The sequence below is a fragment of the Triticum aestivum genome, chromosome 2D (assembly GCF_018294505.1).
Source record: "Triticum aestivum cultivar Chinese Spring chromosome 2D, IWGSC CS RefSeq v2.1, whole genome shotgun sequence".
NCBI classification, from domain to species: Eukaryota; Viridiplantae; Streptophyta; class Magnoliopsida; order Poales; family Poaceae; genus Triticum; species Triticum aestivum.
The window spans coordinates 138757098-138829186 of record NC_057799.1 but is presented as its reverse complement, the minus strand read 5'-3'; the positions used below and the strand labels follow the sequence as shown (position 1 = coordinate 138829186).

The 72089-nt window shown below is 46.7% G+C and overlaps 4 protein-coding genes across 4 annotated transcripts; 2 read left to right on the top strand and 2 right to left on the bottom strand.

The window, feature by feature from the left end:
* Window positions 1-2090: 2090 nt before the first annotated feature.
* Window positions 2091-3047, top strand: LOC123049062 (peamaclein). Its single transcript, XM_044472057.1, has 2 exons — window positions 2091-2349; window positions 2464-3047. The coding sequence occupies exons 1-2, from the start codon at window positions 2268-2270 to the stop codon at window positions 2694-2696; spliced, it is 315 nt and encodes a 104-aa protein (XP_044327992.1). The 5' UTR covers window positions 2091-2267; the 3' UTR covers window positions 2697-3047.
* Window positions 3048-4590: 1543 nt separating this feature from the next.
* Window positions 4591-6139, bottom strand: LOC123049060 (uncharacterized). Its single transcript, XM_044472056.1, has 3 exons — window positions 5995-6139; window positions 5737-5885; window positions 4591-5401 (listed from the first exon to the last, which is right to left on the bottom strand). Exons 2-3 carry the CDS (start codon window positions 5846-5848, stop codon window positions 4764-4766), a joined length of 750 nt encoding a protein of 249 aa, XP_044327991.1. The 5' UTR covers window positions 5849-5885; window positions 5995-6139; the 3' UTR covers window positions 4591-4763.
* Window positions 6140-33460: 27321 nt separating this feature from the next.
* On the top strand, window positions 33461-34723 carry LOC123049059 (momilactone A synthase-like). Its single transcript, XM_044472055.1, has one exon. It carries the CDS (start codon window positions 33615-33617, stop codon window positions 34497-34499), a length of 885 nt encoding a protein of 294 aa, XP_044327990.1. The 5' UTR covers window positions 33461-33614; the 3' UTR covers window positions 34500-34723.
* Window positions 34724-39919: 5196 nt separating this feature from the next.
* On the bottom strand, window positions 39920-52287 carry LOC123052219 (aspartic proteinase 36). Its single transcript, XM_044475336.1, has 12 exons — window positions 51953-52287; window positions 51734-51854; window positions 49851-50278; window positions 49562-49718; window positions 44582-44664; window positions 44380-44476; window positions 44203-44275; window positions 42044-42229; window positions 41635-41756; window positions 41366-41467; window positions 41184-41284; window positions 39920-40453 (listed from the first exon to the last, which is right to left on the bottom strand). Exons 1-12 carry the CDS (start codon window positions 52207-52209, stop codon window positions 40282-40284), a joined length of 1899 nt encoding a protein of 632 aa, XP_044331271.1. The 5' UTR covers window positions 52210-52287; the 3' UTR covers window positions 39920-40281.
* Window positions 52288-72089: the final 19802 nt, after the last annotated feature.

The following is a 72089-nucleotide window of genomic DNA, read 5'->3' as shown; positions in this document are numbered from 1 at the left end:
TGGAGCACGGTCACGCGCGCCGGTGCGGTGGATATTTGGCACTAGCATGCGATTACGGGCATGGGGGGCACGCGCTCACTCTCCTGCCTATAGGGTCACTGAGAATTTTAGGTTGTGATGTGGTGGCTCGAGCTCTCTAGTAGGATCTGAAATATGTTGACTGCAACAGAGTTTTTTTTTTGATAAAAAAATATCAGTTGCAGCCGAGTTTTTTTAATTTGAAACTGGAATACTAGTGATTCTAGATTTGCAATACAGCGTAATAATTGTAAAACGAGTGTACGCACAAACGAGCCGTGAGTCGTGATCGACTCGTTGGATCTCGTAGCCGCGATTTGGAGCAATGGATCGTAGGTGCAGGTTGCTTTGCAGACCCCTTTAGGGACAGGACTTTCGCTCGCGCCGCTCCCGCAAGCGGCCGGGCGAAACCCCAGCCCGTCGCCGCCGCCTCCCACACCTTCGCCTCCCCCTCCCTCGCCGCCGCCAGGGGACGGCGCCGGGCAAAGCCCATGCGTGCGTCGGCGGCGGCGGGGTCCTCCCCTCCCCACGAGGCGCGGGACGTCCGGCTCTCGTGGTGGCGCGCATGGCCAGGTACGGCGTGCAGGCGAGTGGATCTGGCGTGGGGGCGGCCAGGTGAGGGCGGATCTGGCGCCGGCGAGGGCGTGGCGCGGCCTGCCGCGGAGGCGGCCAGGCGAGCGGATCTGGTGCCGGCGACGGCGCGCGTCCAGGGGTGAGCGGGCGTGGTGCACGGCCTGGCCCCAGTAACGATCATAGCGATCTCCTCTGGTACCTACTGGTACGTCAAGATCCGATTGGCCGGTGACGGCCAGGCGAGGGCGCGCGCGGGCACGGCCCGGGGTGGGCGCGGCCAGGCGAGGACGCATGGAGGTGCCTCGGATTCGGCGCGGGCTGGCGGGGCGGCGCCCCTCCGGCGTGTGGCGGACGGATCTGGTCAAACCTGGCCAGATCCGTGGTGTGTTTGACGCGCGCCGGCCCTGCGCGCTGGTCCTATGATGTTGGAGCAGGCGGCTCCGGCCGTGATAGATGCGGGATGCAGGGACTGATCTGGTCACTGTAGGCTCGCCGTGGGCTGGGTGGACCACGACTCCATGGCTTCTACGACTAGGTTCTGCGGCGGTGGCGGTGTGAGACTGCATGGACAAGCTTCTGTGGGCGCGAGCGAAGGTGTGCGGCGATACGGACGGAAGTCCTGCACGACCAGAGGCCGGTGGCGATGGCGCCTGTGGGTGTCATTCCCTCCTTGGAGGCGTCACCTGAGGTGTGTCGGCATCTTCCTCGTGCTCGGACGGTGGTTTGTCTCCGGGCGAAATCCTAGGTCCGGTGTTGGATCGGCGTGATGGCGGCGTGTTTGACGTCGTTCCTCTGTTGGGAGCATCACGTTTGGAGACACTTCCTGGAAGCTCTTTGTGGCGCTCCTTCGGTGCTCGCCGCTGTTCAAGGTGAAGCTCCAGGTGCAATGTACGACATCATCGATGAGTCCAAGACGAAGCTCTTCCTGGGATCGATCAAGTCCCGCCATCTACCCCCTGCTTCCTAGGTGGATGGTTCGTTGGTGAGGGAAGTTGTAGTGGGAGCTGCTGCTGTCTTCGGAGGTGATCGGCGTTGTTTGAGACGCGGTGGCGATGCTTAGCTTACGACAGGTGCTTCGGTTGTGCAGTCATGTTGCTTGTGGTGGGTGTAGCTCTCTGCAGCTATTAGGGCCGCAGTTTTTTTCTTTCTCTTTTTTATCTTCGGATCTTCATCATGTTGTTCTTCCGCTGCTTTCTGCTAAATTTGAATCAAGCCAGCAATTTGCTGGATCTTTAAAAAAAAGGTTGCTTTGCACAAAGCACATTAATACGGGGGCATATACACTGGGTGTACGAGTTGAAGAAAGCAAAGATGACTGGTGGTGTGTGCCCATCTGGGTAAGTAAATACCGCCAAATTCACCTGTCTGTCCTCGGCAGTCTGCACCGCAGTCACAGGCTTTGCATGCATCCATGCGTTAACTGGCATTCATGGCCGCCTACTCTTTACACAAAAAAGGTCGGAGGTAGGTGGTGGGTGCATTGATGAAAGTGAAACCGCAGCCAGCTGTGGTACAACTTTCCCCTCCGTGGTTAAATACAGCCTGCTCCGCGGACTCCGGCCGCTCACTCAAAGTCGCGCGCTCGGCGTCGTTGCATTTTCACCTCTCCTCAGCCAAATAAGCGGCTGCTTTTGCCAAACATCTCTTGGACAAAGTTGAAGAAGAGACGTACGGCGATGAAGCCTCTCCCGGTGACCCTGGCTCTCCTGGCCCTCTTCCTCGCCGCCTCGTACCAGGATCTCGCCGTGGCTGCTGCAGGTAACTTCACCGGACACAGGCACTCTTTGATCTGTTCCTCGTACCACTCCGGCATGCACTCCCTGATGACAAGAACTACGTATTTTGTTTGCCTTGTGGTGGGTGGGCATGCAGATGCAGATGCAGATGGAGTCGGCAGCGGCGCTCCGGTCCTGGACAGCGTGTGCGAGGGCAAGTGCAAGAACCGGTGCTCGCAGAAGGTGGCCGGGCGGTGCATGGGGCTGTGCATGATGTGCTGCGGCAAGTGCGCCGGCTGCGTGCCGTCGGGGCCGTTGGCCCCCAAGGACGAGTGCCCCTGCTACCGGGACATGAAATCACCCAAGAGCGGCCGCCCCAAATGCCCCTAGGACTACCACCATTCATCTTTTTTTTTAAGGTGAATGGGAACGTAGGAGATGGATCTTGACGAGCCGAGTGCGTGGGATTTAGGGGCTCCCCTTGTTTGTAAGTTTGATTTGTTCAGAATAAACAACGTAGATCTGGTTTGAGGAGGAGTGCTTCCATGTAACGTCTTCTCGCATTTGGGTTTCTAGACTTTGTACCTTTGTTGTGCTGTCTGTTCTTTGATGCAGAATCTGCTCCAGATTTAGGTTTCCGACTGTAGTTGGCCTCATTCGACGCCGGTGGTCGTGCCAGCGACTATTCGAGGGCTTAGCGGCATGCTTTGTTCAGCCACAGATTTGCTGATTTCTGCAAAATTCGGTGCTTATTCCAGGAGAGAGATATACTAGTAGAAAGTAAGATGGGCTGTAATCACAACGAGTTCTGCGTCAGTGTCCAAATGGGCTTGGTTTAGATCGGCCCAGGCCCAAGAGGTGGCGGTGTGTGCTTTCCTCCGGTCCAACGCCAGGGTTTTTTTTTCGCCTAGAAAAATGGAGTTGTTCTAAGAAAACACTCTTCATGGAATTATTCAATTTTTTTCTAGATCGTCTTCAAAGACCCAGACAGTCAGCTCCTCCCAGCTCTTTTGTGTGATTATGAAGGAATCGTAATGCTCATTATAAAATGCAAGCCCGGATAAATACTTGCAGAAATGGGGAGTGCGGATTTTTGGAAGACGGTCTCCGGGAGCCCTTTTTTCAAAAACTTCCAAAATGATACTTTCCAAGTTTCAATAGAAATAAAAAAAGTGTGTGAAAACTTATACGTATTCGAGACGGGTCTGTAGATTTTCGTTAAATAATACTCCCTTCGTTCTGAAATACTTGACGGAGAAATGAACGTATTTGAACGTATGTTAGTTCTAGATACATCTGTTTTATCCATTTGTAAGCTATGCAAAAACAAAACAAAATCCCAGCCCAACAACAACAACAAAATTGTCCATTTTCATGTATGTAGTTGTCTTTTTTGTCTACCCCATGTATGAAAATATTGTCTCCGTCTGGAATTATTTGTCGCGGGAATGGATAAGAATAAATGTATCTAGAACTAAAATACATCTAGGTATATCCATTTCTTCGACAAGTATTTCCGGATGGACGAGTATATTATTAAGAAACATATTCTCAAACATGATATAGATGTATTTTTGTATGTATAAAAAATTTCAAAATAATTTGGGGCTATGAGAATATGATATTTTAGAGGGCTCCCCGGAGCTCGTCCTCTATTGATCATTTTGTAGTGGCGGGCCTTTGAAAATTTCAACTTCAAGCAAACTCAATGATCTGGACATTTTTGGTCATCCAACGACAATCATCAAATGTATTCACCACCGCGCTCCCACCGTTCCGGCCCGTTTCATCATCCCAACATGGGACCCGAAGAAAGCCGCCCGCAAGGTTCGGTCCACGAAACACAACACCCAACGAGTTAAGCCGAAAAAACAGGGCGGAGAACGTGGCGGCCGGTCAGTGTGGACCTCCTGAGCACAACGCCACGTTGGTGCCGCCTGGGCAATCGCAAGCCTTATGGACCGACAACCACGAGCCGCCGCCTCCGATGCTTTTGTGCTCTCTGATGCTCTCTCCGTTCGAAAATACTTGTAGAAGCAATGATTTAGATATGTTTTAGTTTTAGATACATTTATTTTTTTCAACAATTATTTGCGGATGGAGGGAGTACTATGGAACACGTGATAGACTTATGGAGGACGAGACATGGTTGAAGATCGTGGCGTTCCAAGCGGACCACCTCACAAACTGAACCAATCACCCAATTTGCCTGCGTTGTTGCCTCATTCGTCAAGAATAAATCATCGCCCTAAATTATCAGATTCTGTAACCGAATACGCATACGAGATATCAACGGATCAGATTATCAATTATGTAACCAAACACGCAGCTATATTGCCCCCAAACCAGTTCCAATCTCCACACTAGTAGCACTAGTACTCTTTATCAACACCCAACCATCCAACGATGAACCAAGGAAGAAGAACCATGTCATTTCCAGCAGCACACAGATCATCATCAGATCCTGCGGACCGACGACTGCGAGCCAACCCTCCTGCCCTTGGCCGCGGAGGGCTTGGCGGCAGTGGCGCAGGACGACGCGGCGGAGGGCTTCTTCATCTCCTTGCTGCTCCTCAGCGAGGACCTCATGGCGCTCAGGCCGCCGCCGGCCCTGTAGCTCTGCGAGAACTCCGCTGGTGCGGCCGGCATCGACCTCCTCATCACGGACTCGGGGGCCCCGGCCGCCTTCTTGGCGCCCCGCCGCTTGGACAGCTCCACGGCCACGCAAGGGTCCTCGGCCATCGCCCCCGCCTCCTCCTCGCCGGCGGCGTACCAGCCGTGCTTGCGCTTGAGCCGCTCGTTGCGCCGCGCGGAGTAGAGGTCGTACAGCCTGCCCCTCTCGAACAGCGGGCTGGTCGGCGCCACCGCCGCCGTCCAGTCGTCCGTGCTCGTGTCGGCGAGGTTGAAAGGCACCGCCTCGTCGGCGTCGTCGGCGTCTTGGAAGTGGAGGTTCTCCTTCCCCGCAGCTCTTGTCGCGACGACGGTGAAGTCCGGCTTCGGGCGCGGGCTGGTCTCGAGGTAGGAGGAGTAGGACGACGGCGGCGGCAGAGCGCAGATGGACGAGCGCATCGGCGTCTGAGCTTTCTTGCTAAATCCTGCACAGTGGACGGATCAGTACAAATCTGTGAGAATTCAAAACTTGAAGATTCTACGGTTGTAGTACAAAAAAGCAGAACTGAATCGTGTTTTTGTCATCAGAGAAACAGAAATCGTTTCTGAACTAGGGAGGATTTCTGAACAGATCTGGAAAGGAAACAATCTGGTTGCTGATGGAGACCGTAAATAAAACTAAACAAAACAACCGGATCTTGAGGCACCGAACAACAGGATCGAAACGCGAACAGCAGGAACTCCGACAAAGAAAGATCAAGAGAAACGGAGCAAAACCAAAGAAACTCGACGCGGGGATCCGAGCAGAGCGACGTGGTACCTGGCGAGGGGATGTGGACGGAGGACGCCAAGGGCGGGCGGCCGGCGGCGGCGTGGCTCGGCCGCGGGCGGAGCCGGCGCGGCGAGACGGCGAGCGGCGGCCGGCGGTCCATGGATCGATCGGCCAACCAAGACGAAGGAACGGCGGATCTGAGGGGGGCAAACAAGAAGACGAGTTGTGAGAACCAAAATGAACCACAGAGAAGATCGAGAGGACGCCGCCAAGGGACCGTCGAGAAAGCAAGATATCAAAACCTACCCGGTGCGGCGGCGGCGGCGGTGGCGTGGTGGATTGATTCTCTCTCCTCGGGTGGATGACGAGGTTTTAATAAGGGGACGAGAGGTGGACGCAGGGGAGGAGCCTCCAACGGTCTGATTTGGTCTTTTGAATTGTCCCGACCCGAACGTTGTTCTGTTCCGAGGGCTGTGAGCGGACGCGTCGCTCCGCGTCGAGTTACTGTTTTTTTTTTATCTCGCTCGCTTTATTGATTCAAGACAATTTTGATAGGTACTCTCTCCGTTCCAAAATAGATGACCCATATTTTGGAATGGAGGAAGTACACGCTTTGGGTCGTGAGGAGTGTCCAATCAAACATGCCTACCTATACCTAAATTACATGCAAATTTAGCGAGATTATGAGCCTCGAAGTTAAAGTTCCTTCGCTCAAACACAAACGAGCATGAAGAAAAACTAGCTCTACGATCTATTATTTCATGTATTACAGCTGCATTGGGACCTCCTGTCCCTTTATTGATATCATGCACCACCCCTTGGCAATCTGAAGCCATCAGAATATCATGCTCGTTCAGGTCTTCTGCAAGAGAAAGGGCCTCCCGACATGTGTATGTTTTCAGGATCATTGGGTCCCGGGTGCCCCCAAACACAACCGCTGACGAGCCAAGAAAGTTCCCGTTTGAATCTCGACATATGGCAGCAACCACCCCAGCACGTATGTTCCTTGCTAGTGCGCCATCAACATTGATCTTCATGAGGCCAGATGGCGGTGAAATCCATCGACACTGCTGTACCGGCCCCGCAGGTACATGTGAACTAGGTCCGCTAATGGAGATCTGTTGTAGCTCCTGTAAGTAAGAGTCCACAAAGGAAATAGTCTGGTGTGGGTTTTGGAATAAAGATTCATAGATTGCCTTGCGCCTTGCATACCACACAGGCTATAGTGTGACTACCATCCTCGTGAAACTCGCATGATCTAGTGCCTCATGAAATTCAAACAGCCAGTTCTTCGCACATGGCTCCAAATTTTCCGTCATCTTTCAAACAAGTGATTCATCCGACAAGGCCCAAATGCACCTTGACATCGTGCATGACAAGAGGGCATGTCTCCACGAATCTTGGCATCTGCACAGCGGGCAGGCACTCTGTGTTGCCATATTCCGCTTGTGTAGGACGTCCGTGGTGGGAATCGAATGCCGTGCGAGACGCCACAGAAAAACTCGTATCTTTGATGGAACCTTCAATTTCCACAAACGAGTCCAAGCTTCCTCTTCTCTGGTATTGGAAGATGAGCCACCCCTAACTTCTAGCCAGGCTTCCTGTTGAAGTTTTGTTGTGACCAGGAACCTGTAAGCCGAGCTTACTGTAAATCTTCCTTTCTTGTCCGGGTTCCATGCCCAGAAATCTTCGATGTTCCGGGTACACACCGGTATCTTTAGAATTGCTTCAGCATTAAACGGGAGGAACACTGACCGTATCAAAGGTCCATTCCATGAAGCAGTAGCTAAAGAAAGTAGTTCAGACACTCTCCTGGGAGGTACCGCAACTAACGAAGTAATAGGTTTTGGTGTTGTTTCCTTTGGGATCCAATTGTCTTCCCAAATGTGAGTTGTTTGGCCATTAGCAATCCTTCGGATAATTCCTTGCTGCAACACATCCCGACCCTCTAGGATTGCACGCCATATTTGAGATGGGCGAGATCCCAACTCTGCCTCAAGAATTGTGGAGTTTGGGAAATAAGACGCCTTTAAAATTCTTGCACTTAAAGTCGCCGATTCCTGTAGAACTCTCCATGCTTGCCTAGCAAGAAGTGCTAGGTTGAACAATTCAAGATCTTTGAACCCTAGGCCACCCAAATATTTTGGCCTCGTCATGACATCCCATGAGACCCAAGCTGGTTTATGCTCCCCTTGTTTGCACCCCCACCAAAACTTTCTGATAATGGTTTTTATGTGGTCACGTAGACCTCTTGGTAACTTGAAACAAGACATAGAAAATACCGGGATAGCTTGGGCTACGGATTTTATGAGCACCTCCTTTCCTCCCGCTGACAAGCACTTACTCATCTAGGACACATCTAGATGTTATGTCACATCTAACCCAATGTTCACTATGTTTGGGGTCTTTTTTTGTATCAGCTTTTTTTGTTCCTTGTTGTTGCGTTATTTATGGGGGCTTAGATGTGACATCCATAGAAAACATCTAGATGTGAATTAAACAAACTGTTTTTTTTTCATTATCTTTTCACAACATCTTTTTTATTTCGGCCGGTTTATTTTCAATTAAAAATGTTTTTGGCCGGTTAAAAATGTCGACCTCCGCCGACACCAAAAAATGTTTCTGAATTAGAAAAAAGTTTGAAAAATAAACAATTGTAAGTTTGAATTTCACGAATTCAAAAATGGTTGCTACTTCAAAAAATAGAAAATAAAAAATATCATGAATTTTAAAAACAATGGAATAAAAACACTGTTTGGAATTTAAATATTGTATGCAAATTGAAAATATTCGTGAATCCAAAAAATAAAAACACTGTTTGGAACAATAATCATGAATTTTAAACATGTTCATGTTAAAGAAGTTGGAAATATGTTTGTAGATTTGAAAAATGTTCACATAACATTCGTGTAATTAAAAAATACGGATATTAAGAAATTCTCATGAACTAGAAATAATAAAATCATTAATTAAAAACAGTTTATGAGTCTGAAACCTTTGCATGAATTCTAAAAAAAATAGAGCATCTGAAAAATTGTTTGTGAATTTGATAAAATTTTCACAAATTTAAAAACATTCAAACATACACAAAAAAATTCAAAACAATATTTCCATTTAAAACATATGTGCGAATTTGAAAATTTTCCAGGAGTTTAAAAATATTTGAGAATTCAAAAATGTTTGCGGGTATAAAATCTTCATTGATTCAAAAAGGTTTGCAAATTCAAACAATACTCATGAATTTTAGAAAGGATAAAGAAAAGAAAAATAAGAAAGAGAAACGGAAAAGATAAAAGCAAAATAAACAAAAAAGCAAAATAAACAATTAGGAGGCAAAACGTAAAAAAGGAAGGAAAAAACAGTGTGGGAGTTTCGCAAAAGGGTCTGTCTAGGACACATCTAGATGTGACATAATTATTATGTCACATCTAACCTTGTGTCCATTATGTTTGTGGTCTATTTTTTTTGTCCCAACTTTTTTTTTCCTTGTTGCTGTGTTATTTATGGTAGGTTAGATGTGACATTCTTAGAAAACATCTAGATGTGAATTAGACAAACTGTTTTCAAAATTGGATGAGAAGCTTCTAGAACCTTCTCTAAACTGTTTCAGAAAACTACTTGCAGGAATGCTCTAACCATTTAATGGGCGTGACCAAGGTCGGCATGCTTGTGGACGATCACAGCGATATGTAGACAACAACCCCCTCGCAAAAGAAAAATGTAGACAACAACCAAATTTGTTGGTAAAAGCATCTTCGGTATACAAATTTGGAACGCGCGTTACTATTCAGTCACGAACTCACAAATCAGGGAGCCGCCATTATTAAACTTACAAGGTAGGACAAAATCTCACCAGTCAATCCAAACACGTCGTTTAAATTCAATCGAGGCAGCGACTCCTACGATTTTGGTGGATACTGCAGTGCGACTCACATCGATGTGGAGTGAAGGCGGCCGGATCCGCGTGGTGAGATGGGTGGCCCCAAATGGATGTGGCAGTCTAAAGTGAGAAGGCGTCCCACCCATCCGCTGGTGCATTTTTGGCCCAACATGGAGTTCTGGCGGATACAACCAACAAGATGTCACCCCTCAAAAGAAAACCAACAAGGTGTTATTTATTTATTTTTGCTGGTCTCGGCAAATAGGATTATAAGATTTGTTCAGACCGTCTCCAGTTGGACGTACCGAGGATGGCACGAGGATATTTATTCCTTGTTAAAGTGTTGCTGTGAAATAATTTTTCAACTTAGTTTTTTTTTAAAGTCGGCATTTTATTGATTATTAAGCAATAAAGTCATACAAGGTCTCTCAGATACAATCCGGAACAGAATTGTAAACGCACAACAAACTAGAGATTTTACAAGAATTGGCCAAAAATATGGGCCACTACATTACAATGCCGACGAACATGCATGAAGGACGAACAAGTAAAAGTCATGGCTGCTTGTTTGATATCCATCACCACAGAGCCCACATGAGAACGATCCCAGACGTTGGAGTTAATCCGTTGTACTCCCTCCGTTCCAAAATACTTGACTTTCATTTGTTCAAAAATGGATGTACCTATATACTAAAACATGTCTAGATACATCTATATTTTGATAAATGAAAGGCATTTATTGTGGAACGGGGGGAGTACCAAAGAGAGGCAATCCGATGCAAATATCACATGTGTTAGAGTAGCCATTATGGTATACGACTTCTAGTCCAAGTCAGTTTTGTACCCCTACCCGAAGTCGGTTTGTACCCTCTTATATACTCTTGTATGCCGCACCAAATCATCAATAAGAAACAGTTTTATTCAGCTTTCATGGTATCAGATACCGGTCCCAGGGTTTAGGGTATGGCTCCGCCAACGCCACCGCCGCCCGGCTACTTCGAGCGCCGGGCCGCACTCATCGCCAAGGCTGCCAACGCCGCGGCCGCTTCTCTCTCGGCCCTTACCATAGCTCCACAAAACTACCCTGCACCCATCCTCGCCGCACCAATATCTCTTGCTGACACAATCTCCGACGTCAGCCCCTACATCCCCATAGTTCTTGATCTCGCCGCCCACAACTACTACCATTGGAGACATCTCTTCGATCTCCACCTCGGCCGCTGCAACCGGCGCTCACATGTCGCCGCCAACTGTCTTCCCCGCCCCGACGATCCGCAATGGTTGAAAGATGATCTCGCGATCGTCCAGTGGTTCTACACCCGCATCACCACCGAAATCTTCAACATGCTCGATCACGACGGCGCCACCGCTGCCAACATCTGGCACTCCCTCCGTCAGCTCTTCCAAAGCAACATCGACGCTCGGAAAAACGCTCTCCACACCGAGCTTCGCAATATGGTGCAAGGAGACGCCCCGGTGAACCTGTTCTGCCAGCGCGTTAAGACCATTGGTGATGAGCTCCGCGAACTCGGCGATACAGTTAGCGACTCACAGCTAATCAATATCGTCGTCGTCGGCCTCAGCGAAGACTTTGACAAGCAAGCCTCGTTCATACCGATGATACGGCCCCCTCCTACCTTCGCTGAAGTTCGTTCCTTGCTACAACTCGCGGCGGAAACACAAGCTCGCAAGGACTCTCGCCCCAAGGTCTTTCATGCTGCGGCTCATCCTCCTCTGCCGTCTACACCAGCGCCGCCTTCCAGGCCGGCTCCTGCCGCCAGGCCGTCCGCATCGTCATCTGTTCAATCACCCCCAGGCTGGCGTCCTAGTCCGAACTACCGCGGCAAAAACCCTATCTACAGGCCGCCGTCGACTCGTTCGGTTCCGCCTACGACATCACCAGCACCGAGTCCTGCACCACCCACCAGTGCTCCATCTGCGGTTGCATGGCGGCCTCCTCATCATCCTTGGACGGGGCTTGTTCAAGCATGGCCCATGCCCTGGTCCGCTCCGTCCACCCTCGGTGCTTCGCCGGCATACTCAGGTGCCTGGCAACCCGGCCTTCGGCCGCCTACTGGTGCTCCCGGGGTTCTCAACCCCCGACAGCCGGCCAATGCCTGTCACGCCGCCCCGACGTATCCTCCTTATGGTCATTACAGCACCGACGGCGGCGCCTCCTACACACCTCAGCCGGCCGTGCTCCCGACGCCACCCCCACCACAGCCGGCCCTACTGCCTTCACCATCGTATCCGCCGGCACTGCTGTTGGAAATATGCCCTAGAGGCAATAATAAATAGGTTATTATTATATTTCCTTGTTCAGGATAATCGTTTATTATCCATGCTAGAATTGTATTGATAGGAAACTCAGATGCATGTGTGGATACATAGACAACACCATGTCCCTAGTAAGCCTCTAGGAGACTAGCTCGTTGATCAATAGATGGTTACGGTTTCCTGACCATGGACATTGGATGTCGTTGATAACGGGATCACATCATTAGGAGAATGATGTGATGGACAAGACCCAATCCTAAGCCTAGCACAAGATCGTGTAGTTCGTTTGCTCAGAGCTTTTCTAATGTCAAGTATCACTTCCTTAGACCATGAGATTGTGCAACTCCCGGATACCGTAGGAATGCTTTGGGTGTACCAAACGTCACAACGTAACTGGGTGGCTATAAAGGTGCACTACAGGTATCTCCGAAAGTGTCTGTTGGGTTGGCACGAATCGAGACTGGGATTTGTCACTCCGTGTAGACGGAGAGGTATCTCTGGGCCCACTCGGTAGGACATCATCATAATGTGCACAGTGTGACCAAGGAGTTGATCACGGGATGATGTGAGTTACGGAACGAGTAAAGAGACTTGCCGGTAACGAGATTGAACAAGGTATCGGGATACCGACGATCGAATCTCGGGCAAGTAACATACCGATAGACAAAGGGAATTGTATACGGGATTGATTGAATCCCCGACATCGTGGTTCATCCGATGAGATCATCGTGGAACATGTGGGAGCCAACATGGGTATCCAGATCCCGCTGTTGGTTATTGGCCGGAGAACGTCTCGGTCATGTCTGCATGGTACCCAAACCCGTAGGGTCTACACGCTTAAGGTTCGATGACGCTAGGGTTATAGGGAATAGATATACGTGGTTACCGAATGTTGTTCGGAGTCCCGGATGAGATCCCGGACGTCACGAGGAGTTCTGGAATGGTCCGGAGGTAAAGATTTATATATGGGAAGTCCTGTTTTGGACACCGGAAAAGTTTCGGGTGATATCGGTAATGTACAGGGACCACCGGGAGGGTCCCAGGGGTCCACCAAGTGGGGCCACCAGCCCCAGAAGGCTGCGTTGGCCAAGTGTGGGAGGGGACCAGCCCCAGGTGGGCTGGTGCGCCTCCCCACCAAGGCCCAAGGCGCATGGGAGAGTGGGAGGGGGCAAACACTAGGTCCAGATGGGCCTTAAGGCCCACCCTAGTGGCGCCCCCCCCTCTCCTCCCCTTGGCCGCCACCCTAGATGGGTTCTAGGCTGCCGCACGTCTTGGGGTGGAAACCCTAGAGGGGGCGCAGCCCCCTCCCCTCCCCCTATATATAGTTGATGTCTAGGGGCTGCCATACACACGAGAACGTCTCTCTTTCGGCGCAGCCGTACCCCTCTCCCTCCTCCTCCTCTCCCGCGGTGCTTGGCGAAGCCCTGCGGGATTGCCACGCTCCTCCATCACCACCATGCCGTCGTGCTGCTGCTGGATGGAGTCTTCCCCAACCTCTCCCTCTCCCCTTGCTGGATCAAGGCGTGGGAGACGTCACCGGGCTGCACGTGTGTTGAACGCGGAGGCACCGTTCTTCGGTGCTTAGATCGGAATCAACCGCGATCTGAATCGCTACGAGTACGACTCCTTCATCCGCGTTCTTCCAACGCTTCCGCATCGCGATCTACAATGGTATGTAGATTCACTCCCCTTCCCCTCGTTGCTAGAGTACTCCATAGATTGACCTTGGTGATGCGTAGAAAATTTTGAATTTCTGCTACGTTCCCCAATAGTGGCATCATGAGCTAGGTCTATGCATAGTTTCTATGCACGAGTAGAACACAAAGTAGTTGTGGGCGTCGATGCTGCCAATTCTTCTTGCCTCTACTAGTCTTATCTTGTTTCGGCGGTATTGTGGGATGAAGCGGTCCGGTCCGACCTTACACGTACGCATACGTGAGACAGGTTCCACCGACTGACATGCACTAGTTGCATAAGGTGGCTAGCGGGTGTCTGTCTCTCCCACTTTAGTCGGAACGGATTCGATGAAAAGGGTCCTTATGAAAGGTAAATAGAAATTGGCATATCACGTTGTGGTTTTACGTAGGTAAAAATGTTCTTGCTAGAAACCTTTACAAGCCACGTAAAAACTTGCAACAACAATTAGAGGACATCTAACTTGTTTTTGCAGCATATGCTATGTGATGTGATATGGCCAAAAGGATGCGATGAATGATATATGTGATGTATGAGATTGATCATGTTCTTGTAATAGGAATCACGACTTGCATGTCGATGAGTATGACAACCGGCAGGAGCCATAGGAGTTGTCTTTATTTTTTGTATGACCTGCATGTCAATGAAAACGCCATGTAATTACTTTACTTTATTGCTAACCGTTAGCCATAGTAGTAGAAGTAATAGTTGGCGAGACAACTTCATGAAGACACGATGATGGAGATCATGATGATGGAGATCATGGTGTCATGCCGGTGACGAAGATGATCATGGTGCCCCGAAGATGGAGATCAAAGGAGCAAAATGATATTGGCCATATCATGTCACTATTTGATTGCATGTGATGTTTATTATGTTTTTGCATCTTATTTGCTTAGAACGACGGTAGTAAGTAAGATGATCCCTCACTAAAATTTCAAGAGACGTGTTCCCCCTAACTATGCACCGTTGCGAAGGTTCGTTGTTTCGAAGCACCACGTGATGATCGGGTGTGATAGATTCTAACGTTCGAATACAACGGGTGTTGACGAGCCTAGCATGTACAGACATGGCCTCGGAACACATGCGAAACAATTAGGTTGACTTGACGAGCCTAGCATGTACAGACATGGCCTCGGAACACAAGAGATCGAAAGGTCGAACATGAGTCGTATAGTATATGCGATCAACATGGAGATGTTCACCGATGATGACTAGTCCGTCTCACGTGATGATCGGACACGGCCTAGTTTGACTCGGATCATGTATCACTTAGATGACTAGAGGGATGTCTATCTGAGTGGGAGTTCTATAATTAGATGAACTTCATTATCATGAACATAATCAAAAGGTCTTTGCAAATTATGTCATAGCTTACGCTTTAGTTCTACTGTTTAAGATATGTTCCTAGAGAAAATTTAGTTGAAAGTTGGTAGTAGCAATTATGCGGACTGGCTCCGTAAACTGAGGAGTGTCCTCATTGCTGCACAGAAGGCTTATGTCCTTAATGCACCACTCGGTGTGCTGAACCTCAGCGTCGTCTGTAGATGTTGCGAAACATCTGACATACACGTTTTGATGACTACGTGATAGTTCTAATGGTTTAGAATTGTGGCACCAAAGACGTTTGTGAAACGTCGCAGAACATATGAGATGTTCCGAAGACTGAAATTGGGATTTCAGACTAGTGCCCACGTCAAGAGGTATGAGACCTCTGACAAGTTTCTTAAGCCTGCAAACTAAGGGAGAAAAGCTCAATCGTTGAGCATGTGCTCAGATTGTCTGAGTACCACAATCGCTTGAATCGAGTGGGAGTTAATCTCCCAGATGAGATAGTGATGGTTCTCCATAATCACTGCCACCAAGCTATTAGAGTTTCGTGATGAACTATAAATAACAAGGATAGATGATGATCCTTGAGCAACTCGCGATGTTTGACACCGCGAAAGTAGAAATCAAGAAGGAGCATCAATTGTTGATGGTTAGTAGAACCACTAGTTTCTAGAAGGGCAAGGGCAAAAAGGGATACTTCATGAAACAGCAAATCATTTGCTGCTCTAGTGAAGAATCCCAAGGTTGAACCCAAACCCGAGACTAAGTGCTTCTGTAATGAGGGGAACGGTGACTGAAGCGGAACTACCCTAGATACTTGGTAGATGAGAAGGCAGGCAAGGTCGACAAAAGTATATTGGATATATGTTATATGAATGTGTACTTTACTAGTACTCCTAGTAGCACCAGGGTATTAGATACCGGTTCGGTTGCTAAGTGTTAGTAACTCGAAATAAAAGCTGCGGAATAAATGGAGACTAGCTAAAGGTGAGATGACAATGTGTGTTGGAAGTGTTTCCAAGGTTGATGTGATCAAGCATCGCATGCTCCCCCTACCATCGAGATTTGGTGTTTGCGTTGAGCATGATTGGATTATGTTTATCGCAATATGGTTATTCATTTAAGGAGAATAATGGTTACTCTGTTTATTTGAATAATACCTTCAATGGTCTTGCACCTAAAATGAATCTCGATCGTAGTGATACACATGTTCGTGCCAAAAGATATAAAATAGTAATGATAGTTCCACACACTTGTGGCACTGCCATTTGAGTCATATTGGTATAGAACACATGAAGAAGCTCCATGTAGATGGATCTTTGGACTCAGTCGTTTTTGAGGCATGCGGACCATGTCTATTGGTATATATGCATGAAGAAACTCCATGCAGATGGATCGTTTGGACTCACTTGATTTTGAATCACTTGAGACATGCAAATCATACCACGTGGGCAAGATGACTGAAAGGCCTCGTTTTCAGTAAGATGGAACAAGAGAGCAACTTATTGGAAGTAATACATTTTGATGTATGCAGTCCAATGAGTGCTGAGGCATGCAGTGGATATCGTTATGTTCTTACTTCACAGATGATTTGAGTAGATGCTGAGTGTATTTACTTGATGAAACACAAGTCTGAATTATTGAAAGGTTCAAGTAATTTCAGAGTGAAGTTGAAGTTCGTCGTGACAAGAGGATAAAATGTCTGTGATATGATCATAGAGATGAGTATCTGAGTTACGAGTTTGGCACACAATTAAGACATTGTGGAAAGTGTTTCACAATTAATACCGCCTGGAACACCATAGTGTGATGGTGTGTCCGGACACATAGCTGCACCCTATTGGATATGGTGCATACCATGACATCTCTTATCGAATTACCACTATCGTTTATGGGTTAGGCATTAGAGACAACCGCATTCACTTTAAAGGGGCATCACGCAATTCCGTTGAGACAACACCGTTTAGAGAAACCTAAGTTGTCGTTTCTTAAAAGTTTGGGGTTGCGATGCTTATGTGAAAAAAGGTTTCAAGCTGATAAGCTCGAACCCAAAGCGGATAAATACATCTTCATAGAAAACCCAAAACAGTTGGGTATACCTCCTATTTCAGATCTGGAAGCAAAAGTAATTGTTTCTAGAAACGAGTCCTTTCTCGAGGAAAAGTTTCTCTCGAAAGAATTGAGTGGGAGGATGGTGGAGACTTGATAAGGTTATTGAACCGTCACTTCAACTAGTGTGTAGCAGGGCACAGGAAGTTGTTCCTGTGGCACCTACACCAATTGAAGTGGAAGCTTATGATAGTGATCATGAAACTTCGGATCAAGTCACTACCAAACCTCGTAGGACGACGAGGATGCGTGCTACTTCAGAGTGGTACGTGATCCTGTCTGAGATATCATGTTGTTGGACAATACTGAACCTACGAGCTATGGAGAAGCGATGGTGGGCCCATATTCCGACAAATGGTTAGAAGCCATGAAATCCGAGGTAAATGGATCTTTAAGAAGAAGACGGACGTGGACAGTAATGTTACCGTCTATGAAGCTCGACTTGTGGCAAAGAGTATTTCCACAAGTTCAAGGAGTTGACTACGATGAGATTTTCTCATCCGTAGCGATGCTTAAGTCCGTCGGAATCATGTTAGCATTAGCTACATTTATGAAATCTGGCAGATGGATGTCAAAACAAGTTTCCTTACCAGTTTTCGTAAGGAAAGGTTGTATGTGATACAATCAGAAAGGTTTTGTCGATCCTAAGGATGCTAAAAGGTATGCTAGCTCCAGCGATCCTTCCATGGACTAGAGCAAGCATCTCGGAGTCAGAATATACGCTTTGATGGTGTGATCAAAGTTTTTGGGTTTATACAAAGTTTGTTAGAAACTTGTATTTACAATAAAGTGAGTGGGAGCGCTACAACATTTCTAATAAGTATATGTGAATGACATATTGTTGATCTGAAATGATGTAAAATTTCTGGAAAGCATAAAGGGTTGTTTGAAAGGAGTTTTTCAAAGGAAGACCTGGATAAAGCTGCTTACATATTGGGCATCAAGATCTATAGAGATAGATCAAGACGCCTGATGATACTTTCAAAGAACGCACACCTTGACATGATTTTGAAAGAGTTCAAAATAGATCAGCAAAGAAGGAGTTCTTGGCTGTGTTACAAGGTGTGAGTATTGAGTAAGACTCAAGACCTGACCACAGCAGAAGAGAGAGAAAGGACGAAGGTCGTCCCCCATGCTTTAGACGTAGGCTCTACAGTATGCTATGCTGTGTACCGCACATGAAGCGTGCCTTGACATGAGTTGGTCAAGGGGTACAATAGTGATCCGGGAATGGATCACGTGACAGCGGTCGAACTTATCCTTAGTATCTAGTGGACTAAGGAATTTTCTCGATTATGGAGGTGAAAAGGACTTCGTCGTAAAGGGTTACGTCGATGCGAACTTTGACACTAATCCGGATGACTCTGAGTAGTAAACCGGATTCGTATAGTAGAGCAATTATTTGAAATGGCTCCAAATAGCGCGTGGTAGCATCCACAAGATGACATAGATATTCGTAAAGCACACACGGATCTGAAAGGTTCAGACCCGTTGATTAATAACCTCTCTCACAAGCATAACATGATCAAATCAGAACTCATTGAGTGTTAATCACATAGTGATGTGAACTAGATTGTTGACTCTAGTAAACTCTTTGGATGTTGGTCACATGGTGATGTGACCTGTCAGTGTTAATCACATGGTGATGTGAACTAGATTATTGACTCTAGTGCAAGTGGGAGACTGTTGGAAATATGCCCTAGAGGCAATAATAAATAGGTTATTATTATATTTCCTATTTCATGATAATCGTTTATTATCCATGCTAGAATTGTATTGATAGGAAACTCGGATGCATGTGTGGATACATAGACAACACCATGTCCCTAGTAAGCCTCTAGGAGACTAGCTCGTTGATCAATAGATGGTTACGGTTTCCTGACCATGGACATTGGATGTCGTTGATAACGGGATCACATCATTAGGAGAATGATGTGATGGACAAGACCCAATCCTAAGCCTAGCACAAGATCGTGTAGTTCGTTTGCTCAGAGCTTTTCTAATGTCAAGTATCACTTCCTTAGACCATGAGATTGTGCAACTCCCGGATACCGTAGGAATACTTTGGGTGTACCAAACGTCACAACGTAGTTGGGTGGCTATAAAGGTGCACTACAGGTATCTCCGAAAGTGTCTGTTGGGTTGGCACGAATCGAGACTGGGATTTGTCACTCCGTGTAAACGGAGAGGTATCTCTGGGCCCACTCGGTAGGACATCATCATAATGTGCACAGTGTGACCAAGGAGTTGATCACGGGATGATGTGAGTTACGGAACGAGTAAAGAGACTTGCCGGTAACGAGATTGAACAAGGTATCGGGATACCGACGATCGAATCTCGGGCAAGTAACATACCGATAGACAAAGGGAATTGTATACGGGATTGATTGAATCCCCGACATCGTGGTTCATCCGATGAGATCATCGTGGAACATGTGGGAGCCAACATGGGTATCCAGATCCCGCTATTGGTTATTGGCCGGAGAACGTCTCGGTCATGTCTGCATGGTACCCGAACCCGTAGGGTCTACACGCTTAAGGTTCGATGACGCTAGGGTTATAGGGAATAGATATACGTGGTTACCGAATGTTTTTCGGAGTCCCGGATGAGATCCCGGACGTCACGAGGAGTTCCGGAATGGTCCGGAGGTAAAGATTTATATATGGGAAGTCCTGTTTTGGACACCGGAAAAGTTTCGGGTGATATCGGTAATGTACCGGGACCACCGGGAGGGTCCCGGGGGTCCACCAAGTGGGGCCACCAGCCCCAGAAGGCTGCGTGTGTTGGAAATATGCCCTAGAGGCAATAATAAATTGGTTATTATTATATTTCCTTGTTCACGATAATCGTTTATTATCCATGCTAGAATTGTATTGATAGGAAACTCAGATACATGTGTGGATACATAGACAACACCATGTCCCTAGTAAGCCTCTAGGAGACTAGCTCGTTGATCAATAGATGGTTACGGTTTCCTGACCATGGACATTGGATGTCGTTGATAACGGGATCACATCATTAGGAGAATGATGTGATGGACAAGACCCAATCTTAAGCCTAGCACAGGATCGTGTAGTTCGTTTGCTCAGAGCTTTTCTAATGTCAAGTATCATTTCCTTAGACCATGAGATTGTGCAACTCCCGGATACCGTAGGAATGCTTTGGGTGTACCAAACGTCACAACGTAACTGGGTGACTATAAAGGTGCACTACAGGTATTTCCGAAAGTGTCTGATGGGCTGGCACGAATCGAGACTGGGATTTGTCACTCCGTGTAAACGGAGAGGTATCTTTGGGCCCACTCGGTAGGACATCATCATAATGTGCACAATGTGACCAAGGAGTTGATCACGGGATGATGTGAGTTACAGAACGAGTAAAGAGACTTGCCGGTAACGAGATTGAACAAGGTATAGGAATACCAACGATCGAATCTCGGGCAAGTAACATACCGATTGACAAAGGGAATTGGATACGGAATTGATTGAATCCTCGACATCGTGGTTCATCCGATGAGATCATCGAGGAGCATGTGGGAGCCAACATGGGTATCCAGATCCTGCTGTTGGTTATTGACCGGAGAGTCGTCTCGGTCATGTCTGCATGTCTCCCGAACCCGTAGGGTCTACACACTTAAGGTTCGGTGACGCTAGGGTTATAGAGATATTAGTATGCGGTAACCCGAAAGTTGTTCGGAGTCCCGGATGAGATCCCGGACGTCACGAGGAGTTCCGGAATGGTCCGGAGGTAAAGATTTATATATGGGAAGTCTTATTTTGGTCGCCGGAAAAGTTTCGCACTTTATCGGTATTGTACCGGGAGTGCCGAAAGGGGTCCGGGGGTCCACCAAGGAGGTCCACCAGCCCCGGTGGGCCACATGGGCTGTAGGGGGTGCGCCTTGGCCTATATGGGCCAAGGGCACCAGCCCCAAGAGGCCCATGCGCCAAGAGATAAGGGAAAGGGAGAGTCCTAAGGGGGGAAGGCACCTCCGAGGTGCCTTGGGGAGGATGGACTCCTCCCTGGCCGCACCCTTCCTTGCAGGAAGGGCCAAGGCTGCCCCCCCTCTCCCTTGGCCCTATATATAGTGGGGGGGAGGGAGGGCAGCAAGATCTAAGCCCTGGCGCCTCCCTCTCCTTCCCGTGACACACCTCCCTCCTCCCGCAGCGCTTGGCGAAGCCCTGTTGGAATCCCGCTACTTCCACCACCACGCCGTCGTGCTGCTGGATCTCCATCAACCTCTCCTCCCCCCTTGCTGGATCAAGAAGGAGGAGACGTCGCTGCTCCGTACGTGTGTTGAACGCGGAGGTGCTGTCCGTTCGGCGCTAGGATCATCGGTGATTTGGATCACGACGAGTACGACTCCATCAACCCCGTTCTCTTGAACGCTTCCGCTCGCGATCTACAAGGGTATGTAGATGCACTCTCCTTCCCCTCGTTGCTAGATTACTCCATAGATTGATCTTGGTGATGCGTAGAAAATTTTGAATTTCTGCTACGTTCCCCAACAGTGGCATCATGAGCTAGGTCTATGCTTAGTTTCTATGCACGAGTAGAACACAAAGTAGTTGTGGGCGTCGATGTTGTCAATTTACTTGCCGTTACTAGTCTTATCTTGTTTCGGCGGCATTGTGGGATGAAGCGCCCCGGGCCGACCTTACACGTACGCTTACGTGAGACAGGTTCCACCGACTGACATGCACTAGTTGCATAAGGTGGCTAGCGGGTGTCTGTCTCTCCCACTTTAGTCGGAACGGATTCGATGAAAAGGGTCCTTATGAAGGGTAAATAGAAATTGGCATATCACGTTGTGGTCTTACGTAGGTAAGAAACGTTCTTGCTAGAAACCTATCCAAGCCATGTAAAAACTTGCAACAACAATTAGAGGACGTCTAACTTGTTTTTGCAGCATGTGCTATGTGATGTGATATGGCCAGAAGATGTGATGAATGATATATGTGATGTATGAGATTGATCATATTCTTGTAATAGGAATCACGACTTGCATGTCGATGAGTATGACAACCGGCAGGAGCCATAGGAGTTGTCTTTATTTTTTGTATGACCTGCGTGTCATTGAATAACGCCATGTAAATTACTTTACTTTATTGCTAAGCGCGTTAGCCATAGAAGTAGAAGTAATCGTTGGCGTGACAACTTCATGAAGACACAATGATGGAGATCATGATGATGGAGACCATGGTGTCATGCCGGTGACAAAGATGATCATGGTGCCCCGAAGATGGAGATCAAAGGAGCAAAATGATATTGGCCATATCATGTCACTATTTGATTGCATGTGATGTTTATCATGTTATGCATCTTATTTGCTTAGAACGACGGTAGTAAGTAAGATGATCCCTCACTAAAAATTTCAAGAGACGTGTTCCCCCTAACTGTGCACCGTTGCGAAGGTTCATTGTTTCGAAGCACCACGTGATGATCGGGTGTGATAGATTCTAACGTTCGAATACAACGGGTGTTGACGAGCCTAGCATGTACAGACATGGCCTCGGAACACATGCAAAACACTTAGGTTGACTTGACGAGCCTAGCATGTACAGACATGGCCTCGAAACACAAGAGACCGAAAGGTCGAGCATGAGTCGTATAGAAGATACGATCAACATGGAGATGTTCACCGATGATGACTTGTCCGTCTCACGTGATGATCGGACACGGCCTAGTTTGACTCGGATCATGTATCACTTAGATGACTAGAGGGATGTCTATCTGAGTGGGAGTTCATTAATCAGATGAACTTAATTATCATGAACATAGTCAAAAGATCTTTGAAAATTATGTCATACGCTTTAGTTCTACTGTTTAAGATACGTTCCTAGAGAAAATTTAGTTGAAAGTTGATAGTAGCAATTATGCGGACAGGGTCCGTAAACTGAGGAGTGTCCTCATTGCTGCACAGAAGGCTTATGTCCTTAATGCACCGCTCGGTGTGCTGAACCTCAGCGTCGTCTGTAGATGTTACGAAACATCTGACATACACGTTTTGATGACTACGTGATAGTTCAGTGCGGTTTAGAATTGTGGCACCAAAGACGTTTTTGAAACGTCGCAGAACATATGAGATGTTCCGAAAACTGAAATTGGGATTTCAGACTAGTGCCCACGTCAAGAGGTATGAGACCTCTGGCAAGTTTCTTAAGCCTGCAAACTAAGGGAGAAAAGCTCAATCGTTGAGCATGTGCTCAGATTGTCTGAGTACTACAATCGCTTGAATCGAGTGGGAGTTAATCTTCAACATGAGATAGTGATGGTTCTCCATAGTCACTGCCACCAAGCTATTAGAGCTTCGTGATGAACTATAACATATCAGGGATAGACATGATGATCCTTGAGCAACTCGCGATGTTTGACACCGCGAAAGTAGAAATTAAGAAGGAGCATCAATTGTTGATGGTTAGTAAAACCACTAGTTTCTAGAAGGGCAAGGGCAAAAGGGATACTTCATGAAACAGCAAATCATTTGTTGCTCTAGTGAAGAATCCCAAGGTTGAACCCAAACCCGAGACTAAGTGCTTCTGTAATGAGGAACGGTCACTGAAGCAGAACTACCCTAGATACTTGGTAGATGAGAGGGCAGGCAAGGTCAACAGAAGTATATTGGATATACATTATATGAACGTGTACTTTACTAGTACTCCTAGTAGCACCAGGGTATTAGATACCGGTTCGGTTGCTAAGTGTTAGTAACTCGAAATAAAAGCTGCGGAATAAACGGAGACTAGCTAAAGGTGAGATGACGATATGTGCTGGAAGTGTTTCCAAGGTTGATGTGATCAAGCATCGCATGCTCCCTCTACCATCGAGATTTGGTGTTTGCGTTGAGCATGATTGGATTATGTTTATCGCAATACGGTTATTCATTTAAGAAGAATAATGGTTACACTGTTTAATTGAATAATACCTTCAATGGTCTTGCACCTAAAATGAATCTCGATCGTAGTGATACACATGTTCGTGCCAAAAGATATAAAATAGTAATGATAGTACCACATACTTGTGGCACTGCCATTTGAAGTCATATTGGTATAGAACGCATGAAGAAGCTCCATGTAGATGGATCTTTGGACTCACTCGTTTTTGAAAGGATTGAGACATGCGAACCATGTCTATTGGTATATATGCATGAAGAAACTCCATGCAGATGGATCGTTTGGACTCACTTGATTTTGAATCACTTGAGACATGCAAATCATACCACATGGGCAAGATGACTGAAAGGCCTCATTTTTAGTAAGATGGAACAAGAGAGCAACTTGTTGGAAGTAATACATTTTGATGTATGCAGTCCAATGAGTGCTGAGGCATGCAGTGGATATCGTTATGTTCTTACTTCACAGATGATTTGAGTAGATACTGAGTGTATTTACTTGATGAAACACAAGTCTGAATTATTAAAAGGTTCAAGTAATTTCAGAGTGAAGTTGAAGATCGTCGTGCAAGAGGATAAAATGTCTATGATATGATCATAGAGATATCTAAGTTACGAGTTTGGCACACAATTAAGACATTGTGGAAAGTGTTTTACAATTAATACCGCCTGGAACACCATAGTGCGATGGTGTGTCCGATCATCATAACTGCACCCTATTGGATATGGTGCATACCATGATGTCTCTTATCAAATTACCACTATCGTTTATGGGTTAGGCATTAGAGACAACCGCATTCACTTTAAATAGGGCACCACGCAATTCCGTTGAGACGACACCGTATGAACTATGGTTTAGAGAAACCTAAGCTGTCGTTTCTTAAAAGTTTGGGGCTGCGACGCTTATGTGAAAAAGTTTCAGGCTGATAAGCTCGAACCCGAAGCGGATAGATGCATCTTCATAAGAATACCCAAAATAGTTGGGTATACCTCCTATTTCAGATCTGGAAGCAAAAGTAATTGCTTCTAGAAACGGGTCCTTTCTCGAGGAAAAGTTTCTCTCGAAAGAATTGAGTGGGAGGATGGTGGAGACTTGATGAGGTTATTGAACCATAACTTCAACTAGTGTGTAGCAGGGCACAGGAAGTTGTTCCTGTGTCACCTACACCAATTGAAGTGGAAGCTTATGATAGTGATCATGAAACTTCGGATCAAGTCACTACCAAACCTCGTAGGTCGATAAGGATGCGTACTACTTCAGAGTGGTACGTAATCCTATCTTGGAAGTCATGTTGCTAGACAACAATGAACCTACGAGCTATGGGGAAGCGATGGTGGGCCCGGATTCCGACGAATGGCTCGAGGCCATGAAATCCGAGAGAGGATCCATGCATAAAAGCAAAGTGTAGACTTTGGAAGAAATACTTGATGGTCGTAAGGCTGTTGGGTACAGATGGATTTTAAAAGGAAGACACACAATGATGGTAAGTGTCACCATTAAGAAAGCTCGACTTGTCGTTAAGATGTTATCCGACAAGTTCAAGGAGTTGACTACGATGAGATTTTCTCACTCGTAGCGATGCTAAGAGTCTGTTGGAATTGTGTTAGCAGTTACTGCATTATTTATGAAATCTTGCAGATAGGATATCAAAACAAGTTTCCTTACCAGTTTTCATAAGGAAAGGTTGTATGTGATACAACCAGAAGGTTTTTGTCAATCCTGAAAGATGCTAACAAGTATGCAAAGCTCCAGCAATCCTTCAAAGGACTGGAGTAAGCATCTCGGAGTTGGTATGTACGCTTTGATGGAGTGATCAAAGTTTTTGGGTTTATACAAAGCTTGTTAGAAACTTGTATTTACAATAAAGTGAGTGGGAGCGCTACAACATTTCTAATAAGTATATGTGAATGACATATTGTTGATCCGAAATGATGTAAAATTTCTGGAAAGCATAAAGGGTTGTTTGAAAGGAGTTTTTCAAAGGAAGACCTGGATAAAGCTGCTTACATATTGGGCATCAAGATCTATAGAGATAGATCAAGACGCCTGATGACACTTTCAAAGAACGCACACCTTGACATGATTTTCAAAGAGTTCAAAATAGATCAGCAAAGAAGGAGTTCTTGGCTATGTTACAAGGTGTGAGTATTGAGTAAGACTCAAGACCTGACCACAGCAGAAGAGAGAGAAAGGACGAAGGTCGTACCCTATGCTTTAGACGTAGGCTCTACAGTATGCTATGCTGTGTACCGCACATGAAGTGTGCCTTGCCATGAGTTGGTCAAGGGGTACAATAGTGATCCGGGAATGGTCACATGACAGCGGTTGAACTTATCCTTAGTATCTAGTGGACTAAGGAATTTTCTCGATTATGGAGGTGAAAAGGGGTTCGTCGTAAGGGTTACGTCGATGCGAACTTTGACACTAATCCGGATGGCTCTGAGTAGTAAACCGGATTCGTATAGTAGAGCAGTTATTTGAAATGGCTCCAAGTAGCGCGTGGTAGCATCCACAAGATGACATAGATATTCGTAAAGCACACACGGATGTCAAAGGTTCAGACCCGTTGACTAATAACCTCTCTCACAAGCATAACATGATCAAACCAGAACTCATTGAGTGTTAATCACATAGTGATGTGAACTAGATTGTTGACTCTAGTAAACTCTTTGGATGTTGGTCACATGGTGATGTGACCTAAGAGTGTTAATCACATGGTGATGTGAACTAGATTATTGACTCTAGTGCAAGTGGGAGACTGTTGGAAATATGCCCTAGAGGCAATAATAAATTGGTTATTATTATATTTCCTTGTTCACGATAATCGTTTATTATCCATGCTAGAATTGTATTGATAGGAAACTCAGATACATGTGTGGATACATAGACAACACCATGTCCCTAGTAAGCCTCTAGGAGACTAGCTCGTTGATCAATAGATGGTTACGGTTTCCTGACCATGGACATTGGATGTCGTTGATAACGGGATCACATCATTAGGAGAATGATGTGATGGACAAGACCCAATCCTAAGCCTAGCACAAGGATCGTGTAGTTCGTTTGCTCAGAGCTTTTCTAATGTCAAGTATCATTTCCTTAGACCATGAGATTGTGCAACTCCCGGATACCGTAGGAATGCTTTGGGTGTACCAAACGTCACAACGTAACTGGGTGACTATAAAGGTGCACTACAGGTATTTCCGAAAGTGTCTGATGGGCTGGCACGAATCGAGACTGGGATTTGTCACTCCGTGTAAACGGAGAGGTATCTCTGGGCCCACTCGGTAGGACATCATCATAATGTGCACAATGTGACCAAGGAGTTGATCACGGGATGATGTGAGTTACGGAACGAGTAAAGAGACTTGCCGGTAACGAGATTGAACAAGGTATAGGAATACCGACGATCGAATCTCGGGCAAGTAACATACCGATTGACAAAGGGAATTGGATACGGAATTGATTGAATCCTCGACATCGTGGTTCATCCGATGAGATCATCGAGGAGCATGTGGGAGCCAACATGGGTATCCAGATCCCGCTGTTGGTTATTGACCGGAGAGTCGTCTCGGTCATGTCTGCATGTCTCCCGAACCCGTAGGGTCTACACACTTAAGGTTCGGTGACGCTAGGGTTATAGAGATATTAGTATGCGGTAACCCAAAAGTTGTTTGGAGTCCCGGATGAGATCCCGGACGTCACGAGGAGTTCCGGAATGGTCCGGAGGTAAAGATTTATATATGGGAAGTCTTATTTTGGTCGTCGGAAAAGTTTCGCACTTTATCGGTATTGTACCGGGAGTGCCGAAAGGGGTCCGGGGGTCCACCAAGGGGGTCCACCAGCCCCGGGGGGCCACATGGGCTGTAGGGGGTGCGCCTTGGCCTATATGGGCCAAGGGCACCAGCCCCAAGAGGCCCATGCGCCAAGAGATAAGGGAAAGGGAGAGTCCTAAGGGGGGAAGGCACCTCCGAGGTGCCTTGGGGAGGATGGACTCCTCCCTGGCCGCACCCTTCCTTGGAGGAAGGGCCAAGGCTGCGCCCCCCCCCTCTCCCTTGGCCCTATATATAGTGGGGGGGACGGAGGGCAGCAAGATCTAAGCCCTGGCGCCTCCCTCTCCCTCTCGTGACACACCTCCCTCCTCCCGCAGCGCTTGGCGAAGCCCTGTTGGAATCCCGCTATTTCCACCACCACGCCGTCGTGCTGCTGGATCTCCATCAACCTCTCCCCCCCTTGCTGGATCAAGAAGGAGGAGACGTCGCTGCTCCGTACGTGTGTTGAACGCGGAGGTGCTGTCCGTTCGGCGCTAGGATCATCGGTGATTTGGATCACGACGAGTACGACTCCATCAACCCCGTTCTCTTGAACGCTTCCGCTCGCGATCTACAAGGGTATGTAGATGCACTCTCCTTCCCCTCGTTGCTAGATTACTCCATAGATTGATCTTGGTGATGCGTAGAAAATTTTGAATTTCTGCTACGTTCCCCAACAGCGTGGGCCAAGTGTGGGAGGGGACCAGCCCCAGGTGGGCTGGTGCGCCCCCCCACCAAGGCCCAAGGCGCATGGGAGAGTGGGAGGGGGCAAACCCTAGGTCCAGATGGGCCTTAAGGCCCACCCTAGTGGCGCCCCCCCCCCTCTCCTCCCCTTGGCCGCCACCCTAGATGGGTTCTAGGCTACCGCACCTCTTGGGGTGGAAACCCTAGAGGGGGCGCAGCCCCCTCCCCTCCCCCTATATATAGTTGAGGTCTAGGGGCTGCCATACACACGAGAACGTCTCTCTTTCGGCGCAGCCCTACCCCTCTCCCTCCTCCTCCTCTCCCGCGGTGCTTGGCGAAGCCCTGCAGGATTGCCACGCTCCTCCATCACCACCACGCCGTCGTGCTGCTGCTGGATGGAGTCTTCCCCAACCTCTCCCTCTCCCCTTGCTGGATCAAGGCGTGGGAGACGTCACCGGGCTGCACGTGTGTTGAACACGGAGGCACCGTTTTTCGGTGCTTAGATCAGAATCAACCGCGATCTGAATCGCTACGAGTACGACTCCTTCATCCGCGTTCTTGCAACGCTTCCGCATCGCGATCTACAATGGTATGTAGATTCACTCCCCTTCCCCTCGTTGCTAGAGTACTCCATAGATTGACCTTGGTGATGCGTAGAAAATTTTGAATTTCTGTTACGTTCCCCAACAACTGCTTCCGACGCCACCCTCACCTGCGACGCCGAGCTGGGATCAAGCTGCCTTTCTCCAGGCCATGAATAACTTTGCTGCACAAGGAAACTCAGGTACGGATTGGATCTTTGATTCAGGGGCCTCTAGTCATATGTCTGCATCTAGTAATTGGTTATCTTCTTGCACTAAATCTCCTTTCCCTTCCATTATCCTTGGAGATGGATCATCTATTCCTATATATTGTGTTGGTCAGGCTCAACTTCCCTCTTCCACCAAACCTCTTTCACTTCACGATGTTCTAGTTGCACCCGCCCTCATTAAAAATCTTATCTCTGTTCGCCAATTTACTTGCGACAATCTAGTTTCGACTGAATTTGACCCTTCTGGTTTATCTGTAAAGGATTACCTGACCAAGGCCGAGATCGCTCGCTTCAATAGCTCCGGTGATCTTTATTCTCTTAATGGAGTTCCCGCCGCCACCCCTCCAACATCCATGCTGGCCTCCGGCGATCTCTGGCATCGTCGCTTGGGCCATCCCAACCCCGCCGTCTTAGCTTCTATGCTTAGTGAATTTACCATACCATGTAATAGGGACTCTCATAATTCTGTGTTTGGCGAGTCTTGTCAATTAGGCAAACATGTGTGTCTTCCCTTTAGTTCCTCTAGTTTTTGTAGCACTTATCCCTTTGAATTAATACATTGTGATTTATGGACCTCTCCCATTGCAAGTGTTTCGGGTTTTAAATACTACCTTGTTATCCTAGATGATTTCACCCACTTTGTCTGGACTTTTCCTCTACGCAACAAATCCGAGGTCCATTCTCTTTTCTTAATTTTCAACGCTATGTGTCTGTTCACTTCTTCCTCCCAATTCGCTTTATCCAATGTGACAATGGTCGCGAGTTTGATAACATTAAAAATCGTACTTTCTTCTTACAACATGGCATCCTGCTTAGGTTCTCATGTCCCTACACCTTCCCTCAAAATGGTAAAGCAGAACGCTCTCTTCGCACCCTCAATGATATAGTTCGCACTCTCCTCATTCAATCATCTATGCCTCCCAAGTTTTGGGCTGAAGCCCTACACATGGCCACCTTCCTTCTAAATATTCGACCTTCCAAAACTAAACCCAACACTACTCCCTATTATTCCCTCTTTCTTTCCCACCCCGACTACCCCGCGGTTCGTGTTTTCGGCTGTCTCTGTTTTCCCAATGCCTACGCCACTTCTGCAAATAAATTGTCATCACGCTCTATCCCATGTGCTTTTCTCGGCTTCTGTGACGAGCACAAAGGCTATCGCTGTCTCGACCTTCACACCGGACACGTTCATGTCTCTCGTCATGTCACGTTTGCTGAGCACATTTTTCCTTTCTCACAATGCACTACTACACCATCCAACACCCCTAGCTCCGCAAACACCCCCTCTCCCCGTCCTTTCCAACTATATACTCCCCTACCTGCCGAACACAACTTATCACCACCACCATTAACACCCACCATAGCCAATCCCAACCATACACTCACCCCACCCGAGACGTCCCCAACACCCCCGACCCCTGCTCCCTCCCCAACACCCCCGGCCCCTACTCCCACTCCACCACCCAGCCCTGCTCCCACTCCACTACCCAGCCCTACTCCTTTGTCCGACTCTTCCGCTGCGCCGGACTCACCAGTATCCACCTTACCCCCTCGTGCTATTCCTACAGCAGCCCCGATTAATGATCATCGCATGCGTACTAGGGCAAAATCAGGATTTCATCAACCCCAAGACCGCCTAAACCTTCATACCTCCATATCTCTCACTTCTTTTCCAAAGAATTACAAAATTGCTCTACTTGATCCCAATTGGGCCGCTGCCATGCAAGAAGAATATAATGCTTTACTTCAAAACAACACCTGGCAACTTGTTCCTCGTCCTCCCAATACAAATATTGTTACTGGCAAATGGATTTTTCGCCAAAAGTTCCACTCCGATGGGAGCCTCTCACGATATAAAGCCATGTGGGTTTGTCGTGGCTTTTCTCAGCAACAAGGAATTGATTACGAAGAAACCTTCTCTCCTGTTGTTAAACCTAGCACCATTCGCACCGTTCTTAGTGTTGCTGTCTCCTCTTCATGGCCCATTCACCAACTTGATGTTAAAAATGCTTTCCTCCATGGTTCCCTTCAAGAAACTGTCTACTGCCAGCAACCTCTGGGTTTTGAAAATCCATCCTTTCCAACTCATGTATGTCTTCTTCAGAAATCTCTCTACGGTCTTAAACAGGCCCCACGAGCTTGGTTTCAACGCTTCTCCTCCTTCATTCAAACAATAGGCTTCACTCCATCTCTCTCCGACACCTCTCTTTTTGTGTATCATCAAACTTCTGACACTGCCTATTTACTTCTCTATGTAGATGATATCATTCTTACCGCCTCCTCTTAAAAGTTCTTAGATCATATTGTCTCTCTTCTTAGATCTGAATTTTCTATGACTGACCTAGGACTCCTTCATCATTTCTTAGGCATTGCTGTTGTTCGAGATTCCTCCAGCCTTTTTCTTTCCCAACGCCAGTATATTCTTGATCTTCTTAATCGTGCTGGTATGCTTGACTGTCAATCATCTCGCACTCCTGTCGATACTAGTTTTAAACTTTCGGCTACCGGTGAACCCTTTTTCGATCTTACTCTCTATCGTAGCCTAACAGGTGCTCTCCAATATCTCACCATTACTCGTCCTGAAATCTCTTTTGCTATTCAACAAGCATGTCTCTATATGCATGATCCCCGGGTTCCTCACTATAATCATGTTAAACGCATTCTTCGGTATTTAAAAGGAACTCTCAATCATGGTCTCCACCTCAATAATTCTTCTCCAAACTCGCTTACCGCATACTCTGATGCAGACTGGGCTGGTTGTCCTGACACTCGAAGGTCCACTTCCGGTTTTTGTATTTTTCTTGGTAACAATTTGATTTCTTGGTCTTCGAAAAGACAGGTTACAGTCTCACGTTCGTCGGCCGAGGCTGAATATCGCGCTGTGGCACATGCCGTTGCAGATACAATCTGGATTCGGCAGTTACTCTCCGAGCTACACAAGCCTATTGAGCAGGCCACTATTGTCTACTGTGACAACATATCAGCAGTCTACATGACCAGCAATCCAGTTTAACACCGACGCACAAAGCATATTGAGATTGATATTCATTTTGTTCGTGAAAAGGTTGCTCTTGGTCAGGTTCGGGTGCTTCATGTTCCCTCTACGCCTCAGTTTGCTGACATTTTCACCAAGGCACTGCCTACTAAGCCGTTTCAAGATATCTGTTTCAGTCTCAACGTCGTCGAGCCTGCCGTTGATACTGCTGGGGGATGTTAGAGTAGTCATTATGGTATACGACTTCTAGTCCAAGTCAGTTTTGTACCCCTACCCCAAGTCGGTTTGTACCCTCTTGTATGCCGCACCAAATCATCAATAAGAAACAGTTTTATTCAGCTTTCAACATGCGTGAATTGTTTGTCTCGAGCCATTGTTACCGCTCGATGGAGCGCAAGCGCTTCTGCCATCTCCGGATCGAAGGATCCAGTAATAGGCTCAGAACATGCCATAAGGCAATTTCCACAATGATCAAGAGCCACCACTCCCAAACCAGCTTTGTTGAGATTAGCAAAAATAGCAGCATCAGAATAAAATTGAGCCGTTCCTGCCGGCGGCGGAGACCAACTGGAGCTAGAAACATGAGTCTCACGTCTATTAACAGGTATTGGCTTGTATAAATGCGTTAGTATCATCTTAACATAAGCACGGACCTTCGCAACAGAAACACGTGGATGTTGATAGATAGCTTCTTTTCTTGCAGCATTTCGGGCTTCCCATATGTGCCATACCGTCACAGCAAGAACAGGGGCCTCCCAGTTGGAAGATCGACGGAGGAAGTCAAATAACCACGGCATGGGTGAGATGACTTTTCGCAACAACAAGAAAAAATCATATTTTATACAAGTTTACTGTTCACCCAGGAGCCAGCTAGCTCGTGATCAGCTATGGATTTTATACGAGTCCTAGTAAAGTGGAGTAGTAAGCTTGCTTATAAATTTCTCTAGTCAACAGCCCACATCACTCTCCTACCCTGCCCTGCACTAGACAGCAACCACAGCGCCACCTGCCCTGCACTAGACAGCAACCACTCTTGTTCCCGTCTCGTTTATTAAACTGTGCGCGACGTCGGCCGCCGTGTCAAAGCAAAACTTGAACGAAGTGATCGCTCTGGACACGCTGCCCGTCCAGACAAGGCGCGTCGGTTGAAAAAACATGAGCTGTTGGGGGGAGAAAGAGAAACAGTCGGTGACCTGGACCAATGGGTAAGAAGTGAGAACGTGGCAATGCCGTCGCCGGTGGCGTTATCTGCTGCCTCTAGAATCCCTCACATGCACACCAGGCCGACAGCGACATGAGCAGCCGTAGGAGAGTGGTTCCTGATTTAATTTATCACGGACGCGACAAGGTCTATAATAACTCAGAGCAGAACTCTGAGCAGAGTCACAGCTCGGAGATCAGCTTTGCTCAGGGAGGTCGAAGCTCGGTACGGCGTCTGCTACAATGCTCGGAGCAATGAAGAGCAGAGCTGCGGGGACGTCGCTGCGTGGCTTGGCCACTCACTTCTCCACGGCGGCCAGCTGTCAGAGGCTGGCCGGCAAAGTCGCCGTGATCACCGGCGCGGCCAGCGGCATCGGCAAGGCGACGGCCGTCGAGTTCATCCGGAACGGCGCCAAGGTCATCCTGGCGGACATCCAGGACGACGCGGGCCGCTCCGTGGCGGCCGAGCTGGGCCCGGGCGCGGAGTACACCCACTGCAACGTGACCGACGAGGCGCAGATCGCCGCGGCGGTGGACCTCGCCGTGGCGCGCCACGGCCGGCTCGACGTCCTCTACAGCAACGCCGGCGTCTCCGGGTCCTCGGCGCCGGCGCCCCTGGCCGCCCTCGACCTCGCCGACTTCGACCGCGTCATGGCGGCCAACGCGCGCTCCCTGGTGGCGGCCGTCAAGCACGCCGCGCGCGTCATGGTGCCGCGGCGCAGCGGCTGCATCCTCTGCACGGGGAGCACCACCGGGATGATGGGCGGGGTCGCCGCGCTCCCCTACAGCCTCTCGAAGGCGACGGTGGCGAGCGTGGTGCGGCTGGTGGCGGAGGAGCTGGCGCGCGACGGCGTGCGCGTCAACACCATCTCGCCGCACGCCATCGCGACGCCGCTGCTGGTCCGGTCGCTGGCGAGGGCGCACCCGGGCGTCAGCGACGAGGCGCTGAAGCGGATGGTGGAGAGGGGCATGAGCGAGCTCCATGGGGCGGTGCTGGAGCCGGAGGACGTGGCGAGGGCTGCCGTCTACCTGGCGTCCGACGAGGCCAAGTATGTCACTGGCCATAACCTAGTGGTGGACGGCGGTTTCACGGTCGGGAAGCCGATCAATGTGCACGCGGCAAGCTGATCGAGCTAGTTCCAACATTTTGCAAGTTGATTCTCTTCTATGAATATATCATATGCATGCTCGCGCGTATTAAAAAAATATTATCTTATCTTTTCCATTTTATGTGCAAACAACCTGCATGTGAAATTTTTTTGTTGAGGGAAGCCTGCATGTGAATTAAGTTCAAGGTGGGCAAGTTGATTCTCCACTGAAGGCAAAATGAAAATAAAACCTGTTGGAGTATAGGAACCTTCTTTTTTTTTCCCCTAAAAAGTTATGACACCTTACTACTATTTTACCACGTGCGAGTATGTAGTACCGTTGCTTCTTTTTTTTGCCGGGATGTCGCTGCTGCTTTGCAAGGAGTAAAAAAGTTAGGCGAAGCTCAGGCAAACTATCGTCATCCAGAAAATGTTGGGACCGCATTGAATCAGTTGAATTTTCCACGTGTCCCTCTTTCTTCCTTCCGCGCCGCCATCACCTTCTTCACCATTGGCCACCTTTTTGCTCTACCCGCCCAGCTACGTTAGCCTAACCGTCTCCCGACAACAATTGTCCCCGACCATCGATTCCTCTAACCTTACCCTCCCCGACCACATCCCGAACGGTCGAACCTACAAACTCGCTGCCTCTCCTCCCCGACGATGCTGCAATAAATATGTCATCCCTCCTCCCGTGATGTCCTAGTGAGTCCTCGTCGGTAACATTGCGACGTACACGCCTCGAGCTCGGGGCTACACTGCTCTACTCTCAGCAAAATCAACTAGCTCGAGAGAATTTCTCTAGACAAATAAGGAATAGCAAATCAATTTATTTTATTTATTTATTGCAGGGGTAAAAGTAGTTTTATTTCATAACTATAGAGTTACAGTCAAAAGGTAAAAGTTCTCCAATACATGGTTAGAGAAGACGGGCAGTGATCGCAAGGATGCTATAGTATCCTGTCTTTGGCCATCTATCAGTCATCAGATGCAGTATGAATGGCTCAGATCTCTTTGTTACAGCACATAAATAGTACACATGCTACAGTTTAGGAGCAATACATTTTGCTGCAAGACAAAACAGTAAATGATGCTACAGTTCACCATGTTGTGCCTTCTGGCTTTTCACCGGGATACTGTAGCATCCCCGTCGTGCCCATTGCAGGGTAGAGGAGCCGGTTCCCAAAAAATAACCAGTGAAATCAGCACCAACATGCATATAATGGTGTTGCTGTATTAAATTCTACAATGTTGTGTCTAGATCGCCACCCTAAGAGCAAGTACAATAAGTCTCAGTCAGCGGGCTATAAGCTCTCCCCCCCCCCCCCCCCCCCCCCCCCGCATCACCAAAATCCCAGGTGGAGAAGAGATAAAGAAGGAAAGAGAAGGCAGTGGGCGCTTCACTTTATCGATGGGCAACAGCGCAAGAAACGAGAAATGAAGTCCGCATGCAGCCATGTGAAAGCTAAAAAGCAGATCTTCCTCCTCCCTCTTCCAATCATGTTTGTTTCTTTGCCTCTTTTCACATGCAAGTATTAAATGCTAGTAGCCAGTCCAAAGTCCATGTATTATACTAGTTGGCTTTTATGAAGGCTTTAGGTGACATGGCATTGACATATAGCTAGCAGCAACATTTGTTATTAACCTTGCTCTAAGCCGGTGTCTCCACACTGAGATTCATGCAAAGATGAGGGGAATCAAGATTACATGAGACGACTAGCACCTACGGTGTTCCTGCTCGGTATGACATGCTGAGCCAATGGAATGATTATGTGATCCAAATTGAGCATTTCATGTACAAGTCCGCTATTAGTGAAAGAAAAAATGACTAAATTGGAGTCGATTGACATCTTCTTGGTGATGCGATGTGTTGGTCGAGCCTTTGGCTATTTTCAGTGCCTGCCTTCGGTGGAGTCCCATGGAGGTATCCTGGTTGCCTGGGATCCTACTGCATTGTCAATTGATAGCTCTGGATTCAATTCCAACTTCATGACTAGCAAGGTATCGGTGATAGATGGAGGTACCTGGTGGCTCATAGTACTGTATGGGTCACAATCGGATGTTGACAAAGCCTGATTCCTCATGGATCTTCGCAATAGGAGGGTCACTTGTCCAGACCCTTGATTGCTTATCGGTGATTTCAACATGATCCTAGGGCATCAGAGAAGAATAAGTCAACCTTGACCGTCGTACCATGGATAGTTTGTGGGCGTTTGTGGATGAGCATGAGCTCAAGGATATATACATGCATGGGAGGCAATTCACGTGGAGCAGTGATAGAGAGGAGCCCACGCTGAACAAGAATGATAGGGCGCTTGCTTCGATTGACTGGGAGCTTCTACACGCGCTTTCCACCTCCGTCTCTGATCACGCGCCCCTTTTGTTGCCTTTCAGCAATGCTTTCAACCCTAAGAAGAGGTTCAAGTTTGAGTTGTTTTGGTGCAAATTGGAGGGCTTTAAGGAGGCTTCCTGGACTTGTGACCCCGCGATACATGACCCTTTCAATCGATTGGATGGACTGCTCAGAAACACGGTTGTGTATCGCCAGGCTTGGGGGCAGCGGAAAATTGGCAATGTGAAACTGCACATTGCTATCACCAACAAAATTATCTTGCGCCTTGATGTTGCTCAGGGGAGGAGGCTACTGTCTGATGGTGAACGATGGCTTAGGAACACGCTAAAGCTCGCAGTTCTGGGACTCGCATCTTTGGAGAGAATCATTGCTTGGCAATGATCTAGACTGCTATGGCTCAAGGAGGGAGACACGGAGATCGGCTTATTCTAACTGGTTGTCAATGGGCGTCACACGAAGAATTTCATCCCGACTGTGCACTGCAATGCGCATATCTACACCGAGCAACATGATGAGGAAGTTGCATTCTTTGCGGCTTATGATCAGCTCTTGGGTAAGGGACAATATCGAGACCACACTCTGGACTTGGAGTATTTGCAGATGGAACGGCAGGACCTGCAAGAGTTGGATTTGATGTTTACGGCGGAAGAAATTTGGCATGCGATCAAAGACATGCCTCCGAACAGGGCTCCCTGGTCGGATGGGTTCATTGCATGTTTCTTCCAAAAGGCGTGGACTATTATCAAGTACGATGTCATGGTTGTCTTCCACAAGCTCTATACTGTTGATGAAGGGGATTTGGCTAACTCAATCGTGCCTTGATCACCTTGATCCCCAAGAAGCTGGATGCCAACGAGATTGGTGATTTCGCCTGATTAGACTCGTTCACAGTGTGCCAAAAATCTTCGCAAAGACACTGGCTAACCAATTGAGATCGCAGCTAGTGGATTTTGTTTGCGCTAACCAATATGCGATTATTCAGGGACGCAATCTGCACGATAACTTCCTGTAGGTCAGGCAGGTGGCCAAATGATTTCACAATCGAAAAATTATTGGTAACCTCTTGAAGCTTGACATCTCATGCGCCTTCGACTCGCTTATTGTTTGAGGTCTTGTAGCAAAAAGGATTAGGCACAATTTGGCAGTTGGATATCTATTCTACTCTCCACCACGAGGACCAAGGTGTGTGTGAATGGTTTTCCTAGGACAAGGATCCATTACGCTAGTGGGCTTCGGCGGGGGGGGGGGGCATCTCCCCATGCTCTTTGTTCTGGTAATGCTCTCGCCTCTCATTGCTCGTGCGGAGGACATGGGTGTGCTTTCTACTTTGCCTGACATTACCAAGTTGCAACGTGTGTCAATTTTCGGACGACGTGGTGCTTTTCTTCAACTCGCAACACGGGGAGCTGAGTTGTGTCAAGCGCATCATGGATCTGTTTTGGGAGGCTTTAGGGCTTAGAATCAGCTGCAACAAGTCATCGGTTATCATGATCAGAGGGTGCGCCGAGGATGAGGAGAGGGCTGCCCAATTGGGACCTTTCTGTGCAAGTATCTTGGCCTACTTTTGGCTTTAAGACAGCTGACCAAGAATGAGTGGCAACCGTTGCTGGACTCCATCATGAAATGTGCTCCACCTTGGCAACATGGGCTAATCACCGGGGTTGGGAGGTTGGTGTTGGTTGACTCTGTCCTAACTACTAGGCCAACGCATCACCTCCTCATCTCGGACGCCCCTAAATGAGCCCTACAACATCTTGACAAGTGGCTTCAAGCCTTCTTCTGAGTTAGCACTAATGAAGTTCAAGGAGTAAAATGTTTGGTCGCTTGGACACAAGTTTGCAAGCCCAAGATCGTTGGTGGATTGGGAATGAGAAACCTTGAGCGGCACGTCTTTGCCGTGCGTGCCCGGTGGGAGTGGATGCGCCGCATGGATCCATCCAAGCCATGGCATGGTCTCGAACTTATCCCGAACCCCAAAGCCAATGTCATCTTCTACAGCCTGGCTAGGGTGCAAGTGGGCAATGGCCGAAAAAATTCTTTTGGAAAGATTGATGGATTGGAGGTCATTGCGAGATCATCCGGCTGGTTTTGATCAAAGTTATGCCTAGGAAGATCAAGAGCAGACTAGTGGCCGATGGGCTCCCCATCGGCGCTTGGGCCACGACGATGTTGGTGGCGCTCTAAGCATGTGTGCTCTGATCCACTACACCAAACTGTGGGACAAGGTGTGGAAGATCGAAGTAAATACCAACCACGAGGATGTGTTCTTTTTTTTTTCTTTTTTTGCGGGTCACGAGGATGTGTTCTCTTAAACCTGGAGCAAATCTCCTGTTTGCTCAGCTAGCTACCTATGGCATGCTATGTCACGGCTCCACGAATTTTGCTGCACCTTGGTTGTGGAAAGCTCAAGTTGACATACAAGATCTTCATGTGGCTTGCTCTGCAATTTTGCATCTGGAAGTCCGACGAGCAAGTCATGGGCTCCAGGATAACATGGCGTCTTGCTACCTATGCCTGCAAGACCAAGACACCGCGAACCACCTATCTATGCCAGGTACGCATGGTGGGCATGCTTCTCTGAGCTCTTTCCTATGGTTGGATCACCCATATTGCTTGATCGTCATCAGGACCGGTGGATTCATGCCAGGGCCCTATGCCCTGTCGCCTCAACGAGGTTTTGACTCCCTGTTCATGATCATGAGGCTGTGTTGGTCAGAAGGATCGTGGCCAAGTACAATCTCTGCATGGAGGTGCATAGGAGAACTACTAATTTTGTGAGAGGGTAGCCCTTGTATCTTGGTGTGGTGTTGGCCCTAGCAATCAGCTTGTGATTGTTCTGGCGTCTAATGTAAACATTTTCTCCTCTTCTATAAAGATAGCCCTTGTATCTTTGGTGTGGTGTTTCACTAGCAATCAGCTTGCGATTGTTCTGCCGTCTATTGTAAACATTTTCTCTTCTATAAAGATATGGTACGCATAAGCGTACTCTCTGGAAAAAAATGAATGTAACAGATTTGTCAATTCTAGACAACTCTTAGTATGTAGTAGTATCTTCAAGCAGAACACCACACACCCAAGGACCGTGAAACCTTCGTCGTAGAAATTACTGAAGCAAAAAAGGTCTTCGGCTCTTATCAAATAGATATTACAACATTGCACCACCAGTGCGATTTGTGTCTGGTCTATTCTATTTAATCTACATTACATGAACAAAACCTTCTTCTACAGTAAGCCTCAAGAGGGAGCTCTTGATCTGAATTGCTAGATAGTTTATGAACTAACTCTCTAACTTTTGAACCAACAAGTCATGTCATCATGTGCTTCTTCTGTAAGCTAGATGCTTTGTGTTACATACAAAGGAAAAGGGCTACTCCAACAGCAGATGTGTACCGCCGCAATATGGTAGCCCGCATAATAGTATCTCTACCAAAGAATTACCTATTTGTTGCCCAGTCAAAGAGCTTCAATATTATAGCGGTTGGAGTTCTTGTTCAGGCCCCACTGAGCCCACAGGTCTATATGCAGCTTGACCTCTAAATTTCTTTCTCCAGAGATACAGTCCTAAAAAGGCCGATAAAGACAGGAAAACAACTAGCAAAACTCCAACCAGTATGGAGACAACATGTTCTTGCAACCATGACCTGTAACAAATTATGATGCAATGTCAAATGTTTGTAAGACAATAGAATGTAAATCATATAGCACCATCAAAACACAATTCAAGGAAATCGCTTCATATAGAATGTTAACGCAGACAAAAGATACTCTTCGGGAGGACATAAAATGAGGATGTAGATGTAGTACAAAATATCGCCATTAGGCTTGTTTGAAAGAGGGGTTTCTTGGTGAAAAATTGGTATTTAGTTCAAATTAACTTAAATATCGGAACTTCACAGACAAATACCATTCTTGCAAACAGCCCCACAGGATATTCCTTAAATAAGCAGTGCCAATGGTATTTGGCAATCCTCAGCAACTTTGGATATCCCTTTTCATATTCACCATTGCAGAACAATATTATGCACTAGAGCTTATCTTCCAAGAAAAGAAGAATGACAATGGTACAGATTAATGTTATGATAGCTGCAACATAGTACCAAATGTTGAAGCCATTACAAACATTATCTAACGTTATTTTGTGACTTGTTAACTTCCATTATGTGTTCCGGTAAGGCGGTAACTTCCTTTTTCTGTTTTTTATGACCTTTTAAGCCACGATACATGTTAAAGAGATGTTGCATGGTCATTTCAGGTAAACATATTATTTTTATTCTAAATGAACTAAACTTCTTCTGCATTAAGGGATGGCCGAATTAGAAAATGTGAATGTATATCGGGCAAGGTACGAATGGCATAAATGCATTTTCTCACCTTCTCGATACAGGTTGCTGCACATTCCACTCGAGTAACTGATAACTGCCAAGATGTTCAGGCAACTGAACATGATGTTGAGTCAGCCGATAAATGATACCCTATCATATATCAAAGCAAATGATTAATCATTTTGCAAAGAAGAAGAAAACTGAAATAGTCCACAAAAGAGTGGATGATACCATTGCTGTTGCATTAGACATAGAATTAGAAGATCCAGCTGGGAAAATATCCCATCTGATTAGAGTAGAGTTTCCCTGCCCAGTAACATTCATAAGTCGGACCTATAGAAATAAAAGAGTAACTTCAGCCAAATCACCATGAAGAACTATAAAATAGAGCAAAATCAAGTAAATTCCAAGAACAGTTGTTCTTACTCCTTCAAAAAGGAAGCATTCTGCAAACATAACTAGCATGATCATAGCATTGTCACACTATATTTTATCCTTACCTGACTGGAATCTATCTCCAGCTCTTTAGCCAACAGCTCAGCCAACTCATGTAGGTGAGGTTTCAGGTTTGGATACGTAACATTTATCGACATATAAACAGCGATGAGACCAACATCATATTCTGCAAGCAAAGAAATCACAGATATGATAAATCATGTGTACATACAATATCAAATAAATTGTGGATAGAGAAAACCTTTAGAGAGGCAGGTTGAGCAACTGCCTCATTTATCACAAAATATAAAGCCCTATAAAATTTGGGACTTAAAAGCATCAAATAGCTTCCCAACCATGCAAGCAAAAAAATGATACTCCCAAATTACCACCTATGAGTCGACAAACAACTAATATACGTTTATCATTCATCGAATAAGACATGCAAAATAAACAGAGTAAGAAGGCACAAACCTGGCAAACCACTTGGAGCAGGAGCAGGCGATAAATCTGCTTGTGAACCTGGATCACTTGAAGGTGCTGGTGAAGGAGCCCCACCACTCTGGAGTCTCTCCCACAACTCTGAACAGTTAGTTTTCCAAAATCCAATCTTTTCATTGTGGCGGTCATAGGTTACAAGGGTATTACGAACAACGATTCCTGCCAGAGAACATTGTGTTAGCTATTCATAAGGGCAGGTTTCCAAGTGAACGAAAACGAAGTATGTTATCATGTTTCTAATGATCCAAACAAACAAAGATGTCTAAAAAATGGATGCACTTTCACTTATGAGTGAATCAAGATGCATATCACTCACTGTAGAAGAAAATGGTGACTAACATGAGAACATATAGCAGCTAAGTTCTATTATAACAGCTATTATTCCTGTCATTAGAGATATTTGTCCCATATTTTGTGTCAGTTTCAACCACCGACGACCATTGCAGGAAGATTCACCCGTAGGCTCAACTTCTGCATGTTCACTCCATAAACCCATGGCTCCAAGTTCGCTGAAATCTGGAAGTGACACTGTTCTAGCTAGTTTCTGGTTTCCTTGTGAGCATAACAAGTTAAGAAGAATCGCATGTTCCCTTTCTTTGAGGAAACAGGGCTGGTTTGCCTTATTATTCACAAAAGGAGTTTTTATGATCACCAGATATTTTGATACAAATTTCAGCTTGCATGAGTAGACTACTGAATGGACTGAAGAAGTGATGCCAAGAAAAGCTAGCATAAAAAAGCAGGTCAGATTGTAACGATTCAGATCAAGTCTTACCGAAATTGGATTTCCTTTTCGTGCTATATGTCACTTAGACTTTACTTTTTCCCCTTACCGCCCTTTCCTCTATTTGTTCGATAGGTTCTTCGTTTTATTCTAATTCTAAACCCATTGTCATCCACAGTTTCCCAAGTTAATCATTTAATTCTCGAATCAAATTTTCATCGCACACAAGTGCATAAGTAGTTAGAATACATGTGTCATTTAGTTAATCATTTCATTATTCAGCATATACTACTAATTATTTTTATGTCAAAGAAGAAAAGACCAGAATGGAAGTACTCTGTCTGTGTGTACAACAGGTGATGTCTGATTTAGGGCTAGTTTGGTTGGAACCCTGGGGCAGGTGCCTGAAAATTTTCGATGCCTGGCTTCCGCCTGGTAAGGTGACGTGTTTTTACCTGTCCAGGCTAGCCTGGCAGTGGCTTGTTTGAATGCTACGTGACCTGCTGTTGTGTTAGCCTGGGAATAAAAAATGTTAATTATTGGCCAGGCTTGTTGCGGCTCGTCCAGGCGCGGGGAACTGGACGCCTGGGCCAGGCTAAGCTCGCTGCCTGGGCTAAACATCATGCTCTCCTTATTTATTTTTAAACTTGACCAGGCTAATCATATCCCTGGATCAGCCAGGCCAGGCATGCAGTTTCTCTTTGTGGACACGAACAAAACAACCACCAGGCAGACTTCAGGGACCTATCCAGGCCAGGCATACAGTAGCATGGAAGCCAACCAAACACGCTCTTAGTTACAGCACTAACTTTGAACAGCACTGATCAGGGATATGATGGGAATCAAACAGCAATTTGATCTATCGTACCAAAATCGGATGGAGAAGTGTCGTATGCATAGCAGCGCTTAGATAGTGTCACATATGGATGGCATCAAAATAATCATCTAATACAATTCCCCAAGTTTCAAATCAAATCCTCATCACACATAAGTGCATAAGCTGGTTATAGTACCTGTCTACATGCCTTTTATTATTCAGCATACACTACTAATCATTTTCATGCCCAGGATGACAAAATCAGAAAGTGTTACAGATGGATGGCATAAAATGTTCTCCAGTTACGATCCTAATGCATGAATCTATAAGCATGTGTACTTTATAAGTCAATACGGAAATAGGAAATACATTGTTTAACTATCCAGTAGCAAACTAGCAATATGGGTGGGATCTGACAGAAAGATACACAATAGAAACAAATGATGGATAACCTACGCACAGTAATTTGTCCAAGAGGACCAACAGCAAAGTGCACGATAAGTCATGCGGGTGCAAATGACACAGATAAGAAATGTAGAGGGGTTGTAAGGCAAATGTTCTTGAAACTCCTACTAGAGTTTAGTGCCTTACCACCTAATAGAGTTGTTGGATCTTTCCCATTTTGGAACACACCCAGGCAATAAGCCCCTTCGACTTTGGAGTGCTTTATTTCAAAATTGGAGACACAGCATCAGCGGACAGCACCAACAGGCAAAGTAAACAAATGCTGCCTTAATTGGATTAAAATATTATAACTTCATGATTTACCCGGAATAAATAATTTTCAGGTGAAAGTGAGAGCTTCTGTCCATTTCCAAATACCATGTCAACCTTTGGAAATACCTCTGATAACTGGGAGACGTTCCTGGAAGTAAAGTGATGCATATTACAGCTCCATATGAATGTTGCTGAGAACATCAGAAGAATTGCTAACGAAAATAAATAATTGTTATGATCATCCAGAAGTCACCTTCCAGCACCTGCAAAGCAGATGTCCTTGTAATTTGGGTCAGGTCCACGGATTTTCTTGAGGGGATGGACCTTGCTTGTCACCTATTGATTAAGAATATAATCATTACATCATGTTTTACCAAGAGTAGAACAAACAGTTATTTGTTTCTGAAACTGTTAACGTAGGACCAAAACTAGAAAACTGCTTGCATGAGGTAAGAAACAAGATGAAAACACAAGGTGCACAACTGCACAACTGCACATGTGTTCATTGTACTCCCTCCGGTCCTTTTTAGTCCGCGTATTAGATTTGTGTTAAGTCAAACTATACAAAGTTTGACCAAATATATATTAAAATATATCAGCATATACAATACCAAATATATATTCCATGAAACTACATTTCATACAACAACAACAACAACAACAACAACAACAAAGCCTTTAGTCCCAAACAAGTTGGGGTAGGCTAGAGGTGAAACCCATAAGATCTCGCAACCAACTCATGGCTCTGGCACATGGATAGCAAGCTTCCACGCACCCCTGTCCAATGCTAGCTCTTTGGTGATACTCCAATCCTTCAGGTCTCTCTTAACGGACTCCTCCCATGTCAAATTCGGTCTACCCCGCCCTCTCTTGACGTTCTCCGCACGCTTTAGCCGTCCACTATGCACTGGAGCTTCTGGAGGCCTGCGCTGAATATGCCCAAACCATCTCAGACGATGTTGGACAAGCTTCTCTTCAATTGGTGCTACCCCAACTCTATCTCGTATATCATCATTCCGGACTCAATCCTTCCTCGTGTGGCCACACATCCATCTCAACATACGCATCTCCGCCACACCTAACTGTTGAACATGTCGCCTTTTAGTCGGCCAACACTCAGTGCCATACAACATTGCGGGTCGAACCGCCATCCTGTAGAACTTGCCTTTTAGCTTTTGTGGCACTCTCTTGTCACAAAGAATGCCAGAAGCTTGGCGCCACTTCATCCATCCGGCTTTGATTCGATGGTTCACATCTTCATCAATACCCCCATCCTCCTGCAGCATTGACCCCAAATACCGAAAGGTGTCCTTCTGAGGTACCACCTGGCCATCAAGGCTAACCTCCTCCTCCTCACACCTAGTAGTACTGAAACCGCACATCATGTACTCGGTTTTAGTTCTACTAAGCCTAAACCCTTTCGATTCCAAGGTTTGTCTCCATAACTCTAACTTCCTATTTACCCCCGTCCGACTATCGTCAACTAGCACCACATCATCCGCAAAGAGCATACACCATGGGATATCTCCTTGTATATCCCTTGTGACCTCACCCATCACCAATGCAAAAAGATAAGGGCTCAAAGCTGACCCCTGATGCAGTCCTATCTTAATCGGGAAGTCATCAGTGTCGACATCACTTGTTCGAACACTTGTCACAACATTATCGTACATGTCCTTGATGAGGGTAATGTACTTTGCTGGGACTTTGTGTTTCTCCAAGGCCCACCACATGACATTCCGCGGTATCTTATCATAGGCCTTCTCCAAGTCAATGAACACCATATGCAAGTCCTTCTTTTGCTCCCTATATCTCTCCATAAGTTGTCGTACCAAGAAAATGGCTTCCATGGTCGACCTCCCAGGCATGAAACCAAACTGATTTTTGGTCACGCTTGTCATTCTTCTTAAGCGGTGCTCAATGACTCTCTCCCATAGCTTCATTGTATGGCTCATCAGCTTAATTCCACGGTAATTAGTACAACTCTGAACATCCCCCTTGTTCTTGAAGATTGGTACTAATATACTCCGTCTCCATTCTTCTGGCATCTTGTTGCCCGAAAAATGAGGTTGAAAAGCTTGGTTAGCCATACTATCGCTATGTCCCCGAGACCTTTCCACACCTCAATGGGGATACAATCAGGGCCCATCGCCTTGCCTCCTTTCATCCTTTTTAAAGCCTCCTTGACCTCAGACTCCTGGATTCGCCGCACAAAACGCATGCCGGTCTCACCAAAGGAGTAGTCCAGTTCAATGGTAGAACTCTCATTCTCCCCATTGAACAGCTTGTCGAAGTACTCCCGCCATCTATGCTTAATCTCCTCGTCCTTCACCAAGAGTTGGCTTGCTCCGTCCTTGATGCATTTGACTTGGCCAATATCCCTCGTCTTCCTCTCTCGGATCTTGGCCATCTTATAGATGTCCCTTTCGCCTTCCTTCGTGCCTAACCGTTGGTAGAGGTCCTCATATGCCCGACCCCTTGCTTCACCAACAGCTCGCTATGCGGCCTTCTTCGCCATCTTGTACTTCTCTATGTTGTCTGCACTCCTATCCAGGTATAGGCGTCTGAAGCAATCTTTCTTCTCTTTAATTGCCTTCTGGACATCATCATTCCACCACCAGGTATCCTTATCTTCGCTTCTCCTTCCCCTGGACACTCCAAACTCCTCCGAGGCCACCTTACGAATGCAAGTCGCCATCTTCGTCCACACATTGTCCGCATCCCCTCCTTCCTCCCAAGGGCCCTCCTTAATGACCCTCTCCTTGAACACTTGAGCTACCTCCCCCTTGAGCTTCCACCACTTTGTTCTAGCGACTTTGGCACGCTTATCCCGCTGAACACGAATCCGAAAGCGGAAGTCAGCAACCACCAGCTTATGCTGGGGTACAACACTCTCTCCAGGTATCACCTTACAATCTAGGCACGCACGCCTATCTTCTCTTCTCGAGAGGATGAAATCAATCTGGCTAGAGTGTTGGCCACTACTAAAAGTCACCAGATGTGATTCTCTCTTTCTAAAGAGGGTGTTAGCAACAATCATGTTGTAGGCTAGAGCAAAGCTTAAGACATCTTCTCCTTCTTGATTCCTAATGCCATAGCCAAAGCCCCCGTGCGCCCCTTCAAAACCTGTGTTAGATGTACCCACGTGGCCATTGAGGTCTCCTCCTATGTAGAGCTTCTCACCAATCGGTACACTCCTAACCATGTCTTCCAGGCCTTCCCAGAACTCCCTCTTGGTGTTCTCATTGTGGCCTACTTGCGGGGCATACGCACTGATAACATTGAGAACCAAGTCCTCAACTACCAGCTTGACCAAGATAATCCGGTCCCCACGTCTCTTGATGTCTACCACTCCATACTTGAGGCTCTTGTTAATCAAGATGCCTACGCCATTTCTGTTTGCAGCCGTCCCCGTGTACCACAGCTTGAAGCCGGTATCCTCCACCTCCTTCGCCTTCTGTCCTCTCCATGAAACTACATTTCATAATGAATCTAAAAACATTGGTTTGGCATTGCGAGTGTTGATACTTTCCTATAAGTTTGGTCAAAGTAGAGATACTTTGACTTCGGACAAAACTTATATGCAGACTAAAAAGGACCAGAGGGAGTGATTGTTAGAATTAATCTTATCGTTATCTTAAACATATGCAAGTCCAGCTATATCATAGCTGCATGGCAGTAAGAGCGGTTAAAAGGTAAAGGAAGTTTGACTACTAGATATCTTAGTATGCAAGGAAGCTAGCTACTTCTGAGCTGTATTAGTCAAGGTCAGTTCATGTAGCCTATAAATAGGTATGCCATCTTTGTAAGGTAAGCTAGTAGTGCACCAATAAGAGAAACGGCTTTGGCTGTGAGGCAGCAAGTCACCAAAACAGCCTGTGTACATGTGTACGTTGTGAGAAACAACACACAGAGAGAGGGAGTGATTCAGCTCCAGCAGAGAGGGGGGGGGGGGGTGAGTGATTAAATTCCAACGGTAATTGGGACAATTTTGCGAAGCAACAATCAAGAGAATAGAAGGAGAAACAGTGACCAACATATTGGTGGTGGTAGATATACAGAAGTAGATGGTGCCAAAGACCAAAGTAGGGAGTAACACTTCCATTACCCCAAGGCACTAAAACATTTAGGGCTCGTTTGGTAGCACGGGATCCCCCTCAAAACCATGGCACAGAGCCCACGGGGCGAATCGGCCCGTGGAAAACCGCGGCGGCATTTGGTCGCTCACTCACTGGGGATTTTCTGCCCCGATCTCCATCCTTTCCCTGGGTGAGAGATCCACGCCTAGAGAGGTTGGGGAGAAAAGCCACGACTGGCGCTCGCGCACGCGAGGCAACGGCACAAGGCGCACCTAGCAATCTCCTCCGACGACTACCCTGAGTGCTACGCCTCCAAGACCATTCCCTCCGGCGACAAAGACGGGTCGGCAGCCGTGCTTTTCCTTCCCCCAAGATCTCAACAGCCAGAGGAATCCCTGTCATGTCCCTGCGTTCGTCTTTCTTTTCCTCCAACCAAGGTCTTTTCTGGACGTGATCTCCTCCCCTTTCTCCTGTCATCCAAACTGACGTGGTGATCTTCCCATGGTGGGACGAGAGGATCCCCGATGGCCATGGAAATCCCCTCGAGTGGGATTACATCCCTGGGATACATTTCCCTTGCAACCAAATTACTCCCTCCTTTCCGGTTTATAGGGCTCAATTCAAAAATGTCACGAACCAAGGTAGATGGTGAGTGGTGGAATACTTTTTGTAATTTGCAAAAGCACCCAATTAATGCTCTTGTTTTCCCCAAAAATTTATGTTTACCAATGTATTAATTGCAATGCATGCATGCATAAAGTACATGCATTGGTCAATTTTCTCTTAATACTTGCATGCAATTATTTAATGCACCTTGGAATCTGAAATTGTGATGGGGAACAACCAAATTGAGCCTTATAAAATGGAAAAACTAAGATTTTGAGATAAGCCCTATAAACCGGAAAGGAGGGAGTAGGCTTTAGTGTCATCATGATGGTTAACCTCCTTTGTGCAAAGCCGTAAAAGTAAAAAAGATGGCAAGTCCTCAACTAATGGAAACATAGAAAGATCGCTTTTTAAAATGGTAAGCTGCAAAAACAAGATAGCAAGAAAGTAGATTCCACATAATGGAAACATACCTATAGAAGAACAAAGATCCCATGAAATGGTAAAATTTATTAAGTAACTGAAGGACAAATCATCTCATAACTTACAGCATCTTTAAAAGCTACAAAAGCTTGTTCTGGGAGGTATGCATATGTGGTCCCACTATCCAAGACAGTCCCATGTTTACCGTCAAAGATCCTTGGGTCTACCCGCAATGGCTTTCCAGCAACATGTATTTCCTTCAACTCAATGTTGTAATATGGGCTGTTTCCATTTGAGACAAGTTAATAAGAAGGTGCATCACTATTACAAATTTACAATAGAGGAACCCGCAACCCACCCACACAGAAAAACGAACAAAACTCCCATGTAATAGTGCAAAACGACTTATGTTACCTGCGGACAGCGTTTGAATGTGTGTATACCATGTCAGGAGGGGCAGGCATTGCACCAAGTACCATAGCACCACCACCAATATCCATTCCACCATAGCACATAGAGAATGAATCACCTATGACACCCTTATCAACAAGCTGATCCATTATGCTAAGTTGACCACGGCCCAACCCCATTATGCCATCAGCATGCTGGCTGAACAAATCTCCAGTTTCAGAATTTTCACAGCCAAAAACAGCACGCTGTGGCTTAAGTTCACTTTCTGTGCCAAACGACACAATGTCCTCACCAAGTACCCCGCTGCTGGAGCTCATTTCAGCATACTGCCTCTCATAAGTGCACTGGCTCTTATCACTATTACAATTGCAATCAACATTGCATTTTACTGGTGAATATGTACTGGAGAGATCAGGTTGAAACCTTGGATCCTACATCAAGCAAAACATAGGCATACGTTAACTGCCTGGTAATCAAGAAGAATTTACAAGCATAAATAGTGGTGATCGCCAAGACCAGTAGAATGAAATATTTTCCTATATGGCATGATGCTTATGGCAGCACGCACATCTTCATGTATTTTGAATTATAAAAATAGGCCAAAAACAAAATCATTTCCACACCAGTACTACACACATGTCTTCAGCAATGTTTGGCGATTCAATAAGCAAAACACAATATAGAATACTAAATGTGATGGTACAACAATGATGGCAATTGCATAAATCGTGGTCCATCATTACATTTCGTCAGTTGCATCAAGATGGTTTCAGCAAATCTAATTTATTTATGAATTTGGTTACTTGAAAGTTGAAACTATACAGACCACTAACCAACAGTAGTCATAAAGTCTAATTCTTTTTGTCTCCAGTGTTTCTATTTTTTAACATGTTACTTTGGCTACAAGATATTGGCTGTACAAGACTTCAAATGCCACATATCGGTTAGTTTATGTTTCTATTTACATCCCACTTACTCCCCTTTATGTTGGCTGACATCTATACATCTCACTTATGCCCCTTTACATTGGCTAACAAAGACATCACCAACGGAATTTTCAGACTGCGAGTTACACAAGACGAGCAATATATGCATCTTCTTGGATTTGGCTATAGAATGTAGTAAAAACTAAAAATACATGACAAGGATGGGAAGCATTTTTCTTCGTGCATACATGCATCTTCTTCTGCATTCAGATAATCAGCACAGATTATAAAAACAGCAATACTAGATCTAGAACTGAGAACGGGGTTAGTAGTGACTAAACAGGTAACAAGACCAAAAAAAAAGGCACTACAAACACATTGGCATGGTCAAGCCAAACACCTGCCAAAAGTTAGCTAACACTTATTTAGGACTAATTATACCAAAGCCACAAGGTTTGGCAGTCCAATAGAATAACTTTTTGCTGAAACAATGCCCACCAAACAAAAGCCAAATTTTGCTGGTCGTTACCAAGATTAGCATGGTATTCATTGAGGAATGCCAAACACAGTGTTAATTTGAGTCATCGATCATTTACACAAAGCATATAATTTAGCCTGCCTCAGTTTTAATAGTACCTGCAGGTTGAGGAGGTGCTCTTAGTACACGTACACTCTACCCACATGACATAAATAAACTTGAATTTCCTGATCTATCAACAAATTTCTGCTGAGTTCTGAGAACTAAAATCCCTACATAACGAATTAATGATGCATGCAAAGTAGCATTACAAACTTGTGTCAGCTGCAAAACCACATGTTAAATTAGCTAGCTTCAATGATTCACCTACAGTTTCACGTGTGCCCGTGTGGGTATCAAATTATCCATGCGCAATTAATCTAATCATCACATAAAGTTTCGAAGTGGTGGCTGAACATAGAAGCAGAAGAATCAAGGCCCACCTGGTGGTTGCCGCACTGCTCGCAGGAGGCGCAGGGCACGTAGGTGACGGTGCTCCCGGAGTCGACGATCAGCGCGAACTCCTGCGGGGGCGTCCCGATGTACAGCCGCGTCGTGTAATACCTAACCAATACGAAAACAATCCGCGAGCCTCAGATCCAACGGAGCACCCAGCAAATTCGGTAGGAAAGAAATGAGAGGGGAATCCGAAGTGTACCGACCCGTTGGTGAGGAGATCGTCGTGGAGGCGCATGCGGGCGCTGGGGTGACCTCCTTCGGCGAGCCCTCGCCTGGACCTGGACGACGCGACCCGGCTCGCGTTGGGGTAGGAGAGCGTGAGCGGGAGCACCAGCGGCGGCCGCGAGGCGGCTGTCCGGTCGGGGGATCCGGCCGCGGCGGCAGCGACGGCGAGGAGAAGGAAGGCCAGGGCGAGGGCTGGCAGCGAGGCGAGCGGACGACGCCAGCCGCGGCTCGCCATGGTCGCGCCGCGCGAGGAATGGGGGAGGGTCGAGGTCGTTGTGCCGAGGGGGAGCGACGAGGCCCCAGGCGACGACTTGTTAGAGGAAGGGGGAGGGGCAATGTCGGAAATTCGCCATTTACGGGGCCGTCCGGGTCGGATAATATTCGTTACCGCCTGCCAATGGAGAATGCACCGTAGGCCCCACAGGTCAGTGGTGGAAACTGGCCCATGGTCCTGCCTGACGTCAGGGATATGTGCACCTGGGGCCCCTCGGACGGGGGCTCTGACATGCGACTGGATAAGGTGCGTAGTGGTATATATTTTTCCAGTGAAGATTTTTTTTCTGTGGATTTTTTTCAGTGAAGATTGAGGTGTGGAAGGGTGAAGTTGTTGCACTCGAGCTCAAATGAGCTCGGGTGAACAGTAAAATCATACTCAAAACTTGGTTTCCGTGCAAGTCAACCATTTAAAAGTTTGACCAAGATTATAGAACAAAATAGAAACATCTGCAATACCTGATAGATAAAATATAAAACTACCTTTCATGATCGATCAAATGATATAAATTTCATATTGTGAATATTGATATATTTTTCTAGAAACTTGGTCAACCTTGCACTCGTTTGACTTTTAAAAAACAAATACACCTTATATAAAGGAACGGCGGGAGTATTTTTAAAATCTGAATATATTTTATGATAAACTTTGACAAATGTTATAAGAGCGTGTAAAGTTTCATCATAAAGTCACATTTGTGGAATCTGTGGCTAAAAATCGATACTCTGAAAATGTTACTTTCTAAAGCATTTTGGAGCACTGGTTTTATTTTATTTTTTGCCACGACTTCCATAAATATGATTTTGTGATGAAATTTTGCAAGCTCTTAGAACATCTGTCAAAGTTTTCCATAAAAAAATCAGATTTTTTGAACAATTTTTTAATGGATTTCGAATTACTGCTCATCCCGAGCTCATTTGAGCTCGGGTGTAGAAAGGGACTTTCGGTGTGGAAGAGCATCTCTAAGCAAGTGCGCTATCCGCCACCGGCCCATATATTATCCTGCCGTTTCAAGGCCGAAACAGGTCCGCTAAAATTGTGTCGGCCCGTAAATATTATACGGGCGGCCGCAAACCTCCCCCTCCAGTCGTTATATCTACGGGAAGAGGACAATTTAGGGTTGTCGTCTCGCATCAGATCTGCCGATGTCCTTTTCCCCTCCGTCGCGTTCCTCCTGCCCTCTGCCACTATTTTTTTAGCTCCGGCCGCAGCCATGTCGGGAGAAGGTGGTGGCCGCGGATGTGGTGGTCGCCTCCCATCGCCGCCGAGTAAGCGTCGGCACGACGCGGAGGCCAGCAGCTCCAGCGGCCACACCATCGAGTCGTGGCACCATGAGCAGGCGCGCCAGTGCGGCGCTCTCTCCACGGGTGGCGCCGCTTCGACGAGCTGTACGATGCCCTCTGGTCATCCATGAAGGCTCTCCGCGAGGTGGAGGTGGCCCAATTTGCCGCGAAGGAGGCGTTAGACGCCGACAACGAGGGAGTCGCCGCACGCTTCGAGGAGGCGGATGCGGAGTACTAGCTCGCGTACACCATCTACAAGTCCGCCTGCAAGTACCACCTCGGCATGAAGGCACGAGCCACCGCCGCCCTCCGTCGTGAGCCGTCGTCGCCCCTCCATCTAGGATTTGTGTGTGTGTGTGTGTGTGTGAAAGTGCAACTAATCCCCGGGTGGTTTTGGTAATTAATAACAACATATATGTCATTGAACTAATGCCTATTCGAAGATAAATTTTAGGAAAGTTCAATGTTGGCATGACAAGGACATGTGATCGTGGACCCCTCAAAATGCTAAGGAAACACATTGGCAAAAGCTTCAAGACTACATTTTTGGTTAGGTGATCAAAGATCACATTGAGTCCATAGGAAAGCCAATACTATTAAAAGGGGTGAGGTTTTGATCATGACTCAATTGCTCAAGTGCTTGAAGATATTGCTCCAAAAACCCGCAACCACTTTCCCACATCTCCATCTGTCAAAACCCTAAAGTAAAACTTGGTCCCACCGAAACACTCACATCCGGACCCACCGAGTTAGCCAAGACAGAGCCATAAGCCAAACCCTAGAAACTCGGTACAACTGAGATGACATTCGGTCTCACCAAAGTGCAGTGGCCAGTGTTCACTTCGGAACTACCGAGTTGAACCGATCGGAATTATCGAGATGTGGAATCTGCTTAGGTCATCGTGAATCGGTCTCATTGAGTGGATTCATTCGATACGTTCGGATCTTTTACACTGCTCGGTCTCACCGGGAATTCTTTTCGATGACACCGAGGTGTGCTTAAAATTTGTAACGGTTGGATTTTTGGTGATGGCTATTTATACCCATCCACCACCACTCACTCTTAGAGAGAGCAACCAGGACTAAACTACACTTCTCATATCCATTTTTTGAGAGAGAGACATCTGTTGGAAATATGCCCTAGACGCAATAATAAAGTGGTTATTATTATGTTTCCTTGTTCATGATAATCGTTTATTATCCATGCCATAATTGTATTGACCGAAAACTCAAATGCACGTGTGGATACATAGACAACAACATGTCCCTAGTAAGCCTCTACCTGACTAGCTCGTTGATCAAAGATGACTATGGTTTCCTAGTCATAGACATGAGTTGTCATTTGATAATGGGATCACATCATTAAGAGAATGACGTGATGGACAAGACCCAAACTATGAACGTAGCATATGATCGCATCGAGTTTATTGCTATCATTTTCTGCATGTCAAGTATATGTTCCTATGACCATGAGATCATGCAACTCACTGACACCGGAGGAATACCTTGTGTGTACCAAACGTTGCAACGTAACTGGGTGACTATAAAGGTGCTCTACAGGTATCTCCGAGGGTGTCTGTTGAGTTGGCATGGATCAAGACTGGGATTTGTCACTCCGTATGACGGAGAGGTATCTCTGCGCCCTCTCGGTAATACAACATCACAATGAGCTTGCAAGCAATGTGACTAATGGGTTAGCCACAGGATCTTGTATTACGAAACGCGTAAAGAGACTTGGCGGTGACGAAATTGAACTAGGTATGGTGATACCGACGATCGAATCTTGGGCAAGTAACATACCGATAGACAAAGGAAATTACATACGAGATTAGCTGAATCCTTGATATCGAGGTTCGACTGATAAAGATCTTCGTAGAATATGTAGGAACCAATATGGGCATCCAGGTCCCGCTATTGATTATTGATCGTAGAGGTCTCTCGGTCATGTCTGCATATTTCTCGAACCCACAGTGTCTACACACTCAACGTTTGGTGACGATATAAGTATAGTTGAGTTGTTTTGGTGGTAACCGGAGGTTGTTCATAGTCCCAGATGAAATCCCGGACATGAGGAGGAACTCCAGAATGGTCCAGAGGTGAAGATCGATATATAGGATGAAGGGAATCGGAGTCCGGAAGTGTTCCGGGGGTACCGGTTTATGACCAACAGAACCGAAAGGGGTTTCGGGGGCCCGGGCAAGTGTTGGGGGGCCTCATGGGCCAAGGGAGGGAGGCACACCAGCCCACTAAGGGGTTGTGTGCCCCCCTCAGCTCAGCTCAGGATCACGAGAGGGTTGGTGCGCCCCCTAGCTAGGGCTGCCCCCCTTGCTTGGGGGGCAAGGCACCTAGGAGGGGCCACCCAAAACCCATCTAGGGTTGCCCTTGTGGCCGCTGCCCCCCTAGGGAAACCCTAGGGCGCCTCCTCCTCCCCCTTCCCACTATATATAGAGGGGTAGAGGGAGGGCAGCCGCATCCATCAATGCCACAACGCTGCCCTCCCTCTCCCTCGTAGCCCTCTTCGCTCCGCAGTGCTTAGCGAAGCTCTGTTGAGATTTCACCACCGCCACCGCCACCACGCCGTCATGCTGCCGGAGGACTCGAGCTACTACTTCACCATCACTCGCTGGATCGAGGAGGTGAAGGCTTCATCAAGCCGTACGTGTGTTGAACGCGGAGGTACTCCGTTCGGCACTTGGATCGGGAGTTCGCGAGACGGATCGTGATTGGGTCGCGAAGACGTTCGACTACATCAACCGTGTTTCTTAACGCTTCTGCTTAGCGATCTACAAGGGTATGTAGATGCAATCTCTCCTCTCGTAGATGTTCATCTCCTATATTCATCTTGGTGAGCGTAGGAATTTTTTTGTTTCCCAGGCAACGTTTCCCAACAGTGGCATCATGAGCTAGGTCTATGCGTAGATGACATCACGAGTAGAACACAAAAGGAGTTTGTGGGTGTTGCTATTTAGATTGCTTCCTTCCTTGGGCTTTTCTTGATTCGGCGGTATTGTGGGATGAAGTGGCCCGGACCAACTTTACATGTCCACGTACATGAGACCGGTTCCATCGACTGACATGTGACTTTGTTGCATAAAGATGGCTGGCGGGTGCCTGTCTCTCCCACCTTAGTTGAATCGGATTCGACAAAGGCGGTCCTTGTAGAAGGTTAAATAGCAACTTGCATACCACCGTTGTGGCTTTGCGTAGGTAAGAATCGTTCTTGCTAGATACCCATAGCAGCCATGTAAAACATGCAACAATAATTAGAGGACGTCTAACTTGTTTTTGCAGGGTATGTTGTGATATGATATGGCCAAAAACATGTTGAGATATGTTTGATGTATGAGATGATCATGTTTTGTAATAGTTTACCACGACTTGCATGTCAATGAATACGGCAACCGGCAGGAGCCATAGGGTTGTCTTTAATTATTGTATGACCTGCGTGTCAATCATTAAACGCTATGTAATGCTTTAATTTATCGCTAAGCGGTAGCAATAGTAGTAGAAGCATGGTTGACGTGACAACCCTGATGGCGACACAATGATGGAGATCATGGTGTCATGCTGGTGACGATGGAGATCATGTCGGTGCTTTGGAGATGGAGATCAAAAGCACAAGTTGATGGCCATATCATGTCACTTATGATTTGCATGTGATGTTAATCCTTTTATGCATCTTATTTTGTTTAGGACGGCGGTAGCATTATAAGGTGATCCCTCACTAAAATTTCAAGATAAGATTGTGTTCTCCCCAAGTGTGCACCGTTGCGAAAGTTCGTCGTTTCGAAGCACCACGTGATGATCGGGTGTGATAGACTATACGTTCACATACAACGGGTGCAAGCCAGTTTTGCACATGCAAAACACTTGGGTTAAAATTGACGAGCCTAGCATGTACAGACATGGCCTCGGAACACAAAAGACCGAAAGGTCGAACACGAGTCATATAGTAGATATGATCAACATAGAGATGTTCACCATTGAAACCACCTCATCTCACGTGATGATCAGACTTGGGTTGGTGAATTTGGATCTTGTTACACTCGGACAACCGGAGGGATGTTGATTTGAGTGGGAGTTCTTAGGTAATATGATTAATTAAACTCATTTATTATGAACAATAGTCTAAGTTATCTTTGCAAATTTTATGTTGTAGATCAATGGCTCGTGCAGTAGCTCCCTTGAATTTCAATGCGTTCCTAGAGAAAGCTAAGTTGAAAGATGATAAAGTAACTTTGTGGACTGGGCCCGTAATCAGAGGATTATCCTCACGGCTGCCCAAAAGTCGTATGTCCTTGATGCACCGCTTGGTGCGCCACCCCCTCCAGTAACTGTGGACATTGTGAACGCCTGGCAGTCGCGTGTTGATGATTATTCAATAGTTCCGTGTGCCATGGTGTATGGCTTAGAATTTGGACTTGAAAGGCATTTTGAACGTCATCGAGCATATGAGATGTTCTAGGAGTTGAAGTTTATCTTTCAGAACAATTCCCGGATCAAGAGGTATGAGACCTACGATAATTCTATGCCTGCAAGATGGAGGAGAACGGGTCTATCAGTGAGCACATACTTAGAATGTCTGGGTACTACAACCATCTAGATGAGTTGGGAGTTGAGCTCCCGCTAGAGGCTGTCACTAACAAAGTTCTTCAATCGTTACCACCTAGCCACAAGAACTTTGTGTTGAACTGTAACATGCAAGGATGAACAAGTCAGTCTCCGAGTTGTTCACGATTCTGAAAGTTGCTGAGTCAGACATCCAAAAGGAGCATCAAGTGTTGATGGTGAATAAAACCACTAGTTTCAAGAAAGGCAATGGAAAGAAGGGAAACTTCAAGAAAGGTGGCAAAGAAGTTGCTCCTCCCATGAAGAAACCCAAGGCTGGACCCAAGCCGGAGACTGAGTTCTTCTATTGCAAGGGAACTGGCCACTGGAAGCGAAACTGCCCAAAGTATCTGGCCTACAGGAAGGGGGCCAACGTCAACAAAGGTATATATGATATACATGTTATTGATGTGTACCTTACCAACTCTCGTTGTAGTGCCTGGGTATTTGATACCGGTTCGGTTGCTCACATTTGCAACTCAAAGCAGGAACTGCGAAATAGAAGGAGGCTGGCGAAGGATGAAGTGACGATGCATGTGGGAAATGGTTCCAAGGTTGATGTGATTACCGTCGGCACACTCGCTCTTCGATTACCATCGGATTAGTGATGAACCTGAATAATTGTTATTTAGTGCATGCGTTGAGCATGAACATTATATCTGGATCTTGTTTAATGCGAGACGGTTACTCATTTAAATCAGAGAATAATGGTTGTTCTATTTATATGGGCAATATCTTTTATGGTCATGCACCCATTGTGAGGGGTTTATTCTTATTGAATCTCGATAGTGACGATACACATGTTCATAACATTGATGCCAAAAGATGTAGAGTTGATAATGATAGTACCACTTTCTTATGGCACTACTGCTTAGGTCATATTGGTGTTAAACGCATGAAGAAACTCCATGTTGATGGACTTTTGGAGTCGCTTGATTTTGAATCACTTGACACATGCGAACCATGCCTCATGGGCAAGATGACCAAAACCCCGTTTTCCGGAACAATGGAACGGGCAAGTGACTTGTTGGAAATCATACATGCTGATGTGTGCGGTCCGATGAGCATTGACGCGCGCGGTGGATGTCGTTACTTTCTCACCTTCACCGTTGACTTGAGTAGATCTGGGTATATTTACTTAATGAAGCATAAGTCTGAGACGTTTGAAAAGTTCAAGCAATTTCAGAGTGAAGTTGAGAATCATCGTAACAAGAAGATCAAATTCCTAGGATCTGATCGAGGAGAAGAGTATCTGAGTTATGAGTTTGGCAATCACTTAAGACAATGTGGAATTGTTTTACAGTTGATGCCACTTGGAACAGGACAGCGTAATGGTGTGTCCGAACGTCGTAATCGTACCTTATTGGACATGGTGCGTCCTATGATGTCTCTTGCTGACATGCCACTATTGTTTTGGGGCGATGCATTAGAGACAACCGCATTCACTTTAAATAAGGCACCATCTAAGTTAGTGGAGACGCCGCCGTATGAACTGTGCTTTGGCAAGAAACCTAAGTTGTCGTTTCTTAAGGTTTGGGGCTGTGAGGCTTATGTCAAAAGGCTTCAGCCGGAAAAGCTCGAACCCAAAGCGGACAAATGTGTCTTCATAGGATACCCAAAAGAGATGGTTGGGTATACCTTCTATCTCAGATCCAAAGGCAAAGTGTTGGTCGCTAAGAACAGGTCCTTTCTCGAGAAAGAGTTTCTCTCGAAAGAATTGAGTGGGAGGAAGATAGAACTTGATGAGGTTGTTGAACCTTTACTTCAACTAGACAATAGCGCAGGATAGAAAGATGTTTCTGTGGCACCTACATCAGTTGAAGAGGAAGCTAATGATGATGATCATGAAGCTTCAGATCAAGTTACTATCGAACATCGTAGGTCGACAAGGGTACATACTGCTCCTGAGTGGTATGGTAACCCTGTCTTAGAGGTCATGTTGTTGAACAATGGTGAACCTATGAGCTATGCAGAAGCGATGGTGGGCCCGGATTCTGACAAATGGTTAGAGGCCATGAAATCCGAGATGGGATCCATGTATGAAAATAAAGTATGGACTTTGGAAGTATTACCTGAAGGGCGAAAGGCCATTCAGAATAAATGGATCTTCAAGTAGAAGACGGACGCGGACGGTAATGTCACCGTCTATAAAGCTTGACTTGTGGCAAAGGGGTTTTCACAAGTTCAAGGAATTAACTATGATGAGACTTTCTCACCCGTAGCGATGCTTAAGTCCGTCAGAATCATGTTAGCAATAATTGCATTTTTCGATTATGAAATCTGGCAGATGGATGTCAAAACAACATTCCTTAATGGTTTCCTTAAGGAAGAGTTGTATATGATGCAACCGGAAGCTTTTGTCGATCCAGAGAAAGCAGACAAAGTGTGCAAACTCCAGCAATCCATTTATGGACTGGTGCAAGCATCTCGGAGTTGGAATCTTCGCTTTGATGAGGTGACTGATGACCCACAAGTATAGGGGATCTATCGTAGTCCTTTCGATAAGTAAGAGTGTCGAACCCAACGAGGAGCAGAAGGAAATGACAAGCGGTTTTTAGCAAGGTATTCTCTGCAAGCACTAAAATTATCGGTAACAGATAGTTGTGTGATTCGTAACGAGTAGCAAGTAACAAAAGTAACTAAGGTGCAACAAGGTGGCCCAATCCCTTTTGTAGCAAAGGACAAGCCTGGACAAACTCTTATATAAATCAAAGCGCTCCCGAGGACACATGGGAATTGTTTTCAAGTTAGTTTTCATCATGCTCATATGATTCGCGTTCGTTACTTTGATAATTTGATATGTGGGTGGACCGGCGCCCAGCTGTCAGCCTCTCCACGTACAGTCCACTTCCGATGGATGTCATTTGTTGACCATGTTGACCACGCCGCGCCGAGAGCACCAGGGCGGTGGACGATGGCGAGGCCTAGGAAGGGAACGACAAGGAGCCAGGGAAGACTCGGCAGTTGTTTCCTACGCGGAGGGGAGTACGAGGGTTTACTGGTTCATCTGCCGTCGCCGGAGAATAACAACAGGTGTGGGTGAGTATAGGGATGGCTAGGCCAGCGATGGGAGTACGGTGGGGCGATGAGGCCTGCGCGGCAGCATAGTCGGCTGTGGGAGGAGGGAGCAGGTAGTCCCGCCGGCGCTTGTTTGAGCGGCTGGAGCAGGAAGAGCAGAGATTGAAGAAGCACGACGGCCGTTGGATGGACATCCAACAGTCACTGCTCTCGTGTGTTGACTAAGTTGACACGGTGTTGCGTGTGCGTCAACCTTTTTTTTAGGAAAGCGTACGCGTCAACCTATAGTAGGCGCACAAGTCAACCTCAAATGTGTGGAAAACAACATACAACCCATCTGCCATTATTTCTAATAATTTACAGCCCATTCGCTAATTCTTAAGGACTTTTTTGGAGCCCATCTTCTTTTTGTTAGCATTACAGCCCATATTGTGGCCGCGGTTAAAAATTATACAAAATTTTGCATATTTTGGTGCGGTCAACTATTTTTAATCCCGACATTTCGAGTCACACACTCGTGCGTGTCGGTCCTAAACAAACGATTTTAACCCCTTTCCGCGACGGCATTTGGAACCGTCGCCAGGTGAGTGTGGGCGATAGGGGGGGTCCTTCCCACATGACCCAGAAACCGTAGGGGATATGCCCTCCTGGCACACACGCTCGGCAAAATGAGATCGTGTGCGACCGGCGAGCGCTCAAATACGGAAATACGTACAGTAGAGCTAAAAAAATACAATTATATGGCAAAATTGTTTCCGGTCGCAAGTACATCCCACACAGTCAGTCCCCACTAAATGTTTCCGTTCATATGTACATCCCACACAGTCGCTCCAAGGAAAACGTTTCTGTTCACAGGTACATCACACACAATTTTTCCCGTTAAATCGTTTGTGATAGCGTTGCCATTGCACACAATATTAATAATTTTATCGTTTGCGTTATTGAATGCACGATGCATAGAAGAAACTGTGTGGCAAAAGCTGTCCATCACACACACTTTTTATGTGGTAAACGTTTGCGCAAGGTGGCCTAACGCAAACAGTTTTCAAGAGAAAGTCGTGTGTGCAGTGGAGATTGATCGCACACGCAGTGGATCCTAGAAACGTTTCTGATCTCCATGTATATCGCTGACGTTTCGCTTTCGCCGTGTGCAGTGTAATCCCTAATTAATCCAATTAATCTCTAATTTAAAAATCACATGTTTTGAATTTGAAAGTAGGCAATCACTTATTTCATATCCAACCATGTTTATTACAAATATAGGTTCAACCACGAATCCATAATTCGATGCACAGGTACATATACTGAAGAATTACAGAAGCACCAAGTAAAGAATGATGAACCACAGTTATACTGAAGACTGTAAAGAGAGAGGCGAAAGACATTCTGGTTGCTGGAGAAGGTGAAGCGGAATGCCCATATTGTGCCCTCCTCCATGTGTAATGCGCGCACGACTCTAGGCCAATCCCTTGTGATGGCTGCCCGTCCATCCTTCATTGTCTTCATTAGGACTTCTCGATGCTCATTGTAGTCTGGATGAAATACTTTAACCTTCATTGTGTGTCCACCAGTCATGTACTTTGCGAGGTAATCTTGAGTAAAGTGCTTCGGGAACCACTGGGAACGAAAAAGATTCAGACATTGTTGTCTAACAACTCATTATGGGCAGTAAAAAGAGAAGGCTGCAGAGTTTGTAGTTACCATCCTACAGCTCACTGTTGTGTTGGATAGAGCATAAACAAATAATTTGCTTACCACCATTCGTATCTTTTTGCTAATAATCCTTATCAGTTTCCTCACTTGATGCTTGTTCATCAATATCCCACTGCCCCATACGCAAAAAGGGTCGATGCATGGATCCTTGCCAAGGGCATATGTACCTACAAGCAACAAGTCAATATTAGAAGCTAAGTAGTGTCCAGGCCTGGATCTATACGCACTACATTATGGAACGATGGGGGGAGTACAAGTCGAGGGATGAAGCTAACCTCGGCGGAAAATGGTGGCCACTCCCGTTGTTGTCCTGCATAAGTAGTGGAAAGGCATGATAAGTACAACAATCTTAACATCAAACAAATATAGCAAAGGTAAACAACATCATCTCCAAATGATAGCTTGAATGTGTTGGTTTCAGCATGCTGTTAAAGCAGACATAAAATGGAAGGCAATGTTACCGACATCAGGCTTAACAGCCATCAAATATTGCAATTCAAACTGGTATTGTTGAAAATGAATAGAACGTAGGTAATGCTTAAACATTACACTGGATAAATGTGTAAAACTGAAATAAAGGGCATGCGTTAACTACACCAGGAATAACTGCAACCAAATATAACCGTTCAAACTGGTATTGATGTAGTCGAGCGGCACAGTTCCGACTTGCACATAATGAACAACACATTGTGAATGACTGAAATAAACAAGGCATAAATGACCAGTATAACAACCAGATATAGCCATTGAAAACTGGACAGAGTCTCACTGCAACCAACCTAACAAGCAAATACAGATAAACATGGCATATGCTTGAAAACCGGACAAATGCTCACTGCAACCAACCTAACAAGCAGATAAAGATAAACAAGGCATCTGCTTGATAACTGGACAAATGCTAAAAAAGCAACCTAACAACCAAATACAGATAAACAAGGCATCTGCTTGATAACTGGACAAATGCTAAAAAAGCAACCTAACAACCAAATACACATAAACAAGGCATCTGCTTGATAACTGGACAAATACTCACTGCAACTAAACTAAGAACAAAATACAGATAAACAAGGCATCTGCTCGATAACTGAAAAAATGCTCACTCCAACCAACCTAACAACCAAATACAGATAAACAAGGCATCTACTCACTATAAACAACCAAATACAGCCATTTGTGAAACTAAAGTGGACAATACATACTTAAACATCACATAGACCTATTGAACAATACATTTTTGCATAACTGAAATAATTAAATACGGCACAGTTAAAGCACCGCACGGCAAATGCTACTACATCAAAGGGTACAGGTTGGCAAGCTAGAAAAGGTAAGATTTGCAGATAGAATGTTGCCTCACATTTCATGGACGGGATCCTTCCAGTTGGAAGAGCATAGACCCATGGTGCGCTCTCTGATGTCACAGATGGGCTGTTTCACCTTGGAAGAACCTTCGTGGGTGCCATCCTCATGGTCGTAGTTGTGGTCGATGAGATTTGACTTGGCAATTGAGGATCCCAAGCCGCCGCCATAGAATGTGTCCTTCAGAAGTGACAAAATGGGCTCGATGACGTATAAAGCTCGCAAATCCTTGACCGCTTGGCGGAGGAGATCAGCGGCAGGGCCGTCGAAGAGATCGACGGCGCTTGAACCAGAGGGGTTGGGGATGGACCACTTAACCTGTGACATGGCCCGCGTGAAGCCGTCGATGTGGACGAGCTTGATATCGTAGCCAGCTTTCCCGAGATACAGTAATTGAAGGAAATATGCCCTAGAGGCAATAATAAAGTTATTACTTATTTCCTTATTTCATGATAAATGTTTATTATTCATGCTAAAATTGTATTAGCCATAAACTTAGTACATGTGTGAATACATAGACAAAACAAAGTGTCCCTAGTATGCCTCTACTAGACTAGCTCGTTAATCAAAGATGGTTAAGTTTCCTGACCATAGACATGTGTTGCCATTTGATGAACGGGGTCACATAATTAGGAGAATGATGTGATGGACAAGACCCATTTGTTAGCTTAGCATTATGATCGTTACAGTTTCATTTCTACTACTTTCTTCATGACTTATACATGTTCCTCAGACTATGAGATTATGCAACTCCCGAATACCGGAGGAACACCTTGTCTGCTATCAAACGTCACAACGTAACTGGGTGATTATAAAGATGCTCTACAGGTGTCTCTGAAGGTGTTTGTTGGGTTGGCATGGATCAAGATTAGGATTTGTCACTCTGTGTATCGGAGAGGTATCTCTGGGCCCTCTAAGTAATGCACATCACTATAAGCCTTGCAAGCAATGTGACTAATGAGTTAGTTGTAGGATGATGCATTATGGAATGAGTAAAGAGACTTGTCGGTAACAAGATTGAACTAGGTATGGTGATACCGACGATCGAATCTCGGGCAAGTAACATACCGATGACAAAGGGAACAACGTATGTTGTTATGTGATAACCCCCAAGTGCAAGGAATCATCGTAGCAATTTCCAAAGGTGGAAGTGATAAGTATGGAGTGTCGAACCCACAAGGAGCTAAAGGTAAGATCAATATTCTCTCAAGCCCTATCTGCCACTGACACGACTCTACGTACACCGAACATTTGCTTCCAACTAGCAACGAGAAATAAAACTACGTTGTGGGTATGAAGTGGATAACTTTGTATGATATCGGAGAGCTAAAATATGAATGTAGGTGTTGTTATCATAAAGTTAGACTATATTACTAAATATTATAAATAGCGAGTGTGGAATAATGGTGGATCGGTGTGCGGAATTGTCCTAGGCAACCGCTAACAAGACCGGTGATCACTATTGCAGTTTCATATGAGGGAGAGGCATAAGCTAACATACTTTCTCTACTTGGATCATATGCACTTATGATTGGAACTCTAGCAAGCATCCACAACTACTAAAGATCATTAAGGTAAAACCCAACCATAGCATTAAAGCATCAAGTCCTCTTTATTCCCATACGCAACAACCCCCTTACTTGGGTTTGTGTTTCAGTCACTCACCAACCCACTATAAGCGAATCATGAACGTATTGCAACACCCTACAGCGGGAACCCCTCACGCTTGCGCGACATGGAGGGCACCATAGGACAGCATCAAAGTTAAACATACAACTCATACCAATCTAGATCATCAATCAACCCAAAGACAAAAGATATCTACTCAAAACATCATAGGATGGCAACACATCATTGAATCATAATATGTGGCATAAAGCACCATGTTCAAGTAGGGATTACAGTGGGGTGCCGGATTGTGGATCGCGTAAAAGAGATAAGGATGGTGATGATGGTGGTGATGTTGATGAAGACGATCACCGCGGCGATGATTCCCCTCCCGATGGCACTCCGGCGCCACCAAGAGAGAGGAGGAGAGGTTCTCCCCCTTGTGCTTCCTCCTCCATGGCCTCCCCCCTAGATGGGGAAAGGTTCTCCCTCTGGTCCTTGGCCTTCATGGAGATGATGGCCTCTCCGGGATACTCCTCCATGGCCACCGGTGATGATGGCCCCCTCCGGCAGGGTGCCGGAGAGGGCATAGATTGACTTCTCGTGGCTACAGAGGCTTGCGGCGGCGGAACTTCCGATCTAGGTTTCTTTCTGGAAGTTTGGGTATATATAGAAGAGTTTTGCGTTGATTTCACGTCAGGGGGGGTTTCCGGGCTGCCCACGGAGTACCAGAAGCAGGCCAGAAGGGTCCCGGGCTGCCCACGAGGCAGGGGGCGCGCCCCAGGGGAGTGGGCGCGCCCCCACCCTCGTGGGCAGCCCGGGACTCTTCTGGCCTGCTTCTGGTACTCCGTGGGCTTCTTCTGGTCCAAACATGATCTCCGTCAAGTGGCACGTCAATTGGACTCCGTTTGGTTTTCCTTTTCTGCGATACTCTAAAACAAGGAGAAAACAGAAACTGGCACTGGGCTCTAGGTTAATAGGTTAGTCCCAAAAAACATGTAAAAGTGTATCATAAAGCCCATTAAACATCCAAGATAGATAATATAACAACATGAATACTTCATAAATTATAGATACGTTGAAGACGTATCAGCATCCCCAAGCTTAATTCCTGCTCGTCCTCGAGTAGGTAAATGATAAAAGAAATAATTTATGAAGTGTGAATGCTAGCAAGTGCTTAAGTTTGATCATTGATAATTCTAATCACTTTTTCTAGCATCATTATATGTCATAACAATAGCTCATCTCATAAAACTTTTCATGATCAAGTAACAAGCAAATCACATGTTTAAAGTATAGATCATAAACTTTCTTGAAAACTAACAAACAATATTCTTAGTCATCAAGCAATTGCAATTCATCTTATTTTCAGGAAGAGTCTATGTCAGAGCTTTGATTTAACAAACTCCACATACTCAACTATCATTTAGAATTTCACAATTGCTAACACTCACGCGATATTTATGGGTTCAAAGTTTTAATCAGACACAGAGAAAGATAGGGGCTTATAGATTCGCCTCCCAACCTTTTACCTCAAGGGTAATGTCAACAATAATAGTTCATGATGCCTTACATCTAATTGGATATATATATATCAGAATCTTTCCAACACAAGGTGCTTGCCAAAGGATAAAATGTAAAAAGGAAAGGTGAAAATCACCATGACTCTTGCATAAGGGTAAGAGATAAAAGTAAAAGATAGGCCCTTCGCAGAGGGAAGAGGTTGCCATGCGCTTTCAGGGATGGATGCGCAAAATCTTAATGCGAAAGAACATCACTTTATATTGCCACTTGTGATATGGACCTTTATTCACTACTGGAATCAGCTAATTTGCCATCTGCCAGCTCTTTGCCGTCTGCTAGCTGACGGCAAAGAAGCTCTTTGCCATCAAGTACCAAAAAGCGGACGGCAAAGAAGCTCTTTGCCATCTGCCGGCTCTTTGCCGTCTGCTAGCAGACGGCAAAGAGGGAGGTGGCCCCCACCCCCCGCCCATTTGAAAAAAACTTAACGCCCCACCTCTTTGCCGTCCGCCAGCGGACGGCAAAGAGGCAAAAAGGCGGACGGCAAAGATTGGCGGACGGCAAAGAGCCGATTACCTAACGGCCTGTACCCCCCCGCCCGTTACTCTGTGTTCTCTCCTCTCTCTCCTCCCCGACGCGCCCCGCCACCGTGCACATCCCGCCCGCCCGCCGCCGCCGCCCCGCCCTCGTCGCCCGCCGCCGCCCCGTCGCCCCGCCACCCGCCGCCCCCCACCCCTCCGCCCCCACCCCTCCGCCCCGTCGCCCCCTCCGCCCCGTAGCCCCCCACCCGGCGCCGCCCCGTCGCCCCCTCCGCCCCGTCGCCCCCCCACCCCTCCGCCCCGTCGCCCCCCACCCCTCCGCCCGGCCAGCGCCACCCCGCCGCCCCTCCGTCGGTGGCGCCCCCGCCGCCCCTCCGTCGGCGAGCGCCCCACCCCTGCCGCAGGTGAGCCCCACCCCTCTTCTCCTTTTTTTTCTATTTTTTAGTTTAGTTTAGTTTTTTAGTTTTAGATTTTTAGTTTTAGATCACTTTTAGTTTAGTTTAGTTTTAGATTTTTTTCTTCTGTTTTTTCTGTTTTTTAGTTTAGATTACTTTTAGTTTAGTTTTAGTTTTGTTTTAGGTTACTTAGTGGTAGGTTTAAGAAGAGGAAAAAGGAGAAGAAGAAGAAGAAGAAGAAGAAGAGGAGGAGGAGGAGGAGGAGAAGAAAGAAGAAGAAGAAGAAGAAGAAGAAGAAGAAAGAGGAGAGGAGGAGGAGGAGGAGAAAGAAGAAGAAGAAGAAGAAGAAGAAGAAGAAGAAGAAGAAGAAGAAAGAGGAGAGGAGGAGGAGGAGGAGTATGAGGAGGCGAAAGCTAGAGGAGAGGAGGAGAAGAAGACCACCGACACCCTGACCCCGACCACCGACACCCCGACCCCGACCACCGACACCCCGACACCTGACACCCCGACCACCGACACCCCGACCTCGACGACCGACACCCCCACCCCGACGCGACACCCCGACACGACACCGCACCCCGACACGACACCCCGGCACGACACCCCGACACGACACGACACGACACCCCGACACGACACGACACCCCGACCCCGACACGACACCCCGACACCGACACCCTGACACCACACCCACCTTACCCCGACACCGACACGGCACCCCGACCCCGACCCGGCACCCCCGACCCGGCACCCCGACCCGACACCCCGACCCCGAGACCCCGACCCCGAGCCTGACCCGACACCCCGACCCTGACCCCAACCTGGCACCCCGACCCCGAGACCCCGACCCCGAGCCTGACCCGACACCCCGACCCCGACACCGACACGGCACCCCGACCCCGACCCGGCACCCCGACCCGACACCCCGACCCCGACCCCGAGACCCCGAGCCTGACCCGACACCCCGACCCCGACACCGACACGGCACCCCGACCCCGACCCGGCACCCCCGACCCGACACCCCGACCCCGAGACCCCGACCCCGACCCCGACACGGCACCCGAGACCGACACGGCACCGACCCCGACACCGACCCGGCACCCCGACCCCGACCCGACACCCCGACCCCGAGACCCCGACCCCGACCCCGACACGGCACCCCGAGACCGACACGACACCCCGACCCCCGACACCTCCCGAAAAGGTGTTCTTTGGCCTTCCAGAAGCTGACGGGGTCATATATTTGTGAATTATTAGTTAGGTCATATATCTTTCGATTTTGTTATGAAAAACATCATATATAATTGTGTTGATCGGGTAGTTTTAAATGTGCAGTTGTTTCATCGCTGCGAGGTTTGGTGTTCGACGACCTCGCCGTGCGTTTGACGAGCTCTGCCCCTTCGTTCATGGGTGAGCACAAATGACATGTCCCCCCCCATTAATTATTTGATCTATTCCGATGAAACTTGATAGCTAGCTACATATGTGTCTTGAATCATCAGTATGCGTAACCAATATGTGTCTCCCGTTCGAAAGCGTCATAGTTATAAATATGCATGCATTTGCATATTTATAACCTTGATTCTTTCGAATTGTCCAACGCTATCCATGGACAGCCCGAGTATGTTTAGATTGGGTTCGTTTTCCCATATGCTTTGCTCCGGATCCGACGCATAAATTTCGTCAGTGCCTCCCCTGTTGTTCTCCGGGTACACATCCTCTCTGTTTATTGCAGAGACGTGTATCAGGAGAACAGCGGGGAGGTGCTGCCGAAATTTTGCGTAGGATCCGGAGCATAGCATGGGAAAATGAACCCAATCTAAACATACTCGGGTGGGATTAGGACCTATCATTACCTATTAGAGTGTAGGTTGCATGGACGTAATAAAATTGACAAAGTAGATCAACTGATGAATATATACATGGTGAATTATATATATATATATATATATTTGTTGTGTGTCTAGTAGCTCTGAAAGTCAAGATGAGTGATCGTGCGTGGATGTACACCGGTCACACTGGTCAGAACAAATGGAGCACTGAATGGTTCACAAAAACCAAGGGGTTTGTGCGAGCCGCATTTGCAAATGGCCAGAGGAAAACCTGGTGCCCCTGTTTACGGTGCGGCAATTGGGAAAAGAGGACAGAGGCTGAAATGGGCAAACACCTGCAGAAGAGTGGTTTTACGCCCGATTATACGGTGTGGACATTTCATGGTGAGTCTGCCCAACGTGACCGAGCTGAGGTGGATCGTCGTCGCACCGACGAGCATGGTACCGGGATGGAAAACATGGTGCAAGACTTTGATGATGCTCGGGATTCGGACGAGGAGATGGAGGAATCTGCAAAGGCCTTCAATGAAATGTTGGAGTCTTCAAAACGTCCGCTCCATGAGCACACTGAGCTTTGTCAGTTGGATGCCATCTCACAAGTAATGGCTCTGAAGGCTCAGTTCAACTTGGGCAGAGAATGCTACGATGCAATGATGACAGTATTTGGACGCTTTCTACCCAAAGGCCATGTAATGCCTGCAAACCTGTACCAGTCGGACAAAATCCTCCGTGCACTGAAGATGCCCTATGATAAGATACATGCCTGTGAGAAAGGATGTGTCTTGTTTAGGCTTGACTATGCGGACTTGAACTATTGTCCCATTTGCAAGTCTTCCAGGTATGTTGTGGTAGACAACGGTATGGGTGAGAAGACACAGACCAAAATCCCCGTTAGTGTTCTTCGGTATATGCCAATCGTACCAAGACTTCAACGTCTTTTCATGGTCGAAGAGACGGCCAGACAGATGACATGGCACAAAACGGGCAAAAGAACCGAACTAGATGCAGATGGGAATCTGATGATTGTACACACATCGGATGGTGTTGCGTGGAAAAAGTTTGATGAATTACATGGTGACAAAGCGGCAGATCCGAGGCATCCTCGAGTCGGCATCAGCACGGATGGGTTCAGTGTGTTTGGTATGACGGCAGCCCAATACAGTTGTTGGCCCGTATTTGTCTTTCCACTCAATCTCCCCCCCGGACAGATTATGCAAAGAAAGAACATTTTCCTGACGTTGATAATTCCAGGGCCCAACTATCCGGGGAAAAATATGAATGTGTACATGCAACCGCTTAAGGACGAATTGCAAGAAGCCTGGGATAATGGGTTCAAGACATACGATGCCTATAGCAAACGGAACTTCATAATGCGTGTCTGGTACATGTACTCGACGCATGACTTGCCGGCGTATGCGCTATTCGTTGGCTGGTGTGTGCATGGAAGGTTCCCGTGCCCCACATGCAAGGGAGCTCTTGAGTTTCGTTGGCTTCAGGCCGGTCGCAAGTTTTCTTGCTTCGACATGCATAGACAGTTCCTGAATCCTCGCCATAAGTTCAGGAAAGACAAGAAGAACTTCATCAGAGGTAGAGTTGTCAAAAACTCTGCACCACCTGCATTGACAGGCCAACAGACCCTGGATCAGTTAAACGCTCTCGAGCCAGATCCAGAGCGTCCAGGGTACTTCAAGGGGTATAATTCTAAGCACGCCTGGACTCACAAAACATGCTTATGGGATCTGCCTTACTTCAAAGACCTCCTTTGCCCACACAACATCGACGTGATGCACACTGAGAAGAATATCGCCGAGGCACTTTTTGGTACATTGTTCGGCATAGATGGGAAGTCAAAGGATAATACTAAGGCTAGAGTCGATCTGGAGGCGCTATGTGATAGGCCGTTACAAAACATGAAAGAACCGAAAGGAAAGCAGAACTGGACGAAGCCAAAGGCATGGTTCAATC

Excerpts from the sequence above, each read along its gene's own strand:
- LOC123049060 (XM_044472056.1), bottom strand. The coding sequence starts at position 5,848 with ATGGACCGCCGGCCGCCGCTCGCCGTCTCGCCGCGCCGGCTCCGCCCG. Across the intron at positions 5,402-5,736 it reads CGTCCACATCCCCTCGCCAG|GATTTAGCAAGAAAGCTCAG; the intron begins GTACCACGTCGC and ends TCCACTGTGCAG.
- LOC123049062 (XM_044472057.1), top strand. The coding sequence starts at position 2,268 with ATGAAGCCTCTCCCGGTGACCCTGGCTCTCCTGGCCCTCTTCCTCGCC. Across the intron at positions 2,350-2,463 it reads TCTCGCCGTGGCTGCTGCAG|ATGCAGATGCAGATGGAGTC; the intron begins GTAACTTCACCG and ends GTGGGCATGCAG.
- LOC123049059 (XM_044472055.1), top strand. The coding sequence starts at position 33,615 with ATGCTCGGAGCAATGAAGAGCAGAGCTGCGGGGACGTCGCTGCGTGGC.
- LOC123052219 (XM_044475336.1), bottom strand. The coding sequence starts at position 52,209 with ATGGCGAGCCGCGGCTGGCGTCGTCCGCTCGCCTCGCTGCCAGCCCTC. Across the intron at positions 44,276-44,379 it reads CTGAAAATTATTTATTCCGG|CACTCCAAAGTCGAAGGGGC; the intron begins GTAAATCATGAA and ends TTTGAAATAAAG. Across the intron at positions 40,454-41,183 it reads CAGCAACCTGTATCGAGAAG|GTCATGGTTGCAAGAACATG; the intron begins GTGAGAAAATGC and ends AATTTGTTACAG.